Genomic DNA, 58,368 nt, shown 5'->3' on the forward strand with positions numbered 1-58,368 from the left:
TTTGGCTGATTATTTTCCATTTTAATGCAACTTTGAGGCAATTAATGGGTTTTTTTTTATTTATTTGTTTTGTCTGGGCATTTAATCGATCAGCTGGAATCTTGCCAAACTTTTTTTTTGTGGAATCGGTTTTTGTGTAACCAAATATCGCTATTTCTTTAATATTTCTTTCTTTAAATTTGTTAACACGTAAAATAATTCGCCAACTAAACGAAGCAAATCCATAAACAGCGCAAAAACTTCCATTACTTTGTCTTTGCACACAATTTCAAACAACTGCCAAATTTTTACTGTTTATTGGAAACATTTCGGGTAGCATCATTTTATAATCACCAGAAGTATCTCTGTATTTGGCGACTCTTATCTCTTCGTTGAAAATTTGTAACACACAGTTTTACAAAGTAGAGAGGAAGAGTCTCATTAAGGTATCCCAAAACGATTAATGCAAATTTAATAACATTTTAAATCGCAGTAAGGGATTACGGGCAGCTACACTTCTTAAAAGTTTGTACTTCAATAGCAATATAGAAAAGGTTTTGGACTATGTTAAAAAAAAAAAAAAAAAAAAAAAAAAATAAACAAGTGAAGTTTAATTTTATATTTTGGAAATTCCTCAAATTTGTATATGCGTAAATATCGTTTTTTCGTTTCTAAAAGAGTACTATTTTGTTCTTCATACTTATTGCCATTTTACTTTTATGGGTAAGGAAGAAGCTCTATTTTTAATCACGTCAAAGCGGTGTGTTTTGAGTTATTTCAGTTACAGCAGAGAATGAATAAAAGTAGCGATATTGTTTCTCATAATTATTACAGACCCAGGCAACGCCCGGTATTTTTGCTACGTACAATTATCTGGTGGTAACCAAATAAAGTTATGAAATTGAGTCTGCCCCTACCCCCAGTTACCGTCGAAGAAATATTTATTTTTCGCCAGAAACGGCCAAATACAATCAAAACATATTCTTTACTAGCCGCCTGCGGCGACCAGCTGGTTCGCCTTCTTACGCCATTCGTATTTCTGTGCAAGCAGCCACCTACAGCGGCTGTTTGGCTAACTTGTCATTTACCTTTTTACTTCAAGTTTGCCGCCTTCGGCGGCTGTTTAAATAAATTTGGCTGCAGTGTTAATCAATCCATCTCTATTTTTTTTATGTGTGCCATTCACATTTTTACGCCAAGATTGCCGCCTTCGGCGGCTATCTACCTTTACGATCTATCTCTAAATTTTCTTATCCACCTCTATTTATTTTAACCTCCCCGCCCATTTCCTAATAAAAACAAAGATCACTCAAAAAACCGCTTTTTTATTTAAGTAGAGCAGAAAAAAAAAAAAAGCTCAAATTCCCCGTAGTATGCAAAAAGTAGCGTTTGACAAAGATAAAAAAAATCTTGCTGTTTTTATTGAGCTAAATTCTGCTAAATTCGCACAACTATGAAATGTAACGTAATATAGAGAGATACAGCAACAGGAGCAGCTTGGGGGAGGGGGGGGATGGAAAAAGAAATAAATGGAAATAAATGCAATCCCTAAATAAAACAAAAAAAGGAAAGAAAAAAAGCAAGTGCTGCCGGAGAAACACAACACGTGGTCAGCACGTCATGAAATGTAGAAGTAAGCTATATAATTTTAAAAAATAACATTGCTTGCGATTAAGATTCCATCATAAATATCGAATCGAAATCCAAGTAGTGACGTCATAGGCATAAAAGAATAAAGAACGCTTTTTTCGACCGATGCATGAAAAGACAAATGTGTTCAGCATTAAAAAAATTGTAAAAAAATAACTATTGCGTATTTTTAAGAACTTTTTTTTTCTGAAGAGAGCGAAATGTTTTTACTATTACCAACTTAAATTTTAGAAATGAGGCTTAGATTCTTCTCGCAGGATGATATTAGAAAAAATAAAATCCAGGAATAAATGAAAATTAAAGGTTTTTTCAAAAATTCATAAAAAATACAAAGATTGATCGATCTTCAAAATTTTTTTATTCATCATATTTAAAATTAAATTTTCTACACTATAGTACAAAAAATATTTGTGTGGTGCGGTTGGTTCGGGGTCTGTGAGGTAAAAAGTACTAAAAAGTGCAAAAAAGCACATAAAATATTAAATAATTTTTTTTCTAATCAAAATATCAAAAATCGAAGCCCGAGGTGCACGTCTTCGGCAAAAACTGTACCTGTATACCAAATTTCATCTTTCTAGGCCTTACCGTTTTCCCGGGAAGCGCGCCACACACACACACACACACAAACATCTTATTTTATTTTATGTATAGATAGCATTTTCTGTTCGGAATTAAAAATCATATCTTATGAATATAGATTAACCAAGCATTTAACGCAGTTTCATAAACTAGACAAGTATCTGCCGAATGTATGATACTGTGGTCCTTTGGCGATAAATAATGGATTAGGATTTATTATTTTACATTTTAACGTTGCTTTTAATTACAAGAAATATAAAATGAAACTAAACAAAATGACATTTTTAAAACTCATTTGATAGGCAGAGTTATGATAACGTGTTCGGAACGAGTGTTCAAAAATTTTGGCGCTACAGCCATTATAAAAGTTACATTAAAATGTAAAAATTCCGTCAAATTAATTTTGGTAAAAAGACCATTAAGTACTATGAGGTATTGAAGTTAAAATTAATCCGCCAAATTACTGAAACAACGCTCTTAAATAACATTAAAACTAATAGTAAAACGTAAATTAATCCGCCAAATCCATTTTTTATCTGCAGTCTTACCAGGCGACTACTTTAATGCAGTGGCAAATTATTTAAAACTTTTATGAAACTTTTAATTTTCTTTTTTCTTTTTTTGTGTGGGTATTTAAGAATTAATGATGCTAATTAGGATTTTGGGGAATTAATGCCCCTATTATAATGGCGACAATGGTGAATATTGTTCTTTCTTTCTTTTATTTTGTTTTTGTTTTTTATTTGTTTTTTTATCCTATGAGACCTGGACTGATGAAGATTTTTGGAAATAATCATAACTGAGATCATCAGAGGGAAATGTTATTTGAAAACACTGATAGAGACCATTCTAATAGAGACTTTTGGGAATTTTTCTCTTTGCGGAATGAGAAGTTTTTCGTGCTATTATCCTCATTTAAATGGGAACTTAAAAAAAAAAACTGTTGTGCTTACTCTGATTTTAATGGTATTTTTACTCTGAACTTTTTCGTATTGTAATCAGGACCGTTTACGTTATTTAGAAACAGTTGATTTTCTTCTGGTGGGGATTTTAAAGGTTTGATGTTCTGACTCTAAGCGGACATTATTAGAATCAGAATTTGTAGTGATTGTTGACCTCATTTTGGGACGATTTCTACGGTAAGAAGTTATACATTATACAATAACTTAGATTGCCGGGGTAGCGCTGGATATTATGTATTTGACGGAGATCAGGATTATAAGGGAACTGTTTTACTTTATTTAAGAATAGCTGATCTCACTCGAATTGGATTTTTTGGGAATTACCCAAACTGACTTCTTTACATCTCCTGAACGTTTTCGTGATTTATTTTTTGTGATTTTTGGGTGTCTTTTCAGTTTTGCCGACATTTCATTTACTCCCCTTCCCCCTAATTTTCAGTTTTAATCATACCTTTTGATACATTTAAGGGGGCAGGCAATTTGAAATGTCGGCGAAACTAGAGACAAACATTTTTTTGGTAACTATTTGACCTCTGCCTGTAATGACCATTAACTTGAATCAATTGTAAAAAACTACATCAAAGTGAGCGAAGCCGCGGGTAAAAGCTAGTTATTTTATAAATTTGAAGTTCGCACTTTTTTTTTCAGAAACCATTTCGGGAATATTTCTCTCTAAATTGCAAAATTTTGAATAATAATCGTGGTTTTTCTGTACGTAAGAAGAAAACGGTGAGCCGCATATAGGCCACGTATAGTCCGCGGGTCACATATAGTTCACGGACCTTCAGTTGTGCACCACTGATCTAAACTGTTGATTTGCCTTTTCACATTGGCGCACCTCTTAACAAATACAGTGCAATCCCGTTGCAACGAATGCCAGTGCAACAAAATATCAGTTTCATTGAAATAAATTTTCTGTCCCGATTTAATTTCCATTATATTGATTGAATTCCATTACTACGAACAAAATTTGAGGTCTCTTAAAGTTCATTGCGACGGAATTAAAGTGTAGTCGAATCAGAAGCATATTTTCATTGCGTATATATATCGTCGCCTCAGAGCAACAGTAAAATATATTAGTGCAATTTCTGGGATTAGATATCTGAGTGTTGCTCTGAGGCGACGATATATATATATATATATATATATATATATATATATATATATATATATATATATATATATATAGAGAGAGAGAGAGAGAGAGAGAGAGAGAGAGAGAGATCTTAGGATGCAGAAATTTTTTTTTTTTTTTGGCTTCAAGACGAAATATTTCTTTTGAGTTTATAGGAAAACTAGGGATACCCGCACTGCTTTGCCCATAATAGAAAAATTAAAAGGTCTTTTGGTTGGCCTGTATATTTACAAATAATGTATGGTGAATTTTCTCGCCAATTGGCTTGTGCCCATGTTACGGTTCCACGTTATGATAATTTCTTAATTTACTCGTCCATCTTATGATAATTTTGTTCTTAAAATTGGAATAGGAAAAGAACCACATCAAATATTCGAAAAATCGCTTCGAGGTGCACATCCTCATGCTACAAACTAACTTTGTACCAAATTTCATGAAAATCGGCCGAACGGTCTAGGCGCTATGCGCGTCACAGAGATCCAGACATCCTACAGACATCCTCCGGACATCCAGACAGACTTTCAGCTTTATTATTAGTAAAGATGAAGAGTAACACGGTTTTTGAAAGATTCTTGCTCTAAAAGAACTATTTTGGCACTCTGGATTTGTCAGACTCTGTACATAAATACAATTGATATATGGTTAAAAGTATTCCTATAAACGAAAAAAGTCAAATGTAAGAATAGTCGCGATAATACCGCCTTAACAGCAATTGGTTGTCTCAAATGTGTAACTTGTTATTGATTAATTTTTGACCTATGAGCTCAAAGACAGTTTCGTTTTAATCTATCACGTCAAGTTTTTATGCTGCGTAGCGATCAAATTGACAAATTTGCAAAACGTAAGTCATTAAAAAAATATAGGACCCAAAAAAATATTTTAAGGCAAGCAAAAGTTGATGCGTTGACATGGAAAAGGGAGTAAGTAAAAAAAAATAGCGGTTTCTTCTGGCTTATTTCATACAAACTGCAAATATTTCTGAATAACGGTTAAACTCTTGTCTGCATAAAATTTTTATAAATTTCAAAATTGGGATTTTTCTATAATTTCAAAGAAGTATGCAAGAAAAACTCGTTTTTCAGACGAGATTCAAAAAGATTTCGAAGAATCAAGCGACAAAAGTAAACGTGGAAAGACAGAAGAACGTCAAAAAAAAATCAGCAGGAGCTGATGTTTGCTGGAGATGCTGGGAGTTCTTTCAAAAGCTTCAAAATTAAAAAGTCTGTTTTATGTTCGAAAATAAAAAATAATAAAAAAAACTAACCATTCGAGGGAGCACGAGCAATTAATTGTCTTTGATGAAGAACAATATATAATGCAAAAGAACATGCCCTTTTCGAAGGTTTTTGCATCAATAACCCCTTTACTATTTTTTTTTTTTTACTAAGAAGGTATTGTAACATCAAAACACTTGTCTGCAATTCTCATAACCCTTTGTGCAGGATTAGCATTAGTTCTTTAATGATTGTAATCTAATGATTGATTAAGCACATATTCAAATTCACGTTTTGCACAGAATGCTAAGTTTTTTTAACCTCAAATATTCTTTGAAAATAAGTACTAATTACATTCCTTTAAAGGAAGAAATAGATCGTATGAAATCAGCTTACTTATACCTTTTTCGTTCCAACGAAACATCAATGGCAAGCAGCCAACTGTTACATAAATTGCAGAGCGGGAGAAAATAAAAACTACGAACAAACTTCATTTTAAACTGAAAATTTTTAGCTTTCGAATGATCTAATCTTTAAAAATGTGAATTAAATATTTCTCTCCTATGTTATCAAATTTATGTGAAAAATGAGCTTAAAACTGGAAAAAGAAAAGAACAAAAACGAATTTTCGAAAACACGCTTCGAAGTTCTCATCCCCATGCTGCAAACTAATTTTGTGCCAAATTTCATAAAAATCATTCGAAAAATCTTGTCCGTACGTGCGTAACAGATAGACAAACTTCCATTCAGATCGTCTAAAAAACTTTCTGCTTTATTATTAGTACTAGCTGTACCCGCATTGCTCTGCTATACTATAAAAATTAATAAAACGCCCCACGCTGACAAAAAAAGAAAGATTATTTTTTTTCCATATTAGCACTTCCCCCTCCCCTCCTCCCACCCTGAGGCATTTTCTCTATTATAATTAACATAGCAGTGTTGTGAATTGCTACAAAACAAAATACTTTCAAGATATTAAAATAAGAAAGAAACAAAGGATTTAAATTGCTACTATGGCAACACAAAATAAAACGGTCATAAATTGAGTGCAGAAGAGATTTTTCAATATTAATTAATTCGCTTTTAACTGTTTTTCGACTGGAGTAAAAAAATTCACTCTTTCCAATGGTGTCAAAAAGAAAACTGTTTGATTATTCTTTCACTTTTTACTGATAGTTTTAATAAAGAAAGTTGTGCTTGAAGTGCATTGAAACCTTGAAAAATTCAAATCTTAAACGCAAATAACTCCCGCCATAATTAATTTAAAGAATTGGAATAAATTGCGCAGAACGCAAAAAAAAGTTTCCTTTTCCAAAAATATATAATATTAAAATGTGCGGGTAATTTTTCACCCCCATATTCTGCAATTTAAGTGAAAATTGGGCCTAAATTAGACTAAAAACAAAAGAACTAAAATTCGGAATTTTTTCTAATTGGTCTGCAAACCTTTTCCGGCTTAAACCGGGCTAGAACCCCCCGGGGCTAGAAACAAACTAAAAATTTCAGCGAAATTGATCGGGTAATTCTTGAGTTTTGCGTCTTCAAACACACAGACGCTTTTTGGAGACTTCATTTTATACAATGTAGAGATTAGAGACGAAATGAGTAAATTGCAACACTTTTATTGCAACATGAAAGTCGCCTGCCTTTTTTTCTCAAGATAAATGGTTTATTTATGTTGAGTAAAGCATTAAAATAAAGTGTGCCTAATGCATACTTTTGCAATGTTCTTTCTAAAATGTTGAATTTTGGGAAAATTTATCATTTTGCGCTTTAAGCTTGAAAATAATTATAACTTTTGCATAGCTTCTGTTTAGTTCTGTAAGAAACAAAATTTGTTTTTTTTTCTTAGTTTTATTTTTATAAATTTATTAAAACATAGTTGAACTATAACTAAACTTGGAATTTATTTAATTGTGTGATACCGGCTTATTACTGCCGATTCTAATTTATAATGTTAATACATATTTTACAATAAAATAAAACCGTTTTTAATTTCTGTTAATTCCAACAACAAATGCTTACTTTATCTTTTGTTTAAAGGTTATATAGCTTACAGTTTGGTGGTTGATTTATTATTAACTGAATGTATTGTTTTCAAATATTGTATTTCCTTTTAACCAAACTGTTCTTATGAATTTAAATTGAAAAAGCAAAACAAACATTTTTTAAATTCACAAATCTAAAAGTTATACTAATTTTGGCCCAATGATGAATGAAAATTTTCTTCTTTCATTGGTGGTAAAATCGTGGAAGTAAGGGTGCGGAAGTGATGTCTGACGTCGTGAATGGTGAGCATTTGACGACTGTTTAGAGACATCTCGAAAAATCTGAAGCCGAAAATGCTGCGTTAAATTCAATGACAAGACAAGAGTACATAAAATCATGATTTTTTTCTCTTTTGCCTTTTTTTTTCATAAAAATAAATAAATAAATAAATAAATAATTAAAAAAATGAAATTAAAAAATATATATATAAAAAAAAATTAAAAAAATTATAATAAAATACGAAATACAAGCTAAGCTACTGGTAGTCGTAAGTGACAAATTTTCAATTCTGCCAAATATATTTAGAAATCTGAAAAAAAAAAAAAAAATATTACTGAATGCATAACAGAAATTACCTGTAAACATACAAGCGAACCAAATGACCGTTTAATTTCCTACTACGAGCAAAGCCGTTCGGGAAGCGCTAGTGAGTAATAATTGCATTGGTGATACTATAATTAAAATTAACAGTCGGTGCTGTGAAAATTAATCATCTTAATGCCGCACACAATAATTAAATATCATTCAAGACGAAGACAAATTCTCCGCAGAGAAAATGCACTGTTCACGGCAGAACCACGTGACCTGTGACGTATCGGCTCCAACCGTTGACTTAAGTCATGTTCGCGGCCACAACGTGTATGAAATTTGAGTTGTCTTTGATTTCTCCGGGACCCCTCATCAGACCCACACTAAATTACCATGAGACCACCTGGGAAGTATACCCTTTAAAAAAAAAGTATTTTTCAAATCGGTCCATGCGTCTTCAAGTTTTTGGAGCACATACATAAAAAGTTTCTGACAAATTCTGAACCTCGTTTTTTGAAGTTGGTTAAAAAATATTCGTTGGAAAAAAACGACTTACCTTCGTAAATTCATGAAAACTCGATTTCAAACAAATGAGATTTTCGAAGAAAATTATTTATTCTAACTTATATGAAGCTTTTTTTAAACGTTAATTAGAAACGTTTTTGTTCTACCCCAATTTTGCAGACACTTAAAATTTCCTCCCCCTTAAATGCATCAAAACGCAAGATTGAAACTGAAAAAAGGAGGGAAGGAAATTTCGGGTCGGCAGAACTATAGGGACACCGCATTTTTTAATGTCAAACTCGCTAAAGTCTTAAGCATGGATTAAACATCAAATATATTTTTTCTAAAATAAATTTCAAAATACGAGCTTCATATTGCAACATCCCATCTATCAGACAAATTGTATACCAAGTTTCATGTCTGTAAGTGGGATATCTTTACTGTGCAGTGTACAACGCACAAACACACAGAAGCAGGGCTACGGAGTCGAAGGGAAAATGACCGACTCCGGAAATTGTAAGAGACTCCGGCTTCGATTTTTTATCCCGAAATCAGCTTGACTCTGACTCCGCATGCACTGGTAGAGTTGAACACTTTGAGGGAAATGATCGACACGGACTTTTGGAATTTGAAACCTTCGACACTCGACTCCGGCTCCACCCCAAACTCAGTCCAACTCCACAGCCCAGCACAGAAGGATATTGCCTTCAGAAGAATTTAAAATCAGAACTATTTTTAGCCGAGATTTTCAGTCTAATACAATACAGTACGATGAACTTCAGTGATTTAATAAACTGTTTTTAAAAAGAAAATAGTGTAGATTTTTACGATTAATTGAGACCGCTAACAACTTTTTAAAGACCTATCGGATTTCAGACAATTTTTTGTTTGAAAGCTCGATTTTCAAAACATAGTTCAGTATTTCTTTATTTTCTGCATGAGTAATTTAGGGTAGTTTTGAACAATTAGGTTGAAAAAACTTTGACATTAGACTGATAAAAGAAAATGTGACTTCATGAAGCAATGATTTAGCAAGCGGATTTGCTTTGGTCAAAATTTTACAATTAAACCTGTTTATTACATTGAACATTCACGTTAAAAGATTTTTTGACTGTATAATTTCAAAACTTACGTTTATGTCTTTGAGACACGTTCAAACTCTGTTATTTAAATCTGGAAAACACTAAGACAACTAAAATTCAGGAAATAAAGCGAGGACAAGACTACCTTTATGAAATAGAAAGCAATTATGAGCAAAAAATAGACCAAATATGCATGCATGGATGAATTAAAAAGGTCAATTTATAAGTTCAAAATATTTTAAAAGCTGTTTCGTATTAATAAAACAGACGTAAATGATTTTACTTTCAAAACAAAGCATTTTCAGCGATGTAAATATTTTATCGCGCTCGTATTGTTTATTACTGTTATTTGCTCAATTGCAGTTAAAAAGTATCTAAATTTGCTTCTAATGGAATAAATATTTGAAAAAAGTAAATTCAGCTTTTGAATCGCGTGTTGTTTCACGCAGGGTTGGTAAGTTTCTGCCGAAGTGGTTAAAACCGCTGGTAGAAACCGGTTAAAACCGGCATGGCAAAAACCACTTTCTGCCACATTTGCGGCAGAAACTGGCGAAAACTCAAAAAAATTAATTTGACAAAAAATTAATTATTGACATACAATAGAAAAAGCATGGAGAAAATAATTAGTTGTTAACCAAAGCACAATTTAATTAAAATATTATCACAATTCAAAATCAAATGTTACATTGTTTGGATCCTGCAGTTGCCCCTTGGAAAAGGTGGTTTCTAAAATCTAAACAGCTTTTCAATTCAATATGTACAAATGAGAAATTTTACAATATTCTTCAAACAGAAGAGCTAGCAGGCAATGCATCAAGGGACAAGCAATGTTCGTGAAACTTTCCTCTATTTGTTTTTTTAACTGGACCAACTAGTAACTGGGGTAATGGTAAAAATTTGAGGGAAAAAATAAGTTTTGAGAAATGTGTCTAATTTTTTTTGCAAAGCTGTGACATATTAGGTAGAAAATCTACGTTAATATTGGCAAGTAAAATTCTGGCACTTTTTTCTTGAAGCACAAATTAATTTCAATCACAAGCAGTTTAGATGAAGCATATAAGCAAGCAAATTACAATCAGTAATGCCTGTTTAATTCTTTATGTCACTCCTCTTTCCTAAGCACCCATATGATTTTTCATCCTTTGTTAGATTAATCCAAATATTACGAGCATCTACAATTGGAAAGTTCCTTTTCGAACTAAATCAAGCGCACTGGTATAGTATTTTATTTTTTTAAATGATGAAATGAAGTTTAATTTTTTATTTTACTCAAACGAATATCATTTAGTGATTACTTGAGTATTAGAGACGCTTTTAAGTTTTTGCCAATTTCTGCCGGTTTTTACCGGTTATAACCAGTTTCTGCCGGAAGAAAGCCAACCCTAGTTTAACGTGAACAAAAGCAGTTTAAATCACGTGTTGTGCAACTTATTTCTATTGGAATAAGTCTTTAAAACAAATGAGCATCGTTTAAATTACGTGTTAAGAAAAACATATAAAAATCTTCTGTCACGGTGTTAGTGTTTGAACTCCACTGAAACGACTTGACCGATTTTTATGAAATGTTTTATGTGTATTTGGTAGGCATGAGAATAGGACATCTAATATATAAAAATCTCCTGTCACGGTGTTAGTGTTTTAACTCCTCGGAAACGATTCAACCGATTTTTAAGAAATGTTTTATGTGTATTTGGTAGGCATGAGAGAATAGGACATCTCTACATAGTATAAAATGAAGTGTCCAAAAAGCGTCTGTGTGTTTGAACTCGCAAAACTCGAGAACTACCCGGCCGATTTCACTGAAATTTTCACAATTTGTTCCTTTAAGTCCTGAGAAGGTTTGCAGACCAGTTCGAAAACAATTCGATGAATAGTTCTTTTTTTATTCCAATTTAGGCCCAATTTTCTCATAAATTCCCGAATATGGGGATGGAGAATTACTTGCACATACTAATATTACATATCGTTAGAAAGGGTAGAATTTTCCGCGTTCTACGCAATTCGTTCCAACGTTCTAACTTAACTGCGACGGGAGTTATTTACGTTTTTAACTCGAATTTGTTTAGGCTTAGCTGAAATTTAGGCACTACTTTCTTCATTAAATTTATCAATAAAAAGTGAAGGAATTGTCCTACAGTTTTCTTTTTGTCACCATTGAAAAAAGCTACCTTTTTTACTCCAGATCTAACTCGACCTATGGTCGGAAGTTTAACCCTCTATCTCCATTAGAAAAAAAGTTATAAGCGAATGAAAAGAAGTTCAAAAATCTGTTCTCTATTCAAGTTTTTAACCATTTTATTTTGCGTTTCCACGGTAACGCTTTTCGAATCCATTATTTGCATCTTTCTCATTTTCAATTCTGAAACTTATTTTATTTTGTGTTTCCATGGTTACGCTTTTTAAATCCATCTTTCTCATTTTATTTTAATTTCTTAAAAGTAGTTTAATATCTGTCGTCATTGTTTGGAGGGGAAATTTTGCATGATGATTTTTTTTTCTTTTATTTATGCCTAATTGTTGAATATACGTCACTTGACACAATTTTTGTTTTCAAAATAGACCGGGCAAAGCCGGGCAACGCAGCTAGTCTAATATATAAAGATCTCCTGTCACGGTGTTAGTGTTTGAACTCCTCTGAAACGGCTCGACCGATTTTTATGAAATGTTTTATGTGTATTTGGCAGGCATGAGAATAGGACATAAAGTATATTTCATATCGCTAGGTAATCAGAGTGTCCCTTTCCAGAGTTTTTTTTTTGAAAATCATTGTAAAAACCATTATTGAACCATTGTTGAAAATCATTGTGAAAACCATTGTTGAAAATCATTGTGAAAGCCATTGTTGAAAATCATTGAAAAAACTATTGCTGAAAATCATTGTAAAAAGCTATTGTTGAAAATCAATTTAAAAGCCTTGCTTAAATTAATTACAAACATTTCATTTGTAGACAAACCGAAGATGGCAAAATTTTTTTTTAAAAATCTAATGCATAAAAATCTCATGTTACGGTGTTTGACTGGACATTAAATTCTGGTTATCACAAATTTGCCATTTCAACTTCGCTTGCGCGCGGACATTCGCAACTCCAACAAACTATAGGGGGCACTGTAGCCACTGTCTAATGGCGGATGAAAAATGTAAAACAAACGCATGCCTTAGCGTAGAAAATTCTCATAAACCTAGTAAATTTTATTCGTATGCACGATTTTTTCGCTTTATTCTTTTTAAATTAATTTTCAAAGTATTGTGGATATTCTGGCCCACGTAGAAAGAAATGAGAATTCAAGAAACATTACTTAACGTCAAAAATTAATGCAAATTACGTAGTTCGTTGTTCTAAGCAGCCATTTCCACGAAGTTGAATTCAATATTTATCAATTCTTGATAAAACTGAATAATAATTGTGACCTGACAGAAATAACAATTAATGCTAGATAATTTGAATATATGACATTACGAATTATTATCAAAAGAAGATGATACTTCTCTGCCTTGCTTGGCTAGCGCTAATTGTTTTGCATTTGTAGCTGAGTTATTTTTCTCAAATTTCCGAATCGGTTAATTTTAAATTTTTCTGTTTCGTATGTTTCTAATTTCTGAGTTAAGATTTAATTATGTCATGCTATGCAAATCATTAACAAAATTCTCACGGATATATTTGGTAGTTTTCTTTTCAATTAATCTACCATTATTTCTTTTCACTTATCGAATTCTGTAATCTTTCTACCCTTTTATTCCATTCATGATAAAAAATAAAAATGGTTTAACTGACATGCGAAATCTCGCCAAGGGTTCTTTGTTCGCACAATACTAAAACTATAACCCTAAACAAATTTGGCGAAACCTTTCAGCTGAGAATGTAAGCAATAAAGTAAATTCTTTCTGGGTTAAACATTTTTTATTTCGTTTCTACGATAATTTATTCAAGAAAATATTTGCATACTGTCCATTCCAACTAAATGCTGCTGTAAAATATGGTTAGTTAAATTAATTTAACATTTAAAAAAACAAAACCGAATTCTTACAAATTCACACAAAACAATAAAAAATTTTACCTGGTATAACGTTATCCAAGTTTGTTAATCCAGAGTTTTCTTGTGTTTACGCTATCACCATTTAACGATCAACTCACTTTTTAGAAGGAAATAAGAAAAACTAACATTATTTTGAGAAGCTCGAGAATACTATAAAAGGACGAAAAAATTTCTGTAGCTCAAAGCAATCTGAGACACATTGAATGCGTTAATAAATACTCGTGACAACCTGCCTATGTTCACCAACAGACACACGTGGACAGGGCCGCGCCGTCCCAATGTGCAAGGTCGTGCGGCTCACGACGGCGCCAGAGTCAAAAAGGTGCAGACCTCTACGAATCAAAAATGCTCCAAATGAGTGGAAAAAACCTCCAACCAAAAAAATAAAATTGAACTTTTCATTATATCTAAGAGTGATGGTGAAATTATACTGCTCATTAAAACAAGCGATCCTACTCGCTGCCTTTCTAAAAGGAAAAATATTCCCTTGTTGTGTCCAAACATGCTATTCAAAAGCGCAATCTTTTACACTGAAAACACATGATGCTAATTTATGCATACATGAGCATTTTTCTTCATATGTGGAGCCGTAAATGCTATTTCGGTATGTCTATATAATTTCACAAGGTTGAGCATCAAGAAATTTGCTATTTCCCATTTTGGTTCTTGCAGTGAATATGTTGTATTATAATGTATGCACCTCCGGAATGCTGAGTTGAATGTTTTTCAAAAATATTCTTTATTATTGAAGTGAAAAAACAACGCTTTTTAGGGAAACGATGTGATTTTGATAAGAAAAAAATAATGATGTAGGGGAAAAACTTAAGTTTCTTTCAAAAAGAAATCTTTGAATTAAAATTTTCAGTAGTTACAGCTAACTGTTCAGCTACTCCGACCTTCGTTTTTTTTCTTTTTTCCTTATTATTTTTCTTTTTTCTAGTTCGTCTGAAAGTAAGATTGTCTTCAAAGAGCTACTCCTCCTATTCTCTCCCTCTCCCGTCGCCAAAAGCGTTACGGAGCATCTCAAATTCTGCGTTCGATAATCACCTAAAATTGCGTTTTTGGAGCTTCAGTTTCGAAAGATTTCCGGCCCTAATGTTACCAAATATGGTTTATAATCGCGTTTTTAAGACTTCAATTTCAGAAAACATTCGGGCAAGCGCCTCCGAACCGCCTGCTTTTAATATCATTAAAATTTAGGTTTTTAAAACATGACTTATGTAAAACGTAAGGGAAATAGCCTCTGAACTCTCCTAATATCATAGAGTACTGCTTACGTTTTTAAGGCTTTAATTTTGAAAAATTTTCCAGGCGGGAGCTCAAAAATCTCCTTTCCTTTAAAAATCTTCAAAGTTGTCTACAATTGCATTTTTGGAAGTTCAACTTCAAAAAATTGGAGGGGAGAGGAGGAATTGATTTATATCTGTTTTACAAAAAAAAAAAAAATCGGGTGGAATCCCAGAGTTTCATCTCTAGCTCATCTATTCTCCTTCTAGCGTCAATAAATATGGCCTATAATCGCGTTTTAAAGCTTCAACTTCTACAAATTTTCGCGGAGCCCCTTGTACCGCTTTTTCCTATAACACCACAAAAGACCGTCTAAAAATGCGTTTTTAAAACTACAAATTTCAAAAATTTTTAAAAAGAATTTTTTTTTCAATGTACCCCCCTAAAACTATTTTCTAGTGGCGCCGCTGCTCCTGTTGTCATGTTTTGACAGGCATAACTGTTTTATTAATTATTTATCACTTAGAGATTAGATAGATACTCACAGTGGCGTGAACTTTGATGTTGCAAACATTTTTCTTTTTCCAAAATGCATTATTAGCATATCAGAGGAGCTGCTGAACTCCAAATAATTTCGAGATATAAAGTAAAAACGTACACCATATTCCGAAACTAAATATTCAGACATTATTTTTTAAATAAATTAAGTTCCAAACGTATTTTTGTCCATTATATATTTGTTTACAAAACCTCTTTCCAAGTGTTGCCTATATTTTCCCCGAACGCCAGAGCATAAAGGCACTCAAAAGACATTTGAACGACGGCGCCGATCAGGCTTGGCGCGGCCCTGCACGTGGAGTGCATTGTTTTACCTTTTTCTATAATTTTGTAAATCACCGCAAGGTGGGCGTATTCGAGCGTTGGAGTTGCAAATAGCCGATTTCAAAAATTTTGCTAAATTTAATTACAAACATTTTAAATTTGTTAATAAATTTGAGATAGCAACAGATAAAAATTAGAAATCGCAAAGCTTTCTCTGATTTAGTTTTTAAGCCTCGGTAAAGATTGAATTTTGAGTCTTAATTATTAATGGATTCGGAGTCTGATTTTTCTATCAAACAAAGGCCCTTTTCATGGCCAAATTTTTAACCTCAGAAGAGCGTACTAGAATTGCAGCATCACTTTTAATACAAAGTCGAACCCTCATCCTAAGTAAAAATGTATAATACTAAGCTGTTTACGCCTAACTTAAAATATCCGCAACAGAAGGATATCTGTACTCATATTTCAATCATTTTTGAAGTACACGACATGTTTTACGTTTATGTTAAATATATTTCCAAACCAATAAATATTGAACTGTCATTTTTCTCTTTAGATTATAAAGATTATCAGTTACTCATATCCGTAATTTCATATAATCTATCACGAAATCACCGTGAAAATATTCTAATCGCATTCATTAATTTGTTGGGACTCTAGCTCAGCCTAAACATAAACAACCAACTCGTAATCTTAAAAAGAGGAAGCCCAAAAAGTCCGCGCGCAAGCGCAGCTGGAAATGGCAAATTTGTGATAACCGGGATTTAACGTCTAGTACAGTGTTTGTGTTTGAATTCCTTCCAAACGGCTCGACCGAATTTTATGAAATTTTTGATAGGTATGAGAATAGGTCGTAAAGTATATTTCATACCGTTAGGTAGTTAGGGTGTCCTTATCCTGAATTTTTTTGGCTACCAAACTTCAAAATGATCTCTGATAAAGGTAGAATTACGGTAACCGGGGTCGCGGCGATAAATATTTCATTCTGGCAAACCGTTACCTTACCTTGGCGACGGAGCAATTTTGGTAGCCCTACACCAAAGCCGTTTGGCCAATCAGCCATTTCAGAATTCACCTTGACAAAATTGTAATTTATTTGTCCAATAAATCTTTTTTGCTTTTTAGTTCCATAGAATAATATTTTAAATTTTCTCAAAGGTGATTTTTTTCTGAAAATTCTCAACATATTGTATTTTTTTCAAATTTTAGATCTTCGAAATATTTTATGAAATTTTACATTGCGAAATGTTTGTCACTTTTAACTCTTTTAAGTTATAGATATAAAAATTAGTTATTCATACATTTTGGATACGCTTTTAATGTGTTCGCAGTAGGTTATTTCCTTCATGTTTTATTTTTCTATCTTAAATTTAAAATTTATTAATTATCGTAATCACTGAGTCAGTAAGTTAGAATTATAATTTTAGTTATGATAACGTTCTCCGAATGGATATTTTTAGACTTCATTAGGACCAAAGGAATGGATTTCTAGGTCAGAGAGCTAAAATGATTCCAATTATTTTGAGTGTTACAAACATTGATTTTCGTTTTTACGACTGTTCAATTTGCCGTACGAAACATTTTGAAGGACCGTCTAGAGATGTTCTATGCACACTACAACTTAACTGCTCGTTGAAGTTTCTTAGGAAAGGAGAATATTGCACTTGTTTTATTTCATATTTTCTTTTAGTTTTTTTTTTTTTTTTTTTTTAACAATCCTAAATTGCTTATTATCCTCTCTTGACCGTAGTTGATGTTCCTTTGATTTTTCAGATTGCCATGACGACGCGAATAAGTCCAGCTCGTTGTTTTTAGCCTACTTTCCCAGTAAAAGTCAGAGGAAAGAAGAAAAAAGCATGAAAGAAGGCTTAATGCATCTTAAAAATATCGCGAAAAACAAAAAAAAGTCAAAAATAAATAAAATAGTTAAATAAATATTTAAAAATTAAAAATTGGAAAGTAGGGAATTGAGATGGGGAAAAATGTCTGTCGGTCTGTCTGTCGGTCCGTCTGTCGGTCCCCCCCCCCCCCTAATAACTTTTGAATGAATAGTCCGATTCGAACAAATTATTTTTTTGTTCGAAAGATCTCGGCGAGGACATCTCATTCCCATAATTCATTTTTTGATTTGAACAATTTTTCGTTCAATTTTGAACAGTTCAAAAAAAACAACCTTAGCGCCTACGGGAAAATTCAAATCAAAAATAAATCTTGAACATAAAGGCGAAGTGGCTCCAAACAAACTTTGTAGGGAAAAGCTTTTGATGAAAAACAAGTATCGAAAATATCTTTTTGATTTGAACAAGTTTTTGTTCAATTTTGAACAGTTCAAATCTCTTAACATTAGCACCTACGGGGAAACTGAAAGTCAATATAGATTCCGAACTTAAAGGCGGATTTAATTCAAACATACTTTGTTGGAAATAGCTCTCGACTCCCGACTCCGACAATTTTGGCGCTCCTGACTCGGACTCCTGAGCCCGAAAATTACTCGGACTCCGACTTCCCGACTTTGATTCTGAGTTCGTAGCTTCGGCAAAAATTTATGCACGGAGGAAAATTGGCCGACTCCGACTCTTAGATATTTGACTCTGACTCTAACTCCCGTATCAAATAATAAGTCCCACGTCGTCTCTGCAAATATTGGTAGACTTGCGGACTTTTTGGGGAAATGACCGATTTCAACTCCGAGTCTTTGAATTTAAAACTTTCGGCTCTCGAATCTAACTCTTATGTCCCAAAATCAGATGGACTTCGACTCTGACTCCACAGCCATGGTTTTTACTGTGAAATAATAGTTTTAAATATGTTTTGACTTTGTTTTCAAGTTAAAGTTTTAATTTATGTATTCAGTTTTTGGCGGAGAAATTCAGAGTCCTTTATGTTTCTACATAAAGACATGCGCAGACGATTTTTTTTCCGACAATGAAAATTATTTCTTTAAGTTGATATTTTATTGTTTTTATTTATTTTTGAAAGTACATTAATTCATTCTTAAAAATTGTTTTAGCAACAGGGGAAAAACAAACGATTTTTTTTTTTTGATATGAATATTTTAATGAGCATTTAATTTGAATTCTTTTTTTTCCTTTTTGAAAGCGGTTGAAGAATTTTTTCTGATGGAAAAAAAATGTATTTAACTGCTTTGTTTAAAAGGTGCTGCTATTTTATTTGTTCTTTTATTTATTTTTTACGTATCTACTTCTTTAGACGAGCAAGGCATACTTTATTTCTCGAAATCAGCTTAAAATATTTAAAAAATATGTTTGAAATAATTTACGAATTTAGCTTTGAGAATACTGATCAGATACTAGAAAGTCGATATTGATATACGGGAAAGTAGACTTGTTTAGTTCTAGACAGAACTTCTTGTCAATATTTGCTTAAAGAGACTAATTTTCATCGTCATGACTACAAGTTGTCTTCCGTTTGCGTTCATTCATTAATTTTTTTCCATGGATTAACTCCAGCAGATTTTACATTAAAAACTTTTTTCTTTTTTTGGTGTATATAATCACGTTTTTCCTTTAAAATCACCCATAAATATGAAGTTAAATTGCAAAACTTCATCTAAATAAAAAATTTCCAGATTGCTAATTCTTCATTTAAGATTGATAAGAAATAAAAGTATTATGACGGTATATGCGCTGTAAATAGTATAATCTTTATGATAAGTGTACGAACGCAAATTGACCATAATAATCTTATCTTTCTTTCAGCATGCCGATTATTACATCTTTCCCGTATCCTTCACATTATCCAATCTAGAAAAATCACCAGTGATAATATGACGGGTGAGAATTTCTTTTTTTCACTTCCATTACATTCCATTTCATTTGTAGAAACCGAGTAATGTCCTACCGCAATTCGCGATTGCGAAAAAAATAATTTGAATGCCTAGATGTCAAAATTCAAATTAATACCAGGGAGCTGTGGATGCTGGATGTCTCCCCCCCCCCCCCCAATAGTATTTTAGAACTATTAATATCAATTTTACATGAATATTTCCGCTTGTTGGATGGTCATTTTCTGAAAGACCTGACATGCTTTCTAACCAAATTTGAAGCAATCGGCAGCCACACTTTTCCACTAATTTATCGTAGAGGCCAGAAACTTGTGAAGTGAGTGTCCCTTCTTTTGAAAGTTCCAATCAACTGGAAGGTAGGAATATATACAGTTATTTCAATTATTTGACTATCGGTGTGATTTCATAGACAGCAAAATTTGCGTTCAGCATAATAGAAATTTTTTAACGGTGTAGTTAGAAATTAAAAAGAATAACGGGAGGAGCATAGTTTGACATTCAAGGGAAAATATTTAGAGATATTGGAATTCCAATTTTACAGTGCTAAATTCGCATTTACCGGAACGCGAGAACGGAGGGGGAAAAGGCCAAACAGGGCCCGATTAAGTTATCGGAAGGCCTTAGGCAAAACCCGTTTTTCGGGAGCCCCCTGTATTCAAACCTAACAATTTTAGCCGTTGGCTATGACAACTGTAGCCCTTTTTGGGCTCCTAAAAAAGTAGGGGCGCTAGACCACTGTCTGGTTGACCTATTCCGTTATTGGACCCTGAAGACAAACTTGTTTTGATAGGTGCTTTGTTCATCAATCGATGAAAGAAGAGAGGTCATATTCCAGCGAAAATATTGAATCCTTTAGAATATAATTGTGTGAAATTTCTATGCATTAAAAAAATACTTTTAACATGGATATATTTAAAACTATGCATTATTTATTTGTTACTATAAAGCAGGGGTTCTCAAACTTTTCTGTTCTTCTCCCCATCCCCATACGCTTTGAACACTGATGTAAGGTCACTCCCCCCATGAAATCAAAAGACTAAACACACATAATTTCAGAAATCTAGGTCAGCTTGAAGTGATGCCAGTTACTTTCACCACATCAACATGAGTTCTGTCACTCTTAATCCTTTACTTCACAAGTTTTTGTGTACGAGGTTTTGACTGTGAGAAAGCACACCTGAGATCAATTTCAACATACAGCTCGCTATTATGCAGGACCATGCATGATATATGCCAATGCTAAAAATTCATATCCACAGAAATATAGAATGAAAACTAAACTAAACAATTAAAAAAAAAGGCGATAATGTCAAAAGCATTTATATGTGACGAAAATATTTGGTGAATTTTAGTTTAAGTATTTCATTTTATTATTTCATGTATCCACGTCTTTCTTAAAATTCTTCTGCGCTCCGTTTAGGGGTTGCAGCCTCCCCCCTTCGCTTAAAAACAGCTGTTTTAAGTACAGTAGAGCCTCGTTCATCCGACTCTCGTTTATCCAAATCTCCCTATTATCCCCTATCTTCTCTATTATGTGGTTTAAAAAATATGCTTACATCTATATAATTTTAAACTATAACACGTTCTTATAAAATGTTCTTATAAAATGCCAAACATTCGCTTTATATATATTTTTTTAATGTACAGCTCCTGCATAGATTGTACAATAAATTTTTGTAATCTAACAAACACCACTGCAGCTGAACTAGAATGATAAAGTGAATATTGACCAGAAGACAACGGACCAACTCTTTTTTAAGAAAATATGTGAAAAATTATTTTGATACTTTTTAACAATTCTGTTAAATTTTGCTACAAAATATGTTTGTTTCTTTTTTTTTTTTTGTCGCTATGAACGGTAAGTGTGCTTATTTAATGATTTGCTTTGCTTATTACCCATACCCATACTATCCGGATTAATCCGGATTGCCTTTGATCCCAGTTAGTTCGGATAATGAGATTGTACTGTACATTGATATGAAAAATAATGTCAAATACTAAACAATTTTGTTAGAAGTGTTTCTTCCATTTTATACCAACAAACTATTAAAATGAGAAGTCAATAGTTTTAAATCGATTTTTTGTGGCTCTCAGCTGCCTGCATGACTATTGCGAATAAAAATGATAAATGCATGTGATCTAGAGAAGCAGTGGATGCTATATTTTAGAAAGTCTCTGAAAAAAATGTCGCTGCAGGTCTTTTATGGAAAGCTAAAGTATTTTTTTCTATTGATACTTTTAGTCAAATGGCAGCAGCATACCTATCTTATGGCATTCAGGGCAGCAGGTTAAGTGCAGTACGATCGGAGAGGCACCCTGCAGTCTGGGATCTTCCCGAGAGATGGCGCTCGATTATCCAGTGATGCTCTTTATATGGGTCAATGGCTGCCTCCGTATTTAAAGTTCTACTTCTGGTTTTCGACTTCATAGAATATGGTTGATATTCGGAGGGAGAGAGCTGTGCTTTGAGTTTTGTTGATTTTTTCGCTCTTTTTTTGACGTTGGAGATTATTTCTTTCGGAGGTGAGTGGTTTCAGTTTTTTTTTTCACCGTGGAATTCTTGTGGCATGCCTTAATCTATCATAAAATGTGTGGCATCGGGTCAAGTGATGAAAAAAGCGTGGATTTATTTCTCTGACTACCAAAAAAGATTTTCACAAAAAAAAAAAAAACAGTTTTCACTTATTTTTAAAAAAACATTACAAGGTTTTGGCTTTTGTAGGATGCATCATTTAAAAAAATAATAAATAAAATAATTACTTTTACTTTCATACTTTTCATTGAATTGTTCAATAAAGTAGAGAACAGTTATTACAAAAAGTATTTCAAAGGACTTAACGATGAAAAAGAAATCATCACGACTCTTCGGAATTTATTACACAATGTAATCTGTCTGCATACACAAAATGGGTGATTTGTTTTCATTTATCTATAAAAATCCGAAACTAAAGAGAAACAGAGAATGATTTAAAGAATTGTAGAAAATAGAAAAGCATTATTTCAATTTAGAAAAGATTTTTTGCAGTCTTCAAAATGTGCTTTGAGTATTTGTTATTATTTACAATTGAGATTCTATATCAAAAAGTTATTTTCAGCTGTAATCGTTCGAAAATATTTACAAATGAAACAATAAAACCACGAAGAGAAAAATTCAACACTGAAGACACCCGAAGGAGATTACATTACTAGGCATTAAAAACAAATTATAAGTAGAAAAAATTGTTTTCATAATGTTTAGAAACTAAAACAGGAACAACAATCTAATGAATTAGGGGTTGCTTATAACTTACAATTTTATTTCGAAATAATGTGTGTTTTGGTGGATTTTTTTTTCATGAAACTGAGTTTTAATACACGATGCATGAACGAGGTCATCTTTTTGTTTTTGTTTATTATATTGAGTTAGAGTTTTAGAACGTAATTAGCGTGTTGTGTTTTTGTTTTTCTTTCTTTTGCTGACTTGATTTTTCAAATTTTACAACGAAAGACTGCATTTTAAATCTTAGTTTTGTCTCTGTTTAGTTTATGTTTAGTTAATAGATGTATTTATTTGAGAGGCGGTTAATAGTTTTTTTTTTTTTTTTTTTATTACGGCGATCTTATGATCCATCTGGATATTTTTAAAGCACTTTTATTATGCTTGGCCTGTTTGTCACGGAGTAATCTGAGGCCTGGTTTTGCTTATATTTCAGCAACTAGATCACTTAGAGATTTCCGGGTTTCACGAAATGATTTGCTTTCCTTAAGGAACAACTTCACCCTGAAAAATTAAAATTCTGAAATAAAATTATTATTTCGATTAAGATGGAAAATAGCAAATGTCATGTAATTTCCCTATTATATGTTTAAATATAATCCTATTGTTACAAATTTTGTTGCCTTCAACGGTAATGTTAAAAGTAATCATAATGAAAATTTTGAATCAAGGCTAATCTGTAGCAAGGATGAAATTTGCAAGCATAAATCCTAAAGAGGAACAAGGATTAAATATTAGTGCTAACTTCTTAAAGTTTTATACACAAATATAGTTTTTTTTTTCCTTTAAGTACCGAGCATTTATACGTTAAAATAAGGTGAAGTTTCGTGATGGTAAAATTCTTATATTTCTGAAATACATTTACACAAAAAAGAATAAAGTAACAGAATTTTTTAAGAAATACTAAGCACTTATCATAACGCACTCAAAAGGACAAAATAACCTTTCTGGGTCAGAAAGGACAATTTAAGCATTCCTGTAGTTTTTGAAAATTCCAAGAAAATGACACTACAAACGAAGAAAAGTGCGGTTCTAGTCATTTCAAACCAAACTTTCCCCAATAAGAGAAATATGCATGTTTGAACACTCAAAGTTATGATTGAAAGCTAGATAATGATAAGAAATTCTCTTCATGATTTGAGCCGCACTTTTTTTCGTTTGTGGTGTTATTTTCTTGGAATTTTCGAAAACTACAGTAATGCTTAAATTGTCCTTTCTGACCCAGAAAGGTTGTTTTGTCCTTTTGAGTGCGTTATGAAAAGTGCTTAGTATTTTTAAAAATATTCTGGTATTTACTATGACAATTGGAACGTAAATGTACTGTTTTTTTTGCTTATAAACTTGCATGAAAATTACAACAACACAGGAAATTGTTTTAATCATTATGTATTTGAAAATTATACATTTCTAATCATATTTTGCCCTTAAAATTGAAGTTTCTCTTTGCTATTGTTAAATATATATTTATATATTTATTTGACAGGATGTACAAAATATTTTTTTTTCTAAATTATATTTATCCCATTAAGCACAACTGTAGCTGTAATAACAATAATTCACCTATGAAAAATTCAATAGCTTAAAGCAGTGGTTACCAAGCCTTTATACCTACACCCTACTTTTTTCATTAAAAAAATATTTTGCCCCCCCCCCCTCATACTTCTTTATAACCTAATTTTATAAATGGTATCCTGAAGTTACAATGAATTTAACGGGATGACAAAGCAATACTATACTTTATATAAAACAGTTTTTATGTTCCAAAAACTTATTTATTTTATTATTGTATTGTAATATGGGTAGTAATACTTTTACTATATTATTTACAATTCATACATACAAACTGGGCAGTAAATTTTGGGGGAAGAAAGATGAAGATCGGTAGGGGCGGCACTTTCAATATTTGCCCTGGCTCGAGAAAATCCCAGATCCGGTACTGCCCTAGAGAGGCTTGCCCCACATAATGGAAACCACTGGTTTAAAAAACTGCGATACATAAGTGAATTTTGAGCTAATGAAATAGCAAAGGCAAAGAGATATGTTAAAATATTTTACTAAGTTTGCTACGCCACCTACCTAGCAATATTTAAGTTTTATTATTTAGCATGTATTTGAATCCAGTTATAAAATATTCATCTCAAAAGATCAAGGTATATGTATAATAATACAAGACATTTTCAAAAAGGGATACTCACAATGCAATACTTTATGGCAAACAAAAAATATTTTTTGCAATAGTGAAATGAGAAAGGTTTTGTTATTAAAGTATCAATTATAAATTGAGTCAAATTGATGCAGTATTTATTATATAATTTTAGGCATGTTTTCATTTTAAATGTTTAGTGTAATTTCTTAAATGTATGCTAGGAGAAGAGAAATAGTTTATTTTATTTATTTAGTAATTCATTTTCAAAATCATTAATATATTGATTCATAAACTTATCCATTTACATTCATTCATTTTTAATTACTATTTTATTCATTTTTTATTCATTAATTCATTTGAGGAACAATTTTTATTCATCAAATAGAAAAATATTTCAGAAGAAAAATATTCTAATAATCGCACTCATTTCAAGGCACAAATTTACTAACAAACATAAATAATAACCATTCGTTACAAGTTCTATAACAAAGTACATTGCGCTCTTAATGTACTGTACTTTTAAAAATACATTTTCAATTTGTTTAACATTTGATTTGCTTGTGTTTTATTAAGCAATTTACGTTGCCTTAAATATTTCACTTTGCCTTTAATTCCCTTACTTTTTTACCTTAAGTATCTTTGGGGATCCCCATGGATGATTACACTCCTTGGGGCTCCCTCCCCAATTATGACCCTGTTCATGAAATTGTGACAATTTACGTCAAGAGGAGGAGGGGGAGCAAGAAATGTGACATCGCACATTTTTTTAATTCAATAGATTAATAAAAAATAGCGTGATACGCGACAAGGGAGGAAGGGGTATGGTGAAGTGACTTTGTGACTAACGAAGGGGAGGGGGCTAAAAAGTTTTAAAAAAAGGATAAAAGAGCATAGTGATGTAAGTGGACGTTTTAAAGTTTTGAGTAAAACGCTTTTGAAGTTCAGATCCCAGGTAGGCTTTCATTGTTTTTTTTTTCTTCTAAATCATGTTGTATAGCAGCACCCTACCAGGGCTACTAATACCATCTCTTGCTCTAAAACAGAAGAGAGGTTTTCCTACCATTTGTATTGATTATCTCCAAATTTTCAATTTGGGCAACATCTTTTTGCTTCTCACTGCCTTATTTATGAACACCCCTTTGTTCTTTAGTAAGTTGAAAACGGCGATATTTTCAATGTATCCACCAGTACATAATTTACCAAGGTTTCAATATGGCTAAATTTAGCTCAGATAAACACATAGATGATGTTTTTTTTTCTCCTGCTCGAAAGAAATGTGCTTATTGAGGTGTGACATTTTGTGAATTGCAAAATCAGTCACATAATCAATGAAAAATGTCCATATATTTTAAAAGTCATAAACAAAAATTCAAAAAATATATTAAAAACTATTTTGATTTATAGGTGATGTTTCAATACACAAAATGAAATTTTTGAGTGAGTTATTCATAAAAAGAGCAAGCTTAACAAACTTGTTGAGTCAACTATCATGTTTCCAAATTTTTTTAAAAAAAGAAAGAAACTAAAAATTTCGTTTTTGCAGTTTTAAGGAATTTTTAGTTGTACCAAATAAAACACATGTTATGTGGTTTCAATAGTAAAATTATCATTGCTCAACGGCTGCAATTGCGAAGGGCCCCTATAACATAGGGGCCCCAAGAAGGCACAAGATTTATATTTCACAAAGTTAAATATTAAACCTAAAAAATTGTTTGCTTTTTTATTGCTACAGTTTCGGTTGCGCAAAATCTAATGCTTTAAAATGTAATACTTCCAAGTAAAATTTAAATAAACAACGTCATAAAGCACACATTTGCAAAAATATTTGTGTTCCTATTGGCTCTCTGTTGGTTTATGACTTTCGTATTTGTTGTTCGGTTTTTCATTTATTTTTACTATTAAAACTATTTATTGTTCAGCCTAAATATCGCAGATCATAGATTAAAAATTTATTTATTGCTCTTCTAAATAACGGCAGAAATTTTATTATACGCCAAACATAAAATAACAGTTTAAAAAATTGTAATTGTCCTCACATGAAATTTTGTTTTGTAGAAAACTTTTCACAGCATTCTAAATGAAGTAAAATTTAACTACAGTAAGCAAAAAAAAAGTTAGCTTTCAAGTCATAAATATGAATTCAAATATTCAAACATCCAGAAATATTTTAAAAGATTTTCTACTGATCTATTTTTGAAGTATCTGTGTTGAATGTAATGGACACTAACCGGAACTGAATATTCTTTCAAAAAATTGCCGAAATAAGCTCACTTAAAAAAAAATAATAATAAAATAAAAATCGCGTCCTTCTGTCTTTTTGTTAATCCTCAATTATTTTAAGCTATCGACGATGAACGAGATCAGAACTGACCATTTTATTTGAGAGAAGATCTAGGTTTAGATATTTCGCACCAGAGTGATTGATCACATGATTGAATGAAATTTATTCGGGAAATCTTTTTTTTTTTTTTTTCTGAATCCAGGTGCCGTGCCGTGACAATTCAGTCAAGTATGGCCCTTTATATTTCTCATGGACTTAATTTACGAAACCGTTTTGGTAATATTTTTGCGCATTGCGATATCAACTTTGACTGCATCGTTAAATAGTGAATCTAATTTAGGGGATTCCAAACTATTAACAACCCCAAAAATTTTCCTAAATTATTAGTAAAAAATTAACTATTTAAAATCCAAAGAAGAAAGACGATGGATTTTGTACGCATACAAGTAGGCTACTCATTCTACGCGTCCCCCCATTTATTTTTCTGTCATGCTTTAGAAACCGAAGAAAAGTTTAGAAAAGAATGTTTCTCATGAAAAGGTAACATTAAAGCCAAAACATATTCAGAAGGTCATCGAAACGTGAAGTTAATTACATATGTTTAAGTTTCAACAAGTGACAAAAGAAACTAAATGCCCAATCTATTCGCACCATAGATGTCGTTTTACTAGTTGCATAACTCCGTTGCGACAGCTAATGGTCGCCATTGAATGAGCGAACATTGAAGTAAACGCTACTAGATGTAAGTTGCCAATGGAACCGGCTTCCCGGTCTATATCTGGCTATAACTACCTGTATGATTTGCACCGGCATCGAGACATTTTTTACGCATATAATTTAATTATATTCCCTAAATTTTAAGCTTTGGCTTTTAATTCGCATATATTTGTACATAAGGAACCATTACAAATCATAATATTAAGTATCAACTTTATGAAAAAGTTTCTTAGTATTTAAAAAATGATTTGCACGTGTTGCGGGTGTGACCGTACTGTCACACCATCAACACATACAAATCATTGCGTTTTGAGTATAATTTTGGAAAAAAAATCGGTACTTTATATAATGACACACTGTAGTCCCTTTTTCAGTAAACCTCGTTTATCTGGATAAACTAGGATCAAAAGCAAACCGGATAAACAAAAATTCCGATATTCAGGGTAACATGGGCAGCCGAATTCTTAAGTAAGCAGACACACCTTTTACTACAGCAAAAAACATTTTATTGCAGCAAAATTACATAACGTTGTTTCGCCTCCCCCCCCCCCCCCCGCGCCCCGATGCGCCCTCCCGCTCAACCTTCACTTTTTTTTCCTTTTTTGTATCCTTGAACGTGTGCGACTTTTTTCTTTTTCTTCTGATCCTTCGATCCTGTGCGAGTTTTGTTTCGTTTTTGCTTGTTTTCTTTCTGTGTCCTGAAACTTGTGTGTCTTAGTTTTTTTCTTCTTTTCTTGAGCTTTTGCGCCCCCCGGGAGTCAAGACTATCGCCCTCTTGGGGGAGGGGGGGGCAGTCCGACCCTGCTCCAAGAACATCATAATGTTTGTTAGATTACTATATGGCCATTTTACAGAAACTGGATGTGAAATGAGCCGTGCGTAACTGTAAACCCCGAAACATTTGCATTTTTTTCATTGTAAAAATACACATGACAGATAAAAATTATAGAAAACTTCCTTTTTTCTGAATTTTTAAAATGAAAAAATAAATATTTTGAGAGTAAGCGTTGTATGAGACATTACACTGTCAAATAGTAAGGAATGACCTTCTAATGTAGCACACGATCTATGCAGAAGTTATATACTAAATCAAAGTGAAAGAATGTTTTGCGCACTTATAGCTTAACTATCGGAACTACTAAAATTATTATTTATGTGAACATAAAACTTTTTTTAAATTTTAGAGATTACATCAGATTAAGCGGAGATCCGGATAAACAGGGGCCGAATAAACGAAGTTCTACTGTATTGTAATTATGATAGTTAAAAACCAAATTTTTAAATTCGGGGAATGGAGGGAAAATATATACGTGAAATTGGATTGATGATAATCGAAACGTTAAGTCGCTCAATTCCATGTATCGTTGCATCGATCGAACCTGGGGAAAAAAAACCCTGGTTAATACTTTCGAAGAACATGGTGTCGTAATGATCCTAACTACTGCAACGAAGATAATCGAGACGCAAAGATGCAAAGATCTCCGTCTTGATAGTACTGACGAGATTCTCCAGCAGCCTACAAATAACTTAAGTGAGGACTTGTTTTAAATTTAGATTCTTCGATATGTTTGAAATAGATTTCCGTACCAGAAGTTCAATCGCAATTAACTCTCGCTTTGATGCATTTCGCGTAGAATATTTTCCCCTGTAAACAATTTACGAACGCCTTCTGTAAAACTTGTGTTTTAATGTAGATTCTCGCACATTGTAATTTTATAAAACTTTACATTTACCGCTTTTGTGCTAAAATAGCTGGAACAAATTTTGCTCATAATTAATAAAATATTTTCAAAAGTTGCTCATATTATGTAAAAAAAAAAAACTTTTCGGCAGTGACTACACAGTTTATTATTTGGTTCTTATATGCTTACTCTGCAATATGCCCTAAAGCATGGCGTTTTTCTGATTTACTGGTTTTTTCTTGTGGAATGGCTAATTCTCAATTCACTCAATATCTGTATTGAAAGTTTCTCGTTTTCTTTTTTTCGCCGTTTGAAACATTGTTTTTGCTTTCAACCGGTTAACAGCTCCCTACATTCAAACGCTTCTCCACCCCCTTTTTTTTCGCTTTGCATCGTATTGTAATACTAGAAAGTCACCCGTCAAGATATAGCGGGTGAAAATTGCTTCTACATTTGAACGAAGCGACTGCCTGTTTGATGATTTTTTGATAGTTGAAATTTTAACCCCAACTCCAATATGTAGCGTTCATAGTTGACCGCTTTTTCGTTTCTTCATTCCCCTGAAGTGACACAGCCTTACCAGTAAAACAGTTAAGTGACCGGATCCAGTTCAACCTTGTCACAATAATGTCTTTCCCTGCATGTTAAACGTTACCAAACCATATTATCAAATTTTTATGCCGTGGCGCGAGTTTCATTGTTGATGACGTCAAGTGCGTTATTCGATCATTGGCTGCTGTATATATGAGGATAAGATAAAAACTCTAATTCAAATTGTACATGAGGCAGTGAGAAGCAAAGGGATGTAAGTGGCAAAATTAAAAATTTGGAGATAAATAGTACAAGTAAGAGGGGAACAGCTCCTTCGTCTTAGGGCAAGAGTTAGTACTAGTAGCCCAAGTAGGTGCTGCTATACAACATTAGTTATAAAAGCGTTTTAATGATAGCCTACCTAGGACCTGAACTGAAACGCGTTGTACTCAAAACTTGAAAATGTTCACTTACATTCCTTTGCTCTTCACTGCTTCATATATCTCTTTAATATTGTTAGCTTTAATAAATATAAGCCCCAATGAAATCATAGAACTTCAAAGATATTCCACATAAAATTCGAGCAGTAGAACTGATTTTTTGGTTGCACTGTTGGATTCCTTGAAATCGCTCATCAATGACAGAGAAAAAGAAAAACATAATCCTTTATTTCTCTTATGAACCATATTTTATTAAGCATGGAAATTGGTTCTAAGGAGTCGAATCTTTCATCCTCAACCGTAATTCTTCGAAACCGGGAGCTGAAGCATGAACGCTTTTATGGCATGATACGCAGAAAGCATTTTGTGTGCCGAACACTCAGAACCGCGAAAATTTACGAGGTGCTGAACTGCCATTCGAAACGGTACGTTAAAGCGGGCCGATAGATCTTGTCAAACATCCGCATTCGAAAATGCAATCAAGTAGCTTAAGTTATTTGCAGACAAATGGCCGTACTGCAAATAGAACGGCCGCTTTTAATTGTTGCTGTAGGATATTTTTATCAGCATGAGCATCGGTGCGCGTGCACAGACTCAACCAAAGAGAAATAACCACAATGTCCTGTTTCCATCGTCCCACGCAGTCTGCTTTACCAATTTAGAAAAATTGTGAAAAAAAGGAAGGAGGGGTGGAAATTAGAACATAATATGGCTTTTAAAGGCTGTGAAAATGGCACTAAGTATAAAATAGCGAGTAGATTCCAAAAATGCTTTTTTTTTTCACAAATTACTTTTCCCCCACTTATACGGGAGAAAAATCAAAAACGAGATGCTCAAACTTATCTTCTCGTTGTTGCCGCAAGCTTCGATGAAAAGTTGGTAAAAAATATCAATATTTTTTTGCATTAGTTTGAATTTGATTTTCAATCTAAATTAGAGGGCTTTGCTCCCAAACCCCCGTTTCGCCACCTGCGGTAGCTCATATTGATACTTTTAAGTGCTTTTAGTGAGTCAGGAAATCCCTGGATGTCCTCAGGACAACCTCAGAACTGAATCACATCTTATCTCCTTAAAAGGTTTTATTATCTCTGGACCCTTAAGGTTTAGATGAGTGTGACAAGGAGGAATTGCTTCTCCTGGATGTCTGTCATATACGAGTAACCTACCAGTCTTGACCTGGTAGATATTCACAGTCTGGAGGAGAGAGGGTTACGTACTCAAAGACACACGCACAGGTTTTCATGGTATAGATTTTAAATTCTAAATTTCCCGACTTAAAAAAGAAACACATTCAAAAACGTTGCAATGATGTGGACAAGAATACACAGTAAGTTGAAGAATTTTTGTCAAGAGTTTTATCTCTGTTATCGTATGTCATCGGCGTTATCGTGCGCGAGTGATATACATTAACAGTCAGACTAACAGTCATTAACAAACAGCACTGCCAGAACCTCAATGCCTTTGTTCACTATATCAAACGCTACGGATATTCCTTAGAAAAGCATATTTTCTTTTTCTTAATTTTGAATGTTCAAGTTGGAATAAAGGTCATTTAAAATGTTAGAAACAATTGAATGATCTGAGTTAGTCGCATTCGTCCAGAATTTCTGGCAGGCACTTAACAAAGACTAAATACTAGATAGGGCACTGGATTTTATAGGAAGAGCAAGATAAAATAGGCCCTTACATTTGTTAACTTTTCCATCTTTGTGACCATTGTGGGACAAACTTTCTGCTTATAAATAAAATAGTTTACTCCTTTACTTCAACGGCAGAGTTTCAATATAATACAGTACAATTAGGCCAAAAAATGGCCAAACCCAAACATCCAAAAAAAAAAAAAAAAAAAAAGAAAGAAAGAAAGAAACCTGTTGCAAATTACTTCTTACCCTTCCAGTAAGAAGGGGTAAAAAGTCCCAGCACTTTGCGCGTCGGGTTTTGGGGGGTAGGGGGGGGGGACGAAATAATCCTCTATTTAAATAAAAATAATTTCTATTACTTTAAAAAAATTCTCAAACCTCACAGAAACCACTCTATAATAGTAAAATAATAAACTCTCACAGAAAAAAATTCTAACTAACAGGGGTGCACAGGCTGGGGGGGGGGGGGGGTCATGGAGCAGCTTTGCGTCATTGGAATTTTAAAGGCAGTTTTTTCAAGGGGTATTTCTTTCTTTTTTGAGGGCTTTTATTCTGGATGGATATTCCGTCACACTTAAGGGGTGCGCCATCGCTTTTGGGGGGGGGGACCCTGAATTTACATTATAAAATCAACTATTGCAGTGAAGTTCACGAAAAAATTTCCCTGATTTAAACTTTTCCGAAATACCAAATGTCACACAATGATATGGTAATGTCAGAATGATAATTCTAAAAGATCTAAGCGAGCTCAATAACCAAATTATTTGTGAATGGAGTTATTAAACTGTTTAGAGCACTGAAAACAAAATTCTTGTGCAGCATAAAAAAAGTCCAAATTGACCAAAGTTTCCCTACTTCTTCTTGATTAACAAACTTCAACTATTCTACAATCTTTTGCCATCGCCGTAATGGGGGACAAACCGAAATTGCAAATAGTGAGACGGGCAATGCTGCAATTCTCTAAGTCGGTGGGGGTTCTCAGTTGCAAACACCGAGCTACCTCTCTTTTACGCAGCTGGTTATGTGAATTATGCTAAATATGCAGACATATACTTGCAACACTATCTCAAACATTTGAGTACATTATGCGATAAAAAAAAATTTAATCACATCAAACATCAGCTAAAACATCAGCTATCCAACGATCTAACGCAGTGAGAAATTCAGGTGGTCCAGAACCTGTAGTGATTCAACGATAGAACAAGTCTTGATGAGAGCAATGAGCAATACAACAATAGAATGCTAAATATTTACACCTTTTTGTCTCTCAGTTTGGAAATCACAATCCGTTTCTAAAGCCCCCAGAAGTTTCTTCCCTCTTAAGTTGGTAGTGGTATTGCTCGCTGATGATAAGGTGAGTTGCGATGAGACCTTTAACGTTCGGGCAGTAACATCAAAGGATATTGAAGGCAAACAGTTTTGTGGCATTTCTTTGTAAAGGAGGTAAACAGTTATGTCTTTAGCTTCTGTTACGAGAGTAGTTACTATCTGTAAAGATGTGTAAGCCCAAACCATCTTTTACACCGAATGGTATGAACAGTAAAGATGGAATAACAAATTGTTAAAAACTTCTGGTACGAGTTATGCGCTGATCCTCCATCAATATTCGATGAATCTGGTTTCAGAAGAAAAGAAATCTTGTATCGTTAAAGTGCTATTATCTGAATCAGAAGGTTCATCCACCATCACAGAACGAACAGCTGGTGTCATATATGAGGCAGTGAGAAGCAAAGGGATGTAAGTGGACATTTTCAAGTTTTGAATAAAACGCGTTTAAAGAAAAAAGTCCTAGGTAGGCTTTCATTGATTTTCTTTTCTAAATCATGCTGTATACAAGCAACTACCAGGTCTACTAGTACCATCTCTTGCCTCAAGATAGAGGGGAGGTCCACCAACCATTTGTACTGGTTATCTCCAAATTTTTAATTTTGTCACTTGCATCCCTTTGCTTCCCACTGCCTCATATGTAATAGATGGAAGATACCTGCTTGATCATATTTTTGGTAATGATCTGTAAGCTTCAAGGAAATATGCCAGCAATGCAGTGTATAGGTAATTTGTAAGTATGGGAAAGCTAGTGTCATTTTTGATGAATGCTTTGAAAGCACCACAGAAATATAATCTGCGTCCTATTACAACAGCCAAGCCTTCCGCTCTGGAAGACTTTCTTCGCCTCATATCTTGTGCTTGTTCTGAGGGGTTTATGAATCTTTGAAAAGTCTGAAAGTGGACTGAAGTGCTCAATTATATGCACGAACTTTGTTAGACATAGCTGCAACAATAACGATTTTGCTGAGGATCTAGATTCCAAAAAACATCTTGATAACGAAGACTTTTTGTTACAAGCTTAGGAGAAATCATTTGAAAGCAAAAAACAGTTCAGCGTAATTTTTCTGGCCATTTAATCAAATGTGCACCATCAGAGGGGGTGGGGGGGGAAGGATAATATTTTAGTATATAATTTCGTTTTGGGAGGTGGGCTATTGTTCTTATGGGGTGGACAGTCCCGATTTAATGCATTTTTGATTTGCATGAAATAATACTTCTACTTCAAATAAAAGGGGGGGGGGTGAGGATTTATTTTATTTGTCGGAGGGGGGGGGGGGGTGCTGTAGCTTTGGGTGGAGAGGCACCATCGATCTTGGAAGATGGACATACTCGATTTATAACTAACTTAGCATAAAATAATGTTTCCATATGAAATGTATGGAGGGGGATTTAGGAGTACTGCTTCGTTTTACGGGGACAGGGGGGCTCTGTAACATTGGTGGGTTATGTCATCCCTCTTGGAGGTCAAACACCTTTAATGTCATGCTTTTAATTTAGTAAAACATAATATTCTCACTTTAAATTTACTCTAAAAATTCTGGAAAAATACCCAAAACAGCAATTTTTAGATGCCCCCCATTCCAAAACCCGACGCACAATGGGGTGGGACTTTTTACCTGTTCTTATTGGGAGGGTAATAAACAATTCGCACCAGGTTTAGCATTTTTTTTTTTTTTTTTTTTTTTGGATGCTTGGGTCCGACCCCTATTTTTACTGTACTATATCTATATTAGAAATAAGTTTTGAGCAAAATTTAATAGTTTACAATGGTATTTTATCCTTAATCCTTGGGGTCTGAATTATTACATTATAAAAAGAGGACTTGATTTGCTCTTAGAAATCATTCTAGTTCTCGCCACTAATTAGTGCAGGCAAAAATTTCCTACCCCAAAGCAAAATCTGCGCATACTAGTAGAGGAAAGATATTTAACTCATATCATGCATAAGCGAGAGACGTATTTTTTACATTGCAAATTGAAATAAGACAAATTCAGTATTATCTCGGTACAGTACGGGTACTGCCCGACTTGGCTACGGCCCTTATATCAGGACGAACGCAGTAAAAGTTTTTTGGACTACTGAAGGTGAGATGACTGACAAAAAAATTTAACTGCGTGGGAAAACATCGAACAATTTGACCTTATTTAGAACTCTGTGTCTACTATTCATTCCCAAAATTTGAACCAAGTTGCAAAGTAGTAAGTTACCGTTCATAAGCCAAGACTAAGACAGAACGACATGCAATATACAAGCAGTCCGGTTAGGACATCCAGAGACTGCACTCCTGTTATGGACTTATCAGTTTGGAATAGTCAATAACCGAAGTGGAGGAAGATGCTATCTCATTGAATCTGAGAGTATCAACAAACTGGTAGCTAAAATAAATTTTGCTACTGTCTCTTTCGGGTGTGCTATAAGTTGTTACTGATTATTCCAGACTGTGAGTCCATAACTAGGAAGAAACTGCAGTCTCTGGATGTAATAACCGGGCTGTCACTATTTTGCTTGAATTCGAAAAATATTCCTTTAAGGACACTCACTACACAAAACGTTTCAATGTGAACTTCGGAGACAATCCTACAAAGTGAACTCAAACAGGCATTTGAGTAGTTCACAAAAGTTGTGAAATCAAAAGAAATCATTTTCCGTAAAAATCCATTTCAAAACAGTATTTTTTAAAGTTAACTTAATAAGACCAGACAGAGAAATTCTTTAACATCCGAGCTAAATAGTATATTATAACCCATGTCCTACATGGGAAGTATTAAGATTCACCGCAGTTTTTAGAAAGAGCAGAACTTTTCACTTAATTTTCGATCAAAACTCACAGCGTATCGAAAGATATCTCGCACTGAATTGTTGAAACGAGAAGATCATATGGTATGAATCGTATGGTAAAATAGTTTTGATGCTAAAGTTGAAGTTGAGAGGTTATGAAAAAATGAAGAAAGCAGTAATGAGCTTCATCATACTCATGGGAGGTCTTTCTCGTGTATAGACATTTGGTATGACCATACTTTCGGACAACATAAATGTAATTGCATTTTAAGGGGACTAAGACATTCCCGGCTCGACAAATTGGGGAAAAGCGGTTACTTTTTAAACCTGCCTATCTTTTTACAAAATAATTATTAAAAGGTTTCTAGTGTTTTTAGATACTATTAGAAGCATTTTAGGGTTAATTAAGACTTTCACTTGATGAAAAATATTTTTAAACATTGCCTAAACTAAGATTTAGTTTTTCGAGAGTAAAACAATCGATATACAGTTAGGTGCACTTTTTTCACAAATGACATAAAATTTTACCTTGAAAATGGATATGCATCTTTAAAATAGTGCAACTAATGTTGATAACCTCATTTTAATCAATTTTTACCAGTTGAATTTTTTAAAAAAAATTTTTTTAAAAAATTCAAAGCTGAGCATTTAAAAATGTTCGGAATTTTCATCATCAAAACGGGTTCTTACAAAAAATATTCAACAAAATTTCTAAAACTTTTAGGTTTACAAGAAGCATGTTGGTACTTTAAAACAATTGTGCCAAATTTTAAACGTATACTAATAGTAAAACTTCTGTAAAGTGTACCTAAGCATCAAAAAAAGCACATTATATATTTTTGGAAAGGAGGAAATATCTTTTATTTTTTTAAATAAAAAATAAAAATAAATTTTTTTGGTGATTTTTTTTTTTTTAATTCTGGTTTCCTTAAACAATATCATGCTTTTTTTTTACAACTGCCGTTTACAATACATCACATTTTAGGGGTTTATTTTGTGTAAAATTTCATAATTCACTGTTTTTAAGTGTATTAAAAGATTAAATATCAAAAAACTGCCTACCACATTGAAAAATAATCCCCCAAAAGAGTTCAAGTTCTAAATTTTGCGAGCCCCCCCCCCCCCCCCCCCGCCATAGCAATTTACCTTCGGATACCGGCAATGAGATATATATTTTTAAACTATCAATAGTTTACCTATTTTCCGTAACAAATTTCTGATTTGAGATTTAACAGTCCCGTCTTTGGTCTTTGGAGCTAAAAATGAATGAAACCTTAGCTGGTCGTTAATGACGGTGCACATTTTGTTCTCGATTAAGTCTAAACAAACAATGAAACTGCAAGTATTTGTCAATGCTGAAGTAAATGTTAGGAGGATCAGTTTCTGAACAGAACTATAACTTATTTCTTATGTAAAAATATTTAAAAAATCAATCGATACTGTGCAAAAGCATGTCAATGCTTTGATTATGTGCTTCGAGTTCATATGGTGCAGTATTACGATTTCAATTCCTAAGGTGAATCTTAAGACATTTTGAAGTCTAATGTATTCTAAGTTACTACGTATCCATTTAGTTTTCAAAATTCTCACTTAAATAATTTTCCCAAAACAGTGTTGAATAAAAATTTGGTGCTTGAAAGATAAAGCTATTTTCAATTGCAATGTCTTTCAAAATTTCAAAGAACTATAGAACTGATTTTAAAGATACAATTAATGCTAAAACAATTTTTACTTACTAATAAGAGTAGCCAATTGAACTGAAGTTGTTGCTGATAAATATCCAAATGTCGAACTGATTGTTCAATGACAATCGAACGAAATCACTAAACTACGCCCCTGATGTGGCGTCTTGGAAAACAAATACAAAATAACGCATCTGTAATCATTTTTCATCAGAAAGTCGTTCAACAAACACAAACAAAATAATTCCCGGAATGAGCCTTAGCGACAGTATTTTCAGCTTTATATAATAAAGATGCGCATGCGCAATTATTCGTACTCGAGTTTTTTTTATTTGTAACCTCTCTCTTCTAAAGCAAAAACAAAGAAGTGTCATCAAGTGTCAAAGACCTTTAAAAAGATTGAAGATTTTTTTAGCTATCTAAAATGATATTTTTATCTCTATTGATAAGCTTGGGGGTAAATATTTTTCTCGATCAGCATCTCTCTGTGAATGAAATATTTTCCACTAAGTTAAGTTGCTCAATTTCATTTCGAAACTGATTTGCGCGCAGGATATTTACAAAAGTAATGATTATCTGAATTTCCTTGTGGACGAAAGTTGATTGCGAAATGGAAAACATGAAAAAAAAATATCAGTACGGAATTTTAAGTTTATTTCTTGATTCAGAATAAGAAAACAAAACTCCTTAATGGTACACATAAAGGGACATTCCACGGAAAAACATTTCGTCCCGCAAGTGAAAGTTAATGTATTTCATTATAAATAATAATTTTAAATGGCAATGTGACAAACTTTTGTTGCTTAAAAAATGACAAGCGTATGTGATTTTTCAAGCAAAATATTTTTTTTTAACTATCATTTTTTAGTGAAATATATTTCCTTTTACGAGCAGGACAAATGGCCCTCCAGAGAAAGGTTAATTATAATCATATGTCCTAGTTTTTATATCTTTCTAAAATACTTTTCAATCTTGTCTTAAAATGAGCGGTAGAAAATTCGTTGCGTACACCTAGAATGTCACAAGTAAATCCTTTTTGAGGTTTTGAAATTTCAAAAACCATTTCATAAAAGTAACTTTCTCGAGAAGATATAAAACGCGCAAGTTTATAAGTCCACCAAATAGTCGTTTCACAAACACAGTTAAATAAACAAAAAAAAAAAAAAAAAAGAAAGAAAAAAGAAAACTGCAATAGGTGCTTCAAGAAAATCTTTAGGAACCTGGATTCCCATAAAGGTTTCTTTTAATGATACAACTTTTTTTGTAGTAACATTGACAACGTTACTCAAGAAGCTGTATCGATTGTAGAAACCTTTAGGGAAACATACTCGTATTTTGCTAGAGGATTTTTTTTTAATAGTAAGGCTTTTTTTTTTTTTTTTTGCAGCGTATTTGTTGATATGTTTTACTGAAATATCAGACTTGAATATCAATGGCGAACAACAACATCACTGCGCCCATATCACTTATAATTTCTTAGAAGGGATGCTTTTGTTTATGATTTTTTGAAGGATTTGTATTTGCGATTGCGGATTTTTGTGGAGTGTTCCTTTCTGCGGTCGTGAAAATGGGTCCAGTGCGGTACATCAAAGATACGTCTTCTACATTCAGCGCTTTTTTTAAGGGAATGCCCTTTCCAATAGACAAGGTCTTCAGTCTAAAAGGATCTGTGTGTGTACATAGCTTTTCTTTAAAATCTTTCATTCATACTGAAGTTACTCTTCATTGATTCAGGCAGCATTAACTACCATCTCCATCCTTAATTAGTCACTACCTTTTAATACTTTTGAATAATTATTAATACCGCTGGTTTAAGGATTTGTTTGAACTGTTTTAGATATTTCAGGGGATCATGAAACAGTATTAACTTACCAAGCAATCTGTCCTTAAATAAGTTTCAAATTAGTATTTGTTTAAATCTAATGAAAAAGCTTAAGAACTCATAAATGAAGATAACTCATAAATGAAGTAAAGAAAAAATTTAGTAAGTTTTATTTTATACTTGGATTTGGTTGTTATTTTGTTTTATTTATAATTTAAGCTCTTACTTACTGGTCACGTAATTGATTACATAATCCTGTATGGTATTTACATAATCGTAAACAATATGACTACGCACCAGAAACTAAAAATAATTATCAAAAACGGTTAGCTTAAGTTAAGCTTATATGCATGTTGCATTCTTGCATGTACATTGCATATATACCACTCTGCAGTTATGTCGATTCGCTGGCATTTGTACCATTTCAGAATTCAGATTTATATAAAAAAAAGGTACATTTTTCTGGTATAAAAATATACCTCTACATGTCTTTTTCTTTTTTCATGTCTTACTGCGTACTTTTTTTAGCTCATACTGTATACATTATGGTCCCATACACCGTCAAGTATGGGACCATCAGACTCTGCATTTTCACCAACATTTTGTTATAGATCTTTACATTTTAATTCAACAGGAGTTAGCACATGTTTTAATCTTTACATTTGATACAAAGATACTTCTGATACAGTTATACTTTTATTAATTTTTTTAGTTAAAATTTAATATATTTGCATGCAACGAGTGCGGGACATCAAAAGTTGACCTCTTTTAATTTGCTGTAGGAATTAGTTAAAATTCTTGCTCTGTTGATGTAGCAAAGTGAAGTAACAAATAATAGTTTTGAAAATAAGGCTCCAATGTGAAAGAAACATATCTCATTTGTTGAGTAATGATAGTTAAACCATTGGAAATAAATTATGTGTTTGGTCATTCCTCAAAAAGTAGCAACTTTGCCCCGCACGTGACAATTCGTATGTTTCATAAAAATTAATTAGTATTTTAACAAGTAGTGAAGAAAGTTTTTGCTTTAGAAATTACAAATACGTTTTTAATTTCGTAAGCAAAAAAATTTTTTTCATTACCCTTTTAATTTAATATTTTTAATGAAATATATGAAACGTCACGTGCAGGGCAAAAAAGCCGTTCTCCGGGGAATGACCCCCATACATCTCAAAAATTCTTACTAAGTCCGATTCTGCATTTTTACTTCTAAATGTTTATTTTTACAGTTAATCCGTCTTTCTGCGTTTATAAATTTTGTAAAATGAGTAGTATTTTTTCCCATTTTGTGTTCCTCGCAAAAAAAAAAAAACTACACATCCTCAAAAGACCTCTTACCTGTATCTTTTCACCTCATTAGCAACCGATATCAAGATCAAAATAAAAATTTAAAACAGCGAAGAGAAAAACGGCACACTCATTATCATGTTATGTGTGTCAGTGCAATAATTGATTCCTCGTTTCAGAGAGAGAGGGGGGGGGAAAAGATGATTTTCTCTTATGATGGACTGCTTCGGGAGCATGAAAAGATTACTTACTTAAAATAACCGTTTGAAAAGCTTTACTGGGTCCAGCTAATTACTGTAAGTTGGCTCAATTGATTTTATATTTTCTTTGCTATAGTCATTCGTCACTACTGAATGCGTCACAAGAACATAAAAGAAAAGTTCGAAAATGAGTTCATTTTCGTTTACATACCAATTAAAAGTATTACAATGTGCAGTGTTTATGCAGTTGCGTATTTGTTTAAACTGGATAACTTTATTTCGCGCTAAATAACCTTTCTTAAAGATCAGTTATGACTCTTTAATAGACAATCATGGAACACAAACTAAACAAAAGCAGTTTGTGCAATAAGTTAACCCGACGGGTTCTTCAATTTTTAAACTTATACGAAAACAATACAGTCAATCATTAAGTAACTTGGAACCAAAACTGCTCTATTTAAACTGTACCGTCATATTTTAAAACTTGAAATAGCCGTCAGGGTGACTACGTAAATTAGCCACCTACTGCTGGTTGGTGCATGTCTCTGTTCCCCTTAAGTACCGAAGCACAACGTACAATGGGGCGGGACTCTTTGGAGGTTTCGCCTCCTTTATGCCACCTGGGGCGGCTTAACTTGGCGAAAGAATGTTAACTAACCTTTTTGAGACATAAATTTCATTAATTCGAGGGAAAAGATGAAAACAGGAATACATCGCCTCTAAACTAAGAGAAAGATGTATCTTTTTCTCACTTTGGACCAAAGAAGGACCCTAGGGCCAAAGTAGCCAGCGTTTACGGTATTTCAGAGCCATGCAAGCGTGAGTCACATAATCGCTACTTTACAGGACAGAGGGAAAATGTTTGTGTGGTGCATACAAAGTATGGGACTCGCGTTCTTTTAACTCTCATAAATAATTACAAAAAGGAGTTTATTATTATTATTTTTTTTTAACAGTAACGTTCATATGGCTCGATGCGGAATAGAATTCTACATACAATGTACTAATAAACTGAAAATCGCAATTTTTGGACTAACGCTAGTCTGGCTCTGAGGTACAGATTTGTGGATGGCCCTAACCATTGTCAAGGTCACAGCTCAACTAATCAGAGCAGCACTAAACATAATTTTTTTGGTGCACACAAAGTCACAAATTTTTCGTGGGTATCTCAATTTCCAGCATTTATGATGAATGTAAGTTCAGTGCATAGTGCTACAATTTAAAAGTATCTTAGAAGCTCGTTTAACCGACTTCCGTTTATCCGGATCAAATCTGTAGAGTTAAAAAAATATATTCGCGTAAATAATAATTCTAAATTATGATAGCAAAGACGGGACTTAAACTGCACCAAACATTCGCTTTCCATTTTGATTAATTGTACAACTCCTGCATAGAGCGTGTAATAAATTATAGTAATCTAATAAACAACAAGGCTTACTTCGGAGTGCCAATCCGACACCATTGTAGCTGAACTATAAATGATAAAGTGTTTGTGAGAAACGATCCTTTGTTACAAAGCATCGTTTTTTGCTGTAATGAATTTTGCTTATTACCCACATTACCCGGATTATCCAGAATTTCACTGATTCAGATTGCCTTTGGTCCCAGCTAGTCATGATAAACGAGGTTGGTATACAAATACTAGAAAGTCGCCCGTCAAGGTACGACGGGTGAAAGTTGCTTCTGCATTTGAACGAAGCAATTGCCAGTTTGGTGATATTTTGATGGTTGAAATTCTAACCCTAATTCCAGTGGATGAACCCTAAACTCCAGTAGATAGCGTTCATTGTTGACAACTTTTTCGTTTCTTCATTCCCCTTAAATGACACAGTCTTACCAGTAAAACAGTTAAGTTGCCGGATCCAGTTCGGCCTTTTCACAGTAAAGCCCTTTCCTGCATTTTAAACATTACCAAAATATATAATTAAATGATCATACCGTGGCTCGAGTTTCATTGTTAATGATGTGAGCAGTACTCGATCATTGGCTATTATATATATGAGGATAACTCCCGCGTAAAACTTTTCACTTTTGAGGAAAGGGAATAATTTTTTTGGGGTGCATGGAATTGGCGGGAATTTTCTTGCAAGAAACAAAAAGCGCAGGCGTTTGGAACGAAACTCTTTTTGTTCCCTTTGTGAATTTTGTTCCCCTTCGATCATAAATGACCCACATTCTTTTTTGACGAGGCATTCTAGCGGAAAACGGGTGCCCTGCGTTCTTTGCCGCTCTTTATGCTTTTTTGCCTTGCTGAGGATGTTCGCTTCGGTCCTTCCGATAATTAGCCTGGAAAAGAAAAGTACTTGTAAACACACCCGACGGTCTTTGATATTCTATGGTGCAGTTTCACGGAAAAAGTGTCCATATTGCCAGAAGGCCACCGACTAAAGTCAAGTAGTTCAAGAACATGAAACTCTCATCTATCTAATTGAAACCATTTACGAGAAGCAGTTCGTTGCACTTCAAGTATATTTGCATAACCTAGTTACACATTCATTTTCACCTAGATTTCTTCAAATCACTTAAAGAACAAATTGGATAATTTTATGGCTGCTAGTCTGATGTAGCTAGTATGAGAGATTGTCAAAAGGAAATACAAGTGACGATATCTTTGAAACATTTTAACCTTAGGCTAAGTTTCACATTTTTTTAAGATTATCGCTGAGCATTTACAACTTTTCGTATAAATAGAAAACTGTTGAATTTTAGGGAAATTGGGGAAAATCGCATGCAGATCACCTCTCGCTTTTGTGGGCCGCGTGCAGCTAAAGGGTTAACGCACCAAATATAGTGTACCTTTAGTTTTTGTCATTTACAACTAACGCTTATGGAAAAAAAAGCATTATTAAGTATAATTAACCTAACTCTGCGTTTTAAATTCGTTCTGTATAATAGCAGTCATATGTATGTTAAAATTCAACAGTTCAATAAAAAAGAGGAGTAGGCAATGCTTCGACATAGGGATCAAGAGTTGCTCTTTTTTAAGGATTTCCCGCAGAGATCTACCTCCCCTGGTAAGTCTACATGATGATAGGTACGGGAAATCTCTGGTGTGGGAATATTGAGCATCAAGATTTTGGGAGTATGGACCATTTGAGTTTGAAAGTTTAACATAGTAAAATTTTACCTATTCATTTTCTAAGAAATCGTGAAAAGGTTTGTTTACACGATATGTATTCTATTATAAAGTAGCACAAAAATAGGACTAGAAAAAAAATCACGCATTTGAAAAGCCATTTATTTGCACTTTCAAGTAAAATAGAAGAATTTTTTCGATTACCAGATACTCAATATGAGCCTACTTGAGGCATTTTTGACAGAAAGTCTACTGTTCACCCCCTGATCATTTGAAGATGCTTGCGCGATGAACACACGCAACACGATTTTCGTGTTCGCTTTTACTTTTCCATTCTTCCTTTTCTCGGGAAAAGGAAACGTCATACAATGCTCACATGTGCCCTGTGCTCTCATGAGCACCCCCCCCCTCTTCTGCTACCGAGGGCGGAATTCGAACCCGACTTAGAGGGGTAAGGTGACATTCTACTCGAGTTTGTCCAAATAAATTAGAAATTTTGATTAAAACCGATACTTATTGTAATCTCGATAAACTCAGTATATTAAAAGTAAATGTATTTCAGTCAATAAATGTGTTTAAAATATAAATAATTGCATTTTACATTTCTCTTTTATGTCAAGAGATTTAAATATCATTATAAATAAGGTCCTATCAATTTAGCTTATTATCTAGAGACATATAAAAAAAAAACCTGTGTGTTCGTGTTGAATGTATACACAGTCTTCCCATTCTTTTTTGTATCTTTCAGTACTAATAAGGTTTAGTTTAAATTCTACTCGTTCATGAACATACAGTATGAGGAGGAGGAGGTAAGATGCGGCTTCTGTTATCCAGGGATTTGAGCGCCATATAGGAAGAAGTCCGTCTTGACTCGGGTTTGGTGTTCTTTTTCGTCTAGCACCTACCCTACGGCCTGTCTGACTTGGGAGAAACCGGGGGGGGGGGAGTCTTTCTGCTTTTGTAACTCTAATTCATCATCGGTCTTCAAAAGTGAATTAATTGCAATTGAGCGAGGTTTTGAAACTGTTCTTGATGACAATGATTTTGGAAATCTCTGGGATCCTTTCGGACAGTAGGAACTCACTTCAGCACCTATGCAACTGGATTGCTACAGATCAAAAACCAGTATTTCTATCTTTCAGCTCATTTCCGAGTACCATGAAATTTATTTTCAATGGATTCCTTCTCAAGTAGACTTTTTGGTAATGAGAAAGTGGAAAAACTGGCCAAGGAGGGCTGCAACCACGACTGTCCTTCCTCTTTATCACTCACCTATCTTGAACATCAGTCCAGAATAAATACTGAAATCTCGAATGCGTGGAGGATTCCTCCCTGCCATCACTGGTACGCAAGTGAAAAAGCAGGCTCTTTCTTGACCATCAATTGTGACAGAGCTTCTAGAACTGCAATCTCAAGACTAGCGAGAGGCACATAAATGGTCTCTCGTTTTTCGAGGGCAATAAAATCTACGAGGTCTGCACTAAATGTAAAACTGAGCAGGCCTCTCCTAAACATATACTCGACTGTTTGGGACTTTCTAGAGAGGACATTTATTCATCTCCCCTTCTGGTCCTCGATTTTCTCAGGGTCAACGGTCTGATGGACCTCGTCTGACTTCGTCAGACTACTGGAGGATAAGCAACAACAACAGTAACAACATACAGTATTTTTTGAGAATGTAAAAAAATGACCAAATATGCTCTACAAGTGGTTACTATGCTTTGAAATCTATCCATTATAGTTAATAATCAAATATTCTATTTTTCTCCTAAACAATATTTTTTATTACCTTGACTACTCACATGATCTATGACCGTCGAGTGCTTTAGTTATCAAGTACAGGGTGGTTGAAACAACCCTGTTTAAACATACGTAGACCTCACTCTAATAAACGTATGCTGTTGAAACTTGATATACGTTATATAAACCGAAGGAAAAATACAACAAGAAAAAAGTAGTTTAAATTTTTTTTTTACGTTTGAGAATTCCTCAGCTTTTTTACCAATTGCAAATTTGGCCGTGAATTGGATGCAATTGGAAGAGGTACCTTTCATGATATGCTTAAAACAGGCTTTGAACTTGTGATTAAAGCAAGTATAAAGCACATCACACAATTTCTGTCATAAAGTGTTTCTTTCCCAGATTGTCATTCCAGATTGTCATTTTTTTCTCCATGCACCCCCTTTTTGCCCGGTGGTAAAAATTTGAACTAGTTTTCTTACTACAAATCTATTTTCTGATTTTCCAATATAACGTGAACAGCAAGTTTCAATGACTTATGCCTGTTCACTAGCACAACGAGAATTTACATTTGGGAGAGGGAATAGGTCTTTGCTTAACAGTTCTTACATATACATAAACCACATAATTATGATTGGAAATATTGGTTAAAATGAAGAGATATGGTGGGGGTGAACCCCTTCGCTGTACCTCTCTGTCAATTAAAATCTACCATATAAGTAGGTTAAAACTAAATAACTTAAATTATAAATGCCTTATGCCAGAATAGTTAATATAAGTTACCAGTTAGTAATGGTGTCATAAAATTTTTTGTACAACTTTCAGTAAAATTTCTGTTTATTTTCATTCCAGACTTCGTGACCATGAAGTTTTCTCCGATTCTCTTCCTATGTGTTTTGGTGGAAATATGGACGATAGCTAATGCTAAGAACTACCCTCAGCCGGAACCTATTATAAAGGTAGTACATAAAGAAGTACCTGTTTATCACAAAATAGCGGTTCCGAAACCGTACCCGGTGCCCAAGTACATACCAATTCCAAAGCCAATTCATGTGCCGCATCACGTGCCAGTTCCCTTTAGGGTACCAGTCGTTAAAACAATACCGAAGATTGTGAACGTTCCAAAGGCTATTCCTGTACCCAAGATCATTGCTGTACCGAAGCCTGTACCTATTGGTGTACCGTTCCCAGTGCTGAAGACAGAAGCTGTGCCCATCTACAAGCCCGTACCCGTACCGAAACCGGTGCCAGTGCCTGTACCTGTAAAAGTACCAAAGTATATACCCGTACCGGTTCATAAAGTGATTAAAGTGCCAAAGCCGTTCCATTATCCTGTGAAAGTGCCTGTCTACAAACAAATCATCGTGAAGAAAAAAATAGAAGTACCAGTTCCGTAAGTGCTCCGTTATCTTTTGTTTTTCTGGCTTATGAATAACGTTACAATTTATTAGTTGTGTTATTTTATCATGTGTTTGCTCAAAAAACGACAATCTGTAATAGAGAAAATTCATGATTAATTTTGTTTAAGATATAACTACCAAAAAGAGGGAATGACCCCGCTCCCCACCCTTCACTATCAATAATCTCAATGCTGTCGTTTACCTTTAAAAAACTCAGCACGTAAAAAATAATAATAATAAATTTGTTTATTTTTTACTTCTTTTTATGAAGTAAAGGAAGTATTGTATTCGCGCGAAAAAAATTCCACCGAAAAATCGACTTAATTTCCATTTTGCTCGCACCCGAATGAATATTGAGTTTTTTTTTTAACCCGACTACACGTGGATAAATGCCTAAGAACGTATAGACACCCGAAAAATCCATTTTGACGATCCTTGAGATAATTAGAACGAGTTTTCTCGTGATGTCCTTATGTACGTATTAATGTGCGTATGTGTGTATGTGCGTATGTATCTCGCATAACTAAAAAACGGAATATCCTAGAATGTTGAAATTTGGTACGTAGATTTCTAGTGGGGTCTAGTTGTTCACCTCTCCTTTTGGTTGCATTTGGATATTCCAAAGGAGGTCTTTTTCACCTTTTGGAGGAAAATCATCGTTAATTTCAATGCAAACTCATGTAGTGTTGTAATTTGGCAAACACTAGCTTTTTGTCGCCGAATTTTGGCGACAAATTTGGCGTTTATTTTTTCCATTTAAATCTGGTTTCATTTCGGCCATTACTGGCAGTATTTAGAGAGTTAACTATTGAATCACATTAAAATGCCCCATGTTTGAAAAATTAATCTGTATAAAACGTGTTTTTACTTCGGTTCGCAACGAACTTGAGGAATAAAAATTTAAAGTATTTCTTTGCTTACTCCAAGGCACTATTATCATTAAACTGGCGTAAAAGGAAGTCATGTGATGCACACATCAGCTGGTTATGACTAGGGTTTTATTAATAGATGACAGAGTAAATGCTATGTGGCTTGATTTTTTTAGAAGTAGCTATTTAAGAAAGAATGGAGAACCTTATGAAAGTAGTTAAAAACAAATTCCATTATTATATACTCCGAATCTTTAATAATGTTTAACTTAGACACAATACAGTCTATGCACCTAATTTCCTCAAAAGTAATGCTTGATAGCATCATTTAACTATAACCTAACTGCATGGTCCTTGCTTAGTTCGATTCGTTGGATATTCGGTTAGTCGACGTTAGGATTGTTGAATTTATCGGCTATTTTACAGACTTGTTTCAGTTTTATTTTAGATGTTTCTTTTGATTGAAGCCCTTTGAAAAAAGTATTTTTAGAGAACAAATCACTTTCCTTAAACTATATAGCAGCAGCACGAAAGTTAAGCCCTTTAATGAATTAGCAAGTGGAACAAACATACTTAGTAGTTGACTCGTCAAGGAATCTCAATCATCATCAGTGATGCATTCTAATTCCTGCCTCATTTGTGAGAAATGCCATCTGATTAAAGTAGTGTCTCCAGAACGAGACAAATCTATCTTTTCTCTTGTTTGAAGGAAGTTTAGAAACTCGTTCTCGCAAGAAATCACTAAATGTTATAAATCTGCATAGTGTGTGGGAGGGACGCTGTGATATCGAAATATAGTTTAGCTTGCTTAAGACACCTTCGTTTTTCAAGTGCTTAAAACATATTTACGTAACGGAATTTTAGTTTTTACAATGCAAACAAAAGTAAATGAGACAAATACCTTTTGCCCCTGCCCTCAACATTAACGTTTTTCCAAGCTGTGCATATATCCTGTTACAGAAAAGCTAGAGTCATTTCTCAACGTAAAAATTGAAGCGAAATCGCATAATCTGAACCAAGATTTGACATCCTCTGTCTTCATATCCATTTTTCTTGATTGGGGTGGAGGGGGTATATTGCTAGGTTACATAATTATTTAATTTCACGGAAACTATCGGATGAGTGATTCGACAATCACGTATGTAACAGCGTGGACTAAACTTTTCCTTACAATTTTATTTCTGTACAAATCAATACGGCCAGAAAGTTAAGAATTTGTTGGACCTAGTGAATATACTTAACTTCGAGTGTGATTTGTTAGTCAGAAAAAGATTTTTTTTTTTTTTTTGAGTTGTGGATCTTTAAATGAAGTTTACCTGCTACTTGTGATGCACACATTTCAAATGCTTTAAGTTTCGTTTCTCCGATTTAAAGTTCCGCAACTTCCAAACTTATATTTGAATAACTAAACTTTTAGCAGATCTTTCACGTGGATTAAATTATCCTGATTATCAGGGTAACTTTAAGCAAGGTTAATTATTTGTTTTAAATGGTTTTAATATTTATTTCTTAATTTTGGATAACTACATTATACTTTAGGAGTTTTACTTTCGTTTAATACATATGTTACATACCTACTAAAATAGAAGTAGGGTAGGTAAAAGTAGAGAAATTGTGACCGAAAGTTATTCTGAAAGATTGTGAGCTAAACTGGAAAATTCTTTTTCGCCGAACTAAGTTGCCGTAAATACTAGAACGTACTTCACAGAAGCAGTATTTACTAGTTCTTGTGTTCTTTTTCAATACGAGTCCAGAAGTTAATTAAGAAACAATAGCTATTATTCTGTTCATTCAGGATCGCTCAAAAGTATGTCCCAATTAAATCCTACCATTACCGTTAAAATTTTGCAAATGCTTTCGCAACTAACCGGCGCCCCTTACAGAGTTTCGTGAATCCCAGAAAGGTGCGCGTAGACCCCGGTTGAGAACCGTTGCTTTAGCTTAAATTCTTTAATGCATTGAATATTCCTCAATTAATGGTTATGATCAAACGGGACAAATTGCTGCATAAATCGTAAACTGAAAGACAATTTTCTTAAGGTAATTAAATTAACACTGTAGTCATACAGGGTTCATCTCTGATGTAATAATAATTTTCGAACTGTGCTTTCAAAGTTGAAAAAAATAGAGTCGAATATCGATAACTCGAAGCTTACAACTCAAATATACTCATTTTAATCAAAGTTTTCATTGGGTCCCAAACTCTTAAGATTGTTGTGGAAACTTCTTATAACTCGAACCTGACCACGAAAAAAAAGGCGAATGACCTTGAAGCAAAAACATCATTTGTACCATTTGTAATGAATACGCTATTATTTTGGAATAGATAGGATTAGCGAGACCATGCCTCTTACTATTCAGTGCATTCTGGCAGATTCTACCTATTACAAATGATACAAATGTTTTCCTTCAAGGTCATCCGACTTCTTTTCGTGATCAAACTTTACCAACAACTCGAACGTTTTACCCAGTCCCTTAGGACTTTGAGTTATCGAGATGACTATATTTTGAAACTATGCTTTCTAAGGAAGGATGGCAGCCGGAGTGAACTGAGAAATGAGCTGATGTGTGCATCACATGACTTCCTTTTACTCCAATTTAATGACATTTCCCCATTACTAGCAATTTTAATGTGATTCAATAGTTTACTCTCTAAATATCAGCAACAGTGGCCAAATTAAAACAGATTTTTAAAATAAATCGCCAAATTTGTCGCCAAGTTGGCGACAAAAACTTGACGACCAAAAGACTGGCGATATATCGCCATGTGTCCGACAAATTATAACACCACTTGACTTTACATCGAAATTAACAATGATTTCCCCCCAAATAGGGGCAAAAGACCCCTTTAGAAACACCCGAATGCAACCAAAAGGGGAGGTGCACAACTAAACTCCACCAGGAGTCTTCGTACCAAATTTCAACTTTCTAGGACATGCCGTTCTTGAGTTATGCGACATACATACGCACATACGCACATACATACATACGTTCATATCGACGTCACGAGAAATTTCGTTGTAATTAACTCGGGAATCGTCATTACGGATATTTTGCGTGTCTATACGTTCTTAGGCACTTATCCACATCTGGTCGACTCGAAAAAAAAACTCAATATTCATTCGCGGGTGATTAAAATAGAAATTAAAGTCGATTTTTGAGTGAAATTTTTTTCGCGAATACAATACTTCCTTTTTTGTAAAATGAAGTAAAAAGGACATAAAAAGCGTTCCACCTGCTACCTTCGATGCGCAAGTGCAGAACTTCGTTTATATATTAAACCGTTTAACAATTCATGCGCAGTGAAACCTCCGTAGAGCAATCAAGCTAGCGCGAAGTTTGATAGTTCAAGTCCACGCGGGAGAGTGATATGTTCTTTATTTTATTTTTTTTGAAAGGGCAGAGGTGGGACTGGACGGCAGACGTTATGTTTTTATTGAATAACACAAACTTATAATGTTGAAACATCAAATTAATAAATTTTAGTTGATGTAGTTAAGTTTATCAATTCAACTTCATTAATTTCAATATTATAAGCTTATGTCATTCAATAAAAGTATAGCTTCTTTCGGCCAGCCCCATGACTGCCCTCTGTTTTTAAATTATTTTTTTTAAATAAAAATTGTATAATAACGCGTCAAAATACGAGAATGAAAAAGAAAAACTTTTTAGCTTTTGTGTCAATCTGCCAATGTTTGTTTTTGTCACCAAAGTTAGTTTATCATTCGACTGCTTCTCCCAAGACGAAAAGAGTTTAGATGCTTGAAAGCGGAACGCGTTTATTTACAAATTGCTTTATGTCTCGCAGCGTCACCCACGTGTGGCAAAGACTTGTTCCCCAGGTTTCCGGATGCTTCACGTGTTTTTCCCGCGCTATGCAATCGATCGAGACGCGCCGAAAGGGGCGAATTAATGGCGTATCAAAATCGGACGTATACTGGCATACTGAGTAGGGGGGGAAAAGACGACCTGATTTCGTTTCATAAGGTGTGAAAAAAAAAGAAAGAAAACAAAACAAATAAGAGAAGAAAAAGATGAACGTGCTGCGCTGTATATTGATTCTGAAAAAGACTTCGAAAATTTTGTTAGTCTGTTCAAACGTCCAGCAGTATTGATTTTTCTCTGAAAGATACTTTTAATCTCTAGTTAATTTTTCAAAATATTTTCAAACAACAAAATATGGCTTCATTCGCAAACTGTAAAGCTCTAATACGCTACCTTGCTGCGATATACGAAAGAGGTAAAACATTCTGTTCCACTTGTCTCCTTTGGGGTAAAACATAGACATGTTGTGCGCATGGGAAGTTTATGATATGTGTTTAATTTATATATACGTAAATCATCATTCAAATTATCATCCGCAATATCATAAATATCTACTGAAAGACTGAGAAAACATTTTTTAATTATATTGTTCTGAGTGATTTTGAATCAATACGATTTTTTTTAAAACCAAAACTCGAAAGGATAATTTAATAACATTAGCTGAACAATCAGGATTTTCACCTCCACCTAATTAAAAAATAATTGATTTGACTAATCTTATTACTACAGCGTCTAATTAGAATGGACAGCAGGCAAAAAATATTCTTGAGAATAGTATCGCAGAACAGAATGAAAAATCTGCTGTCAAGAAAGAACATTCAGAATTCGATGTATAAAAAGTAAAAGCTGAGACTTTTAACCGTCAAAAAAGTATGACGAGCTCATTTTATACGGAAAGAACCAACGATCTCCTAAAAACTAATGAACTCTTTTGATGCTAATGAAAATGATTTTAATGCACATTTACCATTATTTCAGTGCCAAGCAAAACGAGTCAATAAAGATGACTTTGTAACATTTTTAACGGGATTACTTTCGCTTAACATAGTGAAAATTATCGCTCAAGAAACCGAAGAATTAACGACCAGTTATGACTACGTAAAATCTGTATTGCTAGAAAAATATAAATTACTGGCTGAAAAATTTAGCCAAGAATTTGTTTATCATAGGAAATAACCTGATGTATCTTGGCGAGATTTCACTTATCAGTTTCATAATTTTTGAAATGAGTGGATTAAAGGTATTGCTATTCATTCTCACTTGGCCGATTTTGATGTTCGTTTGATTTTTCAGATTACCCTGAGGGCGAGAATAAGTCTAGATCGTTGTTTTTAATACTTACTTAGGGAGACATATTTTCGTTGACATAATAGTTACAAATCGACCCCCGTTGGCGCTCATTCAACTCAAGTAGATTAGACATTGAAAACTTTTTGTTTGTGTAAAATCACGCTCCCCCCTCAAGAAAAGCACCTATAGAGTTGAATTTAAACAGCAAAAATTCATCTAAATACAAAACTGACAAATTGCTAGTTCCCATGATTCAAGATTGATAATAAATAAAAATACCATACGGTATACACTCTCAATATAATCCTAATAATAAATGCATGAGTTCAAATTGGCCATAATATCTATATCTTTATTACTGCATCATATTTCTCATTTCTTTTTTTATGGATATGCCTCGACCTAGAAAATTTCTAGTCATAATATGACTAGAGCAGCGGTTCCCAACCTTTTTCTCTTCGCGAACCCCTTGGAAAAGGCAAAAAAGTTCGCGAACCCCCTGATGTTGAAATTAGTAACATGTAAGAAACAATAAAAAAAACAGCATGTTTGCTTTCCATTTTTTGCAGCATTTGATTGCAATAAACAAAAATATAATTGTAAAATATCATTAAGTGCAAAAATTAATAAAAAGTTAAAACTACATCTACAAGAAAAATTATAAACAAGAAGTTTTATAAACCAACTATTTTTTTTTAAGCATACTTTAAATTGGGGAAAAAATCCTTAATGCGATAATTGTGGCTGTTTGACGGAACAAAGAAACTGAAAGTTTGGTTCAATGTCTGACAGTTTGAGTCTTAAATCAGGCTCTGCATTCAATCTGCTTCGGTATTTATCTTTGAGATAAGTATAGGAGGAAAATCCTTTCTCGCACAGATATGTTGTACAAAATGGTAATAAAATTCGAATTGCTTTTTTGGACAAAACGGTATAGTCATTTCTTACACTGAGCCAGAAGTCAATTAACGAGAGCTCTTTAAAGGTAGTTTTCAATGAATTATCACAGGATAACTCGATGAGCATTTCCTTTTCAGGTAATGTCAGGGTGTTCTCTAAGCATGGATTTCCTTCAAAAGGATTGCGTATCCAGTTGTTTGAGAGAGGGACGTTACGCCTATTAGGAAAATACTCGTCAAAAGTTAGTTCAAGATGTTGCAGATGTTCACATACATTTCTTTTAACGCTTTCATCAAGTTTCATTGAGTTTTCTGATAAAAAACTACTAAGAGAAGTGAAACAAGAAAACTCACCCATTTCCAGGCATTGGATCCAGAAATTAAATTTTTTTACCATAGCTTCAATTTTATCATATACAACGAAAATATTAACAACTGCACCTTGCAAGCATAGATTTAATTCATTTAATTTTGAAAAGATGTCAGCTAAATATGCAAGCCTTTGCATCCAAAGAGGATCGAATATGCAAGTGGACAAGTGAAATGGATAATCAACAAAAAATGCTTGGACTTCTGACTTCAATTCAAATAAGCGTGTCAAAATTTTGCCACGGGAAAGCCATCTAACTTCTGTGTGAAGAAGTAAAGTAACATGAAGGCTTCTCAATTCCTCACAAAGCGCGTGAAATAGACGGCAGTTTGTGGCACGTGATTTTATGAAATTTACAATTTTTACCGCATCATTCAAAGTAGCGGATAATTCTGCGGGAATACGCTTACATGCTAATACTTGTCTATGAATGCAGCAATGAGTCCATTCAATTTTCTCGTTGATCTTCTTTACTAGCACCACAAAGCCAACAAATTTTCCTGTCATTGATTTTGCACCATCCGTGCACACACCCACACACAAAGACCAATCTATTCCATTTTCTTCAAAGTAACTGTTGACCAGTTCGAAAATTGCTTCTCCAGTTGTGTTGGTTTTCAAAGGTTTTGCAAATAGTACATCTTTAATTGTATCGTTAAAAATATACCTAACATAGACAAGTAATATTGCAGCGTTTGCTACATCAATCGACTCATCAAGCTGGATCGCAAAATTATTCTCTTTTATTCTATTCACAAGTTCTTTCTCCACATTACTTGCCAAATCAGTAATTCTGCGTGATACTGTGTTGTTTGATAGCGGAACCAGGTCAATTTTTTTTGCTGACTTTTCTCCCAGCATACACTTGGCAATATCTTTAGCACACGGTCCAATTAAATTTTCTGCAATTGTATGTGACTGTCCAGATCTTGCAATTCTATAACTGACTCGATATGAAGCTTCAAGGGCCATTTTACTATCTTCGTTGGATTCTAACAGGAACGTAGAGACGCTACACTTTTTATTATATTCCAATTTTCTTTTAAAATATTCGATAGGTTTGTCCTTGTGTGTCGGATGCTTTGTTTCGAGGTGTCTTCTCAGAAGTGACGGTTGCAAACTGCTGTTCGCTAGAACTTCGTTGCAGAGAAGACAAAGCGGTCTAGGTTCAGACTCTTCTCCAGTAAAATAAAAGCCCATTTGTAAATAGTCACTGTCATATTTTCGCTTTTTTCCTTTTTTCTCCCCTAGTTCACTTTTCTGTTTAGTTGGGGGAGGCGGCAGTTCATTACAGCTATCTATTTCAATATCCTGTGTTGATTCGAAAGTTACTGCTGATGTTGAGGGTTGATCGATTGACTGCTTGTCCATTTGTCGCTCAACCAAACTACCAGTTTTCAACCATCGATCCATAACAGCAGAAAGTTATTAAATCATAAAAATTACCAACACGATTATAACTTCACAAACAGAGTAGCAAGTTCACGTAGCAAAACCAATTGCAAACAAAATCACTTGTTTTCAAGCATCTCTAAAGTATCTCTAAATACGTCTGTTAACAACTATTTCCCCAGAACTATGAGCATGCTGATGTTATATATTTTTGAAAACGAACAGATGGGTAAAATCCAGTAATAAATTTTAAGTTTGGAGCCTTTTGCTGTCATGTCTGTTATTCGATGACTGAATTCGACGGAAATTCCCGAGTTATATTTCAACCAGATTAGAAATAATACCCCTATGATGCATTGTTTGAGAATTCTTTATTTTTTTCGACATATGTATATTATGTATATTGTTTGACTCCACGCGATGGCGCTTTTTTAAGGTCATCGTGATCCCCGCCACAGCTTAATACAAGGTTTCTGCATGGCGCCTCGCAATAAAGAAGGAAGGATATCTCTTTTTGTTGTCTATCGAAAAAAAAAAAATGAGAAAATTTCTTTTTAACCAAGATTATAAAACCGCTGAAAGATTTTTTTTTTTTTTTTGAGCTTAATACAAGAGTCTGGCGCGTTTTCAAATTAAAAAAAAAATTTAGTAACTATGTGTGCAAATTGAATATTTTATAATTTTTTACCAAACTAGGAAAAATCCGCCATTGCACCGAAATTTTCGCGAACCCCCTTCCTGTACCTCGCGAACCCCTGGGGGTTCGCGAACCACCGGTTGGGAACCTCTGGACTAGAGCTAATTTCTTCTTCATTTCCATTCCACTCCATTTGTACAAACGAGCAACTCAGCGGATAGGAAGGGCCCTATCGCAATTCATGATTGAGCAAAGCACCATTTAAATTCAATTCGTCAAAATTCACACGAAATTAAAAGGATGGATGCCGGATGTTTTTTTTTTTTTTTTCATTTTAAACTAGAAAAAAATGAACGAGAAATTGACATTTTAATGTTAAAATTACATTCTAAGCATATTAAAAATGAGAAGAGTTTTCTTTAGTCATTCTATTACAAAAGAAGCGTTCACAAACGTAAAGTCAAAGACAAAAAGAATCAGCGTCAGACAGCACTTTGCTAAGCCTAAATCGCCAATTTACCCCACCTTGAAGCATTTCATTCTAAGTAGGATTTTCAAATGTATTGTTACCTTTTTATTCAGATCTGTTCTCCTAATAATCCAACTGAAATCTGTGCTAAAAATTATAGCATGCGCCTTTTAATAAGGATTTCAGAAAGAAGTTTATTAGTAACATTAAATACATTTCGCATAGAACGAATATAAACAAACATTTTTCTGTCATTTAACTTGTTGCCAGTATTTTAAACAAAAGCAAAATACTTGCTATAACCTCAATCTATTTCCAAAAAATAATAATAATAATAATAATATAAAAATCTTCATGGTTTAATTAAAAAAGAGAAAACGAGTGTTTTTCAATCTGCCCCCACTTTACCCGACTTGACCCTAATCTTGTTTGGAATACAGTTCGCTAGATTGAAGTTACAGGTGCGAAGGCATAGGCAATTATACTCGTATACAGTAGCTCCCAAAAGTGTTCTTACACCTAGGACTTTCAATGAAATAGGCCCCTATCCAATTGGTTAGAATTAATATTTCAGAATAGGTATTTATTTATAAGATTTGTGATTAATTTTTAACAAAACTTCATGAATTTTTTTTAATATTAAAACTTATTTTTTTTAAATCAAAAACCAAAAAGTGCCGGAACTTTTATCTCACAAAAGTCTAAGTACACTTTAAAAAATGTCTATATATTATTGCATAATCTAACTTTTTATTAAGTTATTATTTAGTAGAATATCATGCAGTATCAACAACACCTTTTAAACGTCTGGGAATAGATTTCATTATTTTTTTCTTTCTTTTTTTTTTGCGTAATTTCTGAGTAAGTGTTCAACCACACTTCGAGTCTTACTGTTTCTAGCTCTGTTTTTGTTTTAAAGCCGTATTTTCGTAATCTAACCTCCAGATATCTCTAAATATGTTATATTAAGTTCAAACCTGGAGATTGAGGGAGAATTTTCTAAACTCTACGACAATTTTCAAGACACTAGACGCAAGCG

The 58,368-nt window shown here is 33.6% G+C and overlaps 1 protein-coding gene across 1 annotated transcript; it reads left to right on the forward strand.

Annotated features, from left to right (window-relative positions):
* The first annotated feature begins 22,020 nt into the window (after nt 1-22,020).
* LOC129221352 (uncharacterized) lies at nt 22,021-47,575 on the forward strand. The gene is made up of 2 exons (XM_054855823.1): nt 22,021-22,094; nt 47,031-47,575. The coding sequence occupies exon 2, from the start codon at nt 47,042-47,044 to the stop codon at nt 47,573-47,575; it is 534 nt and encodes a 177-aa protein (XP_054711798.1). The 5' UTR covers nt 22,021-22,094; nt 47,031-47,041.
* The last annotated feature ends 10,793 nt before the right edge of the window (nt 47,576-58,368 follow it).

The sequence above is a fragment of the Uloborus diversus genome, chromosome 4, assembly GCF_026930045.1.
Source record: "Uloborus diversus isolate 005 chromosome 4, Udiv.v.3.1, whole genome shotgun sequence".
Lineage (NCBI taxonomy): Eukaryota > Metazoa > Arthropoda > Arachnida > Araneae > Uloboridae > Uloborus > Uloborus diversus.

Bases quoted from the DNA above. Each gene is read 5' to 3' on its own strand.
- LOC129221352 (XM_054855823.1), top strand. From the start codon at position 47,042: ATGAAGTTTTCTCCGATTCTCTTCCTATGTGTTTTGGTGGAAATATGG.